A 72,089-nucleotide genomic window follows, 5' to 3' on the forward strand; every position below is an offset into this window, starting at 1 on the left:
TTCATTACAATAATTTTTTTATAAAGAAGGATAGCTTCATTATGTACATACTATTGCATTTATATATATTTCTTATATGTATACATATGTAAACTTCACAGCGTTGCACACTTCTGCAACTTTGCATTAGCATTTTCTTATTTTGCGATGAAAAAAAATATTTGTTTTAGGTATTACGTTATATATTAATAAAATAACTAGAATATTTACATATGTACATATGTATGTAAGACTTACAGACTTACTTTTTTGCGTATACTTCCCACTTGTTAAACGGCTGGATACTGTAATTACGTTTTGAGCTGCAATAAGAATCCGTATAAATAACATTTTTCCTGCTTAAGTACGTATCAAGCGATAATATACTTACACATGATGATCGCTTCTATTATGCCTAATAAAAATAAATTAGCTGCTTATTTTGCTTTAACTTTGTTGTCGTTCTGCGCCGCCTTTCCAAAGTAACGGGGAAATCGCTTGACAGGGTGGTAACTTCTGTCTTGTGCACAAGGGCTGGAGAAGAAATAATTAATATATTTTACTGAAACTTTTAAAATGGGAATTTCTAATAAACTACGGACCCGAGCGAGTATAATCAAAGGCATGTCATTATATCGCTGAAAATATTATTTAACATAATTTCGTTTTTATATATTATGGCGCCAAGATGTTGCCAGAGCGCAAGGGCAGCTCCTACAAATGCACGAGTGCTGGAGAAGAAATAATTAATATATTTTACTGAAACTCTTAAAATGTGAATTTCTAGTAAACTAGTAAACTACTATTTCAATAAATAATATATCAAATTGATCAGGCATGTCTTTAAGTCATTGAAAATATTCTTTAACATAAGTTCGTTTTTATCGAAGTATCGGTATAGGGTATCGATATAAGGTTAATGTGTTCCTAGTTACAATTTTTTAACATATGAGATGCCCACAACATGTTGGTACAACGTTTCTGAAAGTCAAAATTATTGAAAATAGAGATAGCGTCGAAACATAATTTTTTCCCATATGGTTGGTGTCTTGGGAGCGTAGAACAGGGTGGAACTGCTTAACATTTTTAAACATATGAGATGCCCACAACGCACTATGCTTTTTTCTCAAAAACTGACGGATTTTCGATCGCCGAACCGCATTTGTTAGTTAGTAAAATGAATTTCCTTTCCAACGAGGTACCGTGCATGTTGGTACAACGTCTGTGAAAGTAAAAATAATTGAAAATAGAGATAGCGTCGAAACATCATTTTTTTCCCTCATGGTAAATGTCCTGAATACATTTTTTACATAGTGGTTCATGTCTTGGAACTTTCTGGTTCAAATTTTAGTCTGGCGGCACTTCTTTTAATTATTTATCTTTCCCCACTGTAAAGCGATTTTCTCAAAAACTGACGGCTTTATCGTTATGATTCTTTCACTGAACTTGCTTTAGGCGATCCCCAATCTGCCAATGTACCGTGCATGTTGGTTCAACGTCTGAGAGTGGAGCCCTGTGCAATTTAATATTTAATATTTACAATTTAATATTTACTGATCCATCAGTAATCAGTGATCAAGTTTGTTCTGCTAAAACTGTCCTTGTGTAAGGTTTTGAAAATCACTTTATATACAAATGTTATTTAGTTAAAATTGCGTTTATAAAAACGACATGTAAAAATCAAAAAAGTCTAAAGAGCTGTAAAGAATTTAACTTACTTTATGGATTTTTAATATTAATTATTATAATTCTTATTGATATTTCACTCATCGCTATACGCCAGCAGCAATATATCAAGTACAACGAAAAGGTAGCGTATTATTATTACGCTCCTTTTTTACTGATCATGATGCAAGAATTTTTGCATTATGATTAGTAATCATGTGCGTTCAGCAAAACTATCGTAAGAATTCCATCAGTGATCAAGTATGTTGTTGTTTTTCTGAACGCGGCCATTCAAGTTTTGCTGTTCAATCATATCGCCAGATATTTATTTATTTATGGCAAAGAATATTTAGCTGATTGCTAATTTATAAACATATTTTACAAAATATCGGCTTGAGGTCAATTCAATGGGTATATTGGTGCAAACAATATCATCTGAAGAGCTATCGAAGTAAGCATGATTTTCCCTCATGATGTACGAAAATAAATTATTGGCTGCGTTCAGCAGAACAACATGATAACAGATTAAGGGCCGTCCATATACCACGTGGACAAATGTTAAGCACTTTTTGACAACCCCCTTCCCCCCTCGTGAACAATCGTGGATTTTTAACTAAAGTTGTAATGCATAACGTCAGTTTTCTTGCTATTTCCTTGCTAAAAATATATGAAAATGATTTTCTCGTAACTGCAATCGCATACTTTTTAGCTTGCCCAGCACTAATAGCAAAGAAACTGACGTTATGCATTACAACTTGCACCAAATTCTTACGTTCCCCAACACTGAAAATTTAAAATAATGTTTAACGGCCGCTGCACCCGAATACTGAACTTGGGTATATACGTTTAAAAATCTGTAAAAAATCGATTTACCAACGGATTGTCGTGATCAATGGCGCATATTCTCCGTTAAGGTTCAGCCTTCAAGAAAACAATATAAAACTAATTTCGGTTTTTAGGCGTGTATTTTTAAAGAAGCCATTTATGCCAGCGTTTTTGCATTTTTTCCAACTTTTTCAACTTTGACGAATTGTAGCTTCTAAACTAATGAATGGATCTCAATATTGTGGATAAAAAAGTTAAAGGGCATTCTATTACCTGTAAAATGAGTCTTTGATGACCGAATTCGGTTTATTAGAACTCGAGTTAGAAAATAAAAAAGTGCGTAAAACGTTTTTTACACTTAAAAAAAAATTGGTACCATAGAAAAAATTGTAAGTGCCCTTTTCTTAGTCAGGAATATGTACCTTACCGGAAAACAAAGGTTTCCTTGAAGGCGTATTTCATCAATTTTTTTTTGTAAACTTCGACACAGGACACTTCTAAAAGCTCCGTTTCTTCATTTTCTTCATCCTCTATTTGTTTTTTACGCGCCTGTGAATGAAGGGCTTTAATGTGATCAGTTACATGAGGTTTTGCAGCAAAATAAACTCCGCAATATTTGCAAATGGGTTCTAAAATTTAAAATATAGTTTGTTAGTTAATAAAAATATTTCAAACCAATAGTAGTTTTCAAGGGAGTACGTACCTTTCAGTACAGGCAGTACTGTAGGGCAGTACAAATCATAAGGGAGATTTTGCGGTACGTCCTTCCCTTGAAATTTCAAATTAACCGCTTGCCTGACAAACAAAGGAGGAAATTCATCTTTGTTTTCTACTTCCGAAGTATCAGGAATTTTTAAACCATCTTCAGTGCGTCGAAGTGAAAAAGGTGGAGGAAAAAAACCTTCTGGCAATATTTTCTCTGTGTCACTGCGCGTCGAACTACAGCAAGCAATTTTATCACATTTGACGATCTTATAGAAAGAGGACAGTATAATTTTTTATAATTTCATAAATAGATATATAATAATAGCTTTAAGAAGATAGTTCTACCTGGCTTTCACGAACATGTATGGCGAACCATTCTGCTGACGGCATTTCAGGAAGCGGCAGTTTGCTGTCAGTGTCGACAATTTCAGCTGTCACTGAATGACTATCAATTTCCAATGAATTCCATATTTCGGCAAGGACTTCGCCAGCTTTCTTAAATTTTTTTCTTCTAGTTCCGAATCTATGGTCTTGCCAGCAGAATTCAAATGACGAAATGATCGTGGGGGAGTATGACACCGGACAGTTCTTTACTCCAGGGCGCCATTCTTCGCTCAACGCGGTTAAACGCACTGCGCACTGGAGCGTTAGTAAATACAAAGAGTACATCCAGGTCATACTCCCTGAAATTCTGCACTGCGTATCTGATCACCTGTGGATACCGGGGGTTCTCGTCAGGAACCCCATCCACAGACAAGGCGAGCACGGGCTTCACGATGCCATTAACTGAAAATTTAATCATTATTTTAAACTGTCCTGTTTAATACTTTATATTACCTAATTACCTTTTAATAAATCATCGAATTCTTGCAAAGCCCTTAGTTTTCAGAGATCGAAAGCATGACTGGAAGCTGATGTTGACGAATGTTTTCCGCTTTGAATCGCTACATATGTTGGTCCAGAGTATGAAACATTTGATGGTGAACCATCAAGTTTGGCTTCGCGGATGACAATGCCCGCATACACGCTTGGAATCAGCTTGTAACGTTCGGCAACTACCCAATCATGATCTGGAAGTGTGACCTACATGATTATACATGCATGAGTAGTGGTCCTTGTTTTTGGACAGCCGTAACGCCAATTGAAACGCGTGCCTTGTCATCCTGCAAAATCAATGCCGCTTGTTTTGGTTCGAGAAGTGACAAAAGCGATTCAACAGATCTAGAAATTAATTTAAAAAATTAGTATTAGGCTAAAATTAGCTTGAAAAATAAGTATCGTAAAGTTCAATTTTTATTAAATGATTAGAGTAATCAAATATCATAAGCACAGTTATTATGAACATAAAGGAATTCAAAATATTAGGAACTGAATATTAGAACTGAATCATTTACCTAATGCTCGCAGCGCAAAACTTTCCATCTGGATGATCTTTATTGTGATTTGTATCCGCACGACATAATATCACCGGCACAGTAACAACGTGACGTTTTCCTTCGCTCGTTCGAGAATCTCGTGGTATGAGACGTAAATAGGTAGCACTGCGCGATAAAAGATAGCCCATTATGATCATCTCCTCCTGAAGCTGAGTCAAAGTTTTAGTCGAACGTATTTTTTCAGTTCTTCGGCGTTCACCTGCTGAGCTGCCGATTAATGCAATGTCCATAATAGTCTTTAGCAACTCATGTTGGTCCTCTTCCAAACGTGGGCGTCCTATTTTCTCTCGCACCTAAAGTATTTAATGAAAATTATTTAGGGTTGTTGGATTTTGAAAAAATATCGTATCGATGATATTTGCTGTTTGAAAAATATCACACGATGATATTAAGAAATATCATAAAAAAATATCGATAATCGATTTTTTGCTAAATTTGAAAAATGGTGTCCTGTTGCTGTAAATTTGGGTCTTTTATTGGTATTTTATAAAAAATAATAAGAAAATAAAAGACAATCCCTCAAACTCAAACTCCCACAACATCATAAAGTTCCTAAAAAGTTCAAAAATAAGGCACAAAATATAAATAAACATCAATGTAAATACAATTAGAATCTAAGGATCCCATAAATAGTATAATCTTGTAAATATGTATATAATCTCACAGTAAACCCACAACATAAGCCCCGAGCCGAAGGCCTAAGCTGCTATGGCTCCAAAAAAAATCACTGTTAGCGCTTAGTCTAATATTATTTGTTAGCATTAGATAAATAAATAAATAAAATAACAAAATTATTAAGGATATGGCACAGCCCATTGTTTTCAATTTTATTTATAAAGACACTGCTTACATACATTTGAACTTATTGTTTTTAATTATAATTCATGAAATTACATACATTTGTACTTGTTTTTAATTATAAATTCATGAAATTACATACTTTTGTGCTTGTTATACCCGTTACTCGTAGAGTAAAAGGGTATACTAGATTCGTCGGAAAGTATGTAACAGGCAGAAGGAAGCGTTTCCGACCCCATAAAGTATATATATTCTTGATCGGGATCACTAGCCGAGTCGATCTAGCCATGTCCGTCTGTCCGTCTGTCCGTCTGTCTGTCCGTCCGGATGAACGCTTAGATCTTGGAAACTATAAGAGCTAGGCTATTGAGATTAGGCGTGCAGATTCCTGAGCTTCTTACGCAGCGCAAGTTTGTTTCAGCAGAGTGCCACGCCCACTCTAACGCCCACAAATCGCCCAAAACTGAGGCTCCTACAGTTTTCATGCTAGAATAAAAATTTTAATTGAAATGTATTGTTCTCATCAATACCTACCGATTGACCTAAAAAAAAGTTTGCCACGCCCACTTAAACGCCCACAAACCGCCCACAAACTTCAAAAAATCATAAATATGAACGCGGATATCTCGGAAAATATCAAAGATAGAGAAATGGGAATTCAGATTTAGATTCCGTAGGCTTGAGCGCAGCGCAAGTTTGTCACGCGAATATGCCACGCCCACTCTAACGCCCACAAACCGCCCAAGCCTGTGGCGCCCACAATATTCATGCTAGATAAAAAATTTTAACTGAAATGTATTGGTCTTGTCAATACCTATCGATTGATCCAAAAAAAACTTTGCCACGCCCACTCTAACGCCCACAACGCTTATATCTGTCTACCGCCGGTAGGTGGCGCATTTCAACCTCGCTTTGCTGCATATCTCCATTTTCCTTTGGTCATTTTAGCTGAGTAACGGGTATCTGATAGTCGAGGTACTCGACTATAGCGTTCTTCCTTGTTTTTATTTTTAATAAATTCGCAAACAAATCTATTCTTTATGATTTAAGAAAAACTCGTTTGGTTACATGCTGGTCTGTCATACGACTACGGGAGTCACAAACAACCCACTTTATGGCAGAAGCCAACCGTTCCGATGAAAACGAACTACCAGGCGTGATCAGGCAACTTAATGCCACCTTCGCTAGCATGGGCATAGTTGATTTTTGTGAGATCCTGAAAACCAAAGGATTTGTCTCCCAACTACAAAATGGCATACTAAAGAAAAGCTGTATTTCCTTTCTTTCGGAACTTTGGACTACAGAGTCTCGGAGCTCTATGGTCCTGTTGTGCAGATCTAAAAAAGATTCCTGTATGCTTAAAGCGACCATGTCCTGTTCTCCGCAATTCATTTCTCCTACAGACGAAGGCAGTATTTCTGATTGCTTTTTTTCAACCATCTGCTTTATGATTTCATCAGTGACATTTTTTACGTGAAGAGGCATTTTGAAATACATATTTTTAAATCGAGGATCAAGCATTGTGGCTTTCATGAGTATGTTATTCTGCAGCAAACCCCTCAATCGCTTTTGTGATATTTTAGAAGGGTATCTTTTGTCAGAATGCCCTCAGCGGTAACCATATTAGCTTCTTTTAATTTTTGTATTAATCATAGAAATCGTAGGAATCACTAAGCTGACGGTCACGTAAGAATCGCCGCTCACATTATCAGTGGCTTCTTTAAAAGGTTGGAGAACATGGCAAAAATCGCGACAAATATTAAGCTCCTCCACTGAGAGCATTTCTGGTGAGTTGCCTGAGGTTCGTCTACTCAAAATAACGAATGCCACTTCGTCAGCTAGTGCAACGAGCGCGTTTAGCATATCCAAGCACGAGTTCCACGCTTTGAATTAGTGTTTTGATTCTTCCTTCTGGCACTCCTTTGTCCATTTGACATTTCCGTAGTGCGTCCATAGCAGCTGTGCTGTGTTTGAAGTGCATGACGATACGCTTAACTTTGTCTAATGCCTAGTACTCAGATCGGCTAAGAGTTTCACTAGTCGAAAAATCTTATTCTTTGCAGTGTGATCGAAGTTTTCAAAGTTCACCCGCCATGCATGTGGCATGGTCTTACTGTCAAGCAGCTGGGCTTGTGGTCAAATGGAAAACAAATCAATTGTCCCATGTTCCTTCCCACTGGGATTCTCTAGTGGATCTCCTCCAGCGCTTCAACTATTCTGCGGATTTGCCCCGTTTTGGTATTGCTTCCTGTCGGTAAAGTCCCACAATAATGGGTAACAGCTTGAATAAGGCGTCCTTTTTCATCTGCGCTGACCTCCTTTATCCGTTTTGGGTGTTTTTCTTCCATTTTTAATTTTTAAATTCCTTACCGCTTCTGCACGAATACCGCCAAAGATTAAATTTCTTATTCTTTGGGCTGCGGCTAAACGCGTTCATCGAAAATTCACTCCCTTCACTTCCTTAGCTCATCTGAGTACCGCGCTGAAAAATAGACCCGACGAAAAGCTTTAGCCGCCTGTTTGCCTCTCGCTCACTCCTATGGTTAACTCGCGGTTTTCGTCGATATGAGTACTAGGCTATAATATGTAATATGTAAAAATAATAATATTATATATAGAAAAAATAAGGTTTTTCTCATTGCAAAACATGTTTGTTTTTTATTTCATTTTACAAGATTAATAAAATTTCAGTCCAACATAAAACTAAAACAATATGCATTCGTATTCAATTCCATTTCCAATATATATTTAAAGTCTTAAAATTAATTAAATGCTTAAAATTCATTTTGTAACATTTTCTTAAAATAAAATAATAGAGGAACTTCTTTGTCCAGTCATCGAGTTCTTAAAATAAAATAATAAAGGAACTTCTTTGTCCACTCTTGTAAGTTTCTTTTAAGATCAGAATATTACATTTAATTATATTTACTAGCCTTCTTCGTCAGAGCTGCTAAAATTAAATTTGTTGAGATCTTTACATAACATTTGTTCATTGGGCTTAAAATTATTGCACCCATTCTCGCGCAATGATTGTTTTACATGTAATATATGTGATACATTTACATTTTTAAAGCGGTTTCGATTTTTCGTTTTGATTAAATTAATTTGAGAGAATATGCGTTCGAACGACGCATTAGAAACGGGCAAAAGTAACATAGATTGAGCAAATTTCGAAATATTCGAATATTTATAGCAATTATTTATAGTAACAGGCAGAAGGAAGCGTTTTCAGCCCCATAAAGTATATATAATCTTGATCAGGATCACTAGCCAAGTCGATCTAGCCATGTCCGTCCGGATGAACGCAGAAATCTTGGAAACTATAAGAGCTAGGCTATTGGGATTTAGCATGCAGATTCCTGAGCTTCTTACGCAGCGCAAGTTTGTTTCAGCAGAATTTATTAAACTAAGGAAAATATCGAGTTTTTTGAATTTTATTTTTTGTAGGGTATGACAAATTCGTGTATTTTGTACAAATTTGAGTTCCTTAAACGGGTTCAGCTAAACATTGCTGTTTCCCACCGATCTTCATTACAATAATTTTTTTATAAAGAAGGATAGGTTCATTATGTACATACTATTGTATTTATATATATTTCTTATATGTATACATATGTAAACTTCACAGCGTTGCACACTTCTGCAACTTTGCATTAGCATTTTCTTATTTTGCGATGAAAAAAAATATTTGTTTTAGGTATTGCGTTATATATTAATAAAATAACTACAATATTTACATACATATGTATGTAAGACTTACAGACTTACTTTTTTGCGTATACTTCCCACTTGTTAAACGGCTGGATACTATAATTACGTTTTGAGCTGCAATAAGAATCCGTATAAATAACATTTTTCCTGCTTAAGTACGTATCAAGCGATAATATACTTACACATGATGATCGCTTCTATTATGCCTAATAAAAATAAATTAGCTGCTTATTTTGCTTTAACTTTGTTGTCGTTCTGCGCCGCCTTTCCAAAGTAACGGGAAAATCGCTTGACAGGATGCTAACTCCTGTCTTGTGCACAAGGGCTGGAGAAGAAATAATTAATATATTTTACTGAAACTCTTAAAATGTGAATTTCTAATAAACTGCGGACCCGATTTTAATAAATAATACATGAAATTGATCAGGTGAGCGAGTATAATCGAAGTCATGTCTTTATTTCGTTGAAAATATTATTAAACATAATTTCGTTTTTATATACTATGGCGCCAAGATGTTGCCAGAGCGCAAGGGCAGCTCCTACAAATGCACGAGGGCTGGAGAAGAAATAATTAATATATTTTACTGAAACTCTTAAAATGTGAATTTCTAGTAAACTTGTGAACTACTATTTCAATAAATAATATATCAAATTGATCAGGCATGTCTTTAATTCATTAAAAATATTAACACAATTCCGTTTTTATCTGACTTTTTTTTTATTTTATTAGTGTATTTTATAAAAAAAATAATTGTAATAAAAATCGGTGGGAAACAGCATTGTGTAACTGACCCCGTTTAAGGAACTCAGAATTTGTACAAAATACACGAATTTGTCATACCCTACAAAAAATAAAATTAAAAAAACTCGATATTTCCCTTAGTGTATTTTATAAAAAAAACATTTGTAATGAAAATCGGTGGGAAACAGCATTGTGTAGCTGACCCCGTTTAAGGAACTCAGAATTTGTACAAAATACACGAATTTGTCATACCCTACAAAAAATAAAATTCAAAAAACTCGATATTTTCCTTAGTTTAATAAATGCTGCTGAAACAAACTTGCGCTGCGTAAGAAGCTCAGGAATCTGCATGCTAAATCCCAATAGCCTAGCTCTTATAGTTTCCAAGATTTCTGCGTTCATCCGGACGGACATGGCTAGTGATCCTGATCAAGATTATATATACTTTATGGGGCTGAAAACGCTTCCTTCTGCCTGTTACATACTTTCCGACGAATCTAGTATACCCTTTTACTCTACGAGTAACGGGTATAAATTTAAAAACTCGACGAATTTACTTTTGATATGTTTTTATTTCTTTATATTTATTTATTGGTCATCAGCCTTATCGGCGGCCACCTCCTGGCTAGCCGCCTTCGCCGTCTTCGCCGGCGCTTTTGTGGCCTTTTCCCGTTTTGCTGTTTGCGTTTGGGGGGAGGGAGCCCCCCCTCGCCATTCTTTCCAACGATGAACTTGTCTACGTTCTGTAAATGGGAAGAATAAATGATTAACAGTTTATTTTAATTAATACATATAAATTACTTACGCATTTGACCAGCAGCACCTTCGACATTCTCTTCTTTCTTGCGAAATAAAAAGTTCCCGCGAATCGGGAATGATGCCACACTTTCAGCTTGCCTTTATCGAAGTATCGATATAGGGTATCGATATAAGGTTAATGTGTTCCTAGTTACAATTTTGGAACAAAAGAGATGCCCACAACGCACTATGCTTTTTTCTCAAAAACTGGCGGCTTTTCGTTCGCCGAACCGCATTTGTTAATTAGTAAAATGAATTTCCTTTCCAACGAGGTACCGTGCATGTTGGTACAACGTCTGTGAAAGTCAAATTAATTAAAAATAGGGATAGCGTCGAAACATAATTTTTTTCCCATATGGTAAATGTCCTGAATACATTTTTTACATAGTGGTTCATGTCTTGGAACTTACTGGTTCAAATTTTAATCTGGCGCCACTTCTTTTAATTATTTATCTTCCCCCACTGTAAAGCGATTTTCTCAAAAACTGACGGCTTTATCGTTATGATTTTTGCACTGAACTTGCTTTAGGCGATCCCCAATCTGCCAATATACCGTGCATATTGGTACAACGTCTGAGAGTGGAGCCCTGTGCAATTTAATATTTGCCCCCCTTTTTTGTATGGGTAAAATCCGAGGTGCATTCACTGTTAAGCGATTTTCTCAAGAACTGACGGCTTTAGCTCAATGATACTTTCTGACAAGAAACTTTAATTAACGCCCAATAACCAGGTTTACCGTGCATATTGGTACAACCTCTGTGAGGGGAGCAATAATCAAAATTGTGGCGACCCGATTTTTTAAATAGATTTTTAATAAATTTCTAGAAGTCGGATATGTTTGCAAACTATCTAGATCGATAGATATTTTTATTCTAAGCAATTTCGCATTTAATATTTTTCGATTCGGCCCCAAAAAGCCGAGAAAAACAAAAAATAAAAATTGGAACCGTGCTCCAGATTCCACCGTCCCGCCATCGCCGCTAAGTCACCGACGCTAATTTGACGGACATAAATCAGAGCTGATAAAATACCAAAAAGTATTTATAATACCATATTCGGTCACGCTGCACAGCATCGTATTCTTTCTAGTGTGACCGAAGTTCTCAAAGTTCACTCGCAATGCATGTAGCATGACCTTGCTGTGAAGCAGTTGGGTTTGTTGCCAAAAGAAAATAAAAATCAATTGAAGCAATTTAAAAAGAAAGAGTCTGCTGGTGCACAAAGAAATTCAAATAAAAACAAGAAAGGACGCTACAGTCCAGTACCTCGGCTATCAGATTCCCGTTACTCAGCTAAAGGAACCATGGGGGAGATGGAGATATGCAAGCATCAAAGCGAGATTGTAATGTGCCACCTACCCGTGATCTCAATATATGGTTATGTGGGCGGTAGACAGATTTAAGCGTTATGGGCGTTAGAGAGGGCGTGGCATATTCGCGTAACAAACTTGCGCTGCGCTCAAGGCTACTAAATCTGAAATCGCAATTCTCTATCTTTAATATTTTCCGAGATATCCGCATTCATATTTACGATTTTTTGAAGTTTGTGGGCGTGTCAAACTTTTTTTGGGTCAATCGATAGGTATGGATGAGAACAATACATTTTAGTGAAAATTTTAATTCCTGCTTTTAAACTATAGGAGCCAATTATTCGGAAAATCTTTCTCTATCCAAAAAATTATAAGCACTTACAACTCGACTGGCAGTATCCTATCAAAGGCGCGTTCTGGCCATCCGCCCTTGCTAACCAACCGCGAACAGAAGACTATTGTTAAGTCTATTCAGCTTAATCCCTAGACTATAGCTCATCAGGCAAAACTTTAGCTCTAGGAAAGTTTTCCAAAACAGTTTCCGAAGAAACTGTACGCCGTGTCATAAAAAAGGTTGACTACCATAGCAGAGTCGCCCGCAAGAAACCTATGATTTCTGAGGTAAATAGACAAAAAAGATTATCTTTTGCTATTGAGTTCATTTCAAAGCCCCAAGAATTCTGGAATAAAGTCATATTTTCCGACGAAAGTAAATTCTGCATATTCGGAATCAAAAGAAAAGTCTCGGTAAGGCGGAAAAGCGGAGAAGCCTTCAAAAATGAAAATTTAGTTGGCACGATGAAACATGGAAGCGGAATTATGGTGTGGGGGTGTATGGCGGCAAGTGGCGTGAAAAAATTGACATTTATCGAGACGATTATGGATCAAGGACTTTATATCAACATTTTGAAAAGCAATTTGACGCAAAGCGCTGAAGGATTGGGGCTGGAAGGTGATAATTAGATCAAGCAAGACATCGACCCAAAGCAAACTGCACCAAACACAAAGCTTTGGTTGCTGTTTAATGTCAAAAATCAGCTGCGAACGCCTCCCCAGAGTCCTGATCTGAACCAAATTGCACATTTGTGGGATCTTCTTGAGAGAAAATTCCAAAAGCACACAATAACATCAACAAAAATGCTCTAGGATGTAATTGTGTAGGAATGGGGCCAAAAAAAATCTGTTTGACTTCATGCCGAAACGCCTTACGGAGGTACTACAGAAAAGAGGAAAGCATACCCTACAAGTTATTAAAAGGGATAAAACGAAATAAAACTGTACGCAGACTTTTGGGCGTACACTTTTTTGTAGTGTTAAGTTTAAAATTAAAAATAAAATAGAACTTCCTGTTGAACATTTCTGGAAAAAACACGTCATTGAAGACAATAAAGTATAGTATCGTTTAAAAAAAGAATGGACAAAATACATGAATAAATGCCGAACTTGCTTATGCTCAAAATTTAATTGTGATATTTTTTGTGGGGTGTACGCGAAGATATGCGAGTGAGTGTATATACTTTATAGGGTCGGAAACGTCTCCTCACAGCGTTGCACACTTCTTACTGAAATTAATGTACACTCTGCAAGGGTTTAGAAATTAAATTAATCTAAAAATTCTCAACTTGAGGAAATGTGTGTCTTATTTGCAAATTCGAGGATACATTTTCCCAAAATGGGTAACCGAAAATTTTCAGAATAAATTCTAGAATACTCCTTTTAAATCAGTTGGGCAAACGAGTCGAGAGATGATGTTTATGATTGTCTCTTTCCCATTCTTACTTTCCATTTATTATAGCCGTTTCTCGTAGAGTAAAAGGGTATACTAGATTCGTCGGAAGGTATGTAACAGGAAGAAGGAATCGTTTTTGACCCCATAAAGTATATATATTCTTGATAGGCATCACTAGACGAGTCAATCTAGCTATGTCCGTCTGTCCGTTTCTACACAGAGAAAATTATGACGTTCTCAAATTGAGTATTTGTATTCTCAATTTGAGAATGTACTCAATTTAAGTACACAATTTGTGGAAAAAACTGATGTTGAGAAAGCTGCACTCATTTTAAGAAAAAGAACTTGAATTGACCACAAAATTCTAAGTTTGAGGAAATGTGTTCTTCAATTTCCAACTTGAGAATTAATATTCTCATTATGAGTAACCGAAATCCTCAAAAAGGATTTGCGAATTCTCATAATGAGTTCTAGATTATTCCGTTCTGCGAACGAGACAAGAGATGAGCGGACTTTAATTCGTTGCGTCTATAGTTGTCTCTCTCTCTCACGGTCTATGATCTACATGCATGCATATGCAATTACAGTCACACATACAATCGTACATGTTGATGTACATATATGTATGTCTACCGCCCACATAACCATATATTGAGATCGCGGGTAGGGGGCCCATTACAATCTCGCTTTCCTGCTTGCATATCTCCATCTCCCTTTGGTCCCTTTAGCTGAGTAACGGGTATCTCATAGTCGAGGTACTCGACTATAGTGTTCCTTTTTTTTCTAAAAAGGTGGAGCAAAAACTAATTTACATGTGTTTCAGCAGTGCCAGTGCATAGATTTGTGGAAAACCAAGTCAGTAAATATATAAAAGTATTGAAAATATTTTTAGCAACAGTTCTTGGTACTTTGTGATTTTTTCTATTGCGCCTTATGAAAGTAACACCATCCTATTTCCAACAGTATCTTGAGAAACACTTTAGCTTTGGGGTATGAAGATTAAACTTTTTTGGGTATTTGTTGACATTATATCGTTAACTGAAAAACAACAATTTTTTGTTGATTTTTGTGAATTAGTAATGGAACAACCTAATTTATTTAATTTAAACCCAGAACTGAAGTATACATTTGTTTAGTGTACAGTTAAATTTGTATTCCATTGATAAATAAATAAAATAAATACTTTTCACATCTGCAAAGAGTTTTAGTGTGTATTTCGTCCTCTTATCGTAAAACTTTTAAAAGTGAAAAATATTGGTTTACGCCAAGAGCTGTAGTATCGAATTTTCGCAAGAATATGCTCAATAGATGTAAGCAACTTTTTGCTTTTAAACCTTTAAAAAATATAAATTTTTGGAAAAGTGGCATTCAAAAAACGAATCGTTTGTCACTATACTCTATACTCCCCTATTTAAAGTTCCCAGAGGTTTTTGGCGGGACTTGCAATATACAGAAGCAATACACATACAACGTTACCGTCATTTATGTCCTTTAACCAATCTTCAAGTCGGTCTCCTTCTTTTGAGTTCTCGTCACTATTTTTGTGTTTTTAAATTTTCAAACATTCTGACAAAAACCTGCTTTGATAATATGATGTAAAATATTACTACACAGAGAAAATTATGACGTTCTCAAATATAGTACCGGTATTCTCAATTTGAGGATGTACTCAATTTAAGTACAAAATTTGTGGAAAAAACTCATGTTGAGAAAAGCTGCACTCATTTTAAGAAAAAGGACTTGAATTGATCGCAAAATTCCAAGTTTGAGGAAATATGTTCTTCAATTTCCAACTTGAGAATTAATATTCTCATTATGAGTAACGGATAAACTCAAAAATGAGTTGCGATTTCTCATAAAGAGTTCTAGAGAATTCCGTTCTGCGAACGAGACGAGAGATGAGCGGCCTTTAGTTCGTTGCGTATATGGTTGTCTCTCTCTCACTAATGGGTGTGTAAAAAGGTGCGCGCCGCATTTGTGTGGACTGTCATTTGTCGTGTGATTTAGCAAAGTGAAGACGTGCGCATAACTCATAGAGGTGGAGAAACATCGATGTTGGCTGACATCGATGTTTTCGATGTTTTTGGCGAAAAACATCGATGAAACATCGATGTTTAAAAAAAAAATTACGACTGTTTCTATTTGATTTAAGCTTTATTTTAACTTTAAATAATGTCCGAAATTAAAAAAAAATAGTTCTTGACAAAAACTGTTCATAAAGTTTCAAACATGCCTAACATAAACAAATATTTCATTTCATTTGATATACATTTTTTATTATGTTTTTTTTTACATAATTATTAATTACTTAGTAGTTTTTGAAATTAAAAATATTTAACAAAAAGATAAATTCATGTGAGATCGTTAATATGTGAAATAATAATAATACTGAAAAGAAAGCCCATTATTCTATTATATTTAAATGTATGTTCTTGTTTAAGAACAAAATTTTATCGACAACGGTCGATGATAGCCGTGTGCGACGGTCGCTGATTAGTTGGCCAGCTTTGCTGAAAACCCTTTCCGATTAACACAAAGATGCGGGAACGCACAAAAACTTTTTGGCCAATGTCTTAAATGCTTCACCATCGGTAGTCATCTAAAATAGGATCATTTCTACAATAAATATCGGAAATATATATTAATGTCATTAATGAATGAATTATTTCTTACCTCCCAATACGTAAGTGGGTCGCATTTTTCTGGTTGCTTTTCCTTTTCTATGTGTTGCCTCAATAAGATGATGGCATCTGCCCAGGAAGAGTGCACTTTACTTTGCGCTTTGACTTTTAAAAACGAAAATCGTGTTGGTTCTGGTGTTGGTGTTGGCTGAAAAACATTGATGATTCCCTGCCAAACATCGATGTTAGCGATGTTTCGAAAACATCGATGACATCGATGTTAGCATCGATGTTTCTCCACCTCTAATAACTCAAAGCTAAAAAACTATTTTAGTGAATTGGACATTCGTGCGACCCTTCCGTACCTCGAGGGTAAGTTTTTTAATTAAAACTGTATTTATAATGTGCTAAATAATGATACAGTAAACAAACACTGCAAAAATATTGCCAAAGCGTGTACATTAATATGTATGTATGTATGTGTGATTGTAAGTGGCGTAAAGCAGTCTAGTTTAGTTAGTTTCTACGTACATTGTACATACAGTTTGTCAAATAATTCTTTGCAAAAGGAAAAATCTCATTACAATTCATTTTTAAGTTAAATTTTTATTAACAAAAATAGGATTTATTTAATTTTTTCCTTTACATTATGGTTAAGGTGCTTAATATCTACAACTATAATTAAAAAAAAACATATTTCAGCATGAAACTTAGGAAAAAACAACAAAAACAAAAAGTGGGAAAATATTCTGTTGTCAATTAATTCTTTGCAAAATGTAAACAGAAGCTAAAGAGAGACACAAAACAAAGAAACGGTAACTTAATTCCGAGAAAAATGAAACCGTTCGTTTTTGTTATGTTCTTATCTCCCATGATCAATGCGATTTAACTATTAACAAGTGCACAAGCGATCCTAATCCGCTGTTAAAACAATGCCTGGCAAAAGAGTTGATGAAAACCTTATTCAATTAGTATATTACAACTATTACAATAATAAAACGGCAAAGGAATTGTCAACTATGTTTGATATTAAATTAAGGACAATTTACAACATAATTAATCGAGCGGAAAAACTAAACCGTCTGCATTTAAACAATTCTCCAGGAAGGCCACCAAAGCTTACCAGACGTGACCATTCGAAAATTTTGAAAAATATTAACAATAATCCGCAAACTACACTTAGGCAGTTGGCTCTGGACTTAAAAAATGATTGCAATAAAACAGTAAGCCACGAGACCATCAGAAAAGTTCTCAACACACACAAATACTCTTCCCACGTAGCCAGAAAGAAACCTATGCTTTCTGCTATTAACATCGATAGGCGGCTAAAATTTTCTATTGCCAATGCTAACAGGCCAGCGGAGTACTGGAATGACGTGATTTTTTGTGATGAGACCAAAATAATGTTATACTATCATGATGGACCCAGCAAGGTTTGGAGAAAGCCCAACACAGCCTTTAAACAGAAGAATATCATACCAACAGTGAAGTTTGGAAAGCTATCCGTAATGGTTTGGGGATGTATTTCATCCAAGGGCGTCGGAGAACTCCGAATTTTTAACGACATTATGACCAAAGAATTTTATTTGGACATTTTGAAAAAAGAATTGACCAAAAGCGTCATTGATTTTGGCTTCATTAACCCTCAAAACCCAAATAAGCCTCAGTACAAGCTTTATCAAGACAACGACCCCAAGCACAAATCGTGGATTTGCAGGAACTGCAACACTCCTGCCCAGAGTCCTGACTTGAACCCCAACGAAAATTTGTGGGCTTTATTAAAGAAGAAGGTGGCTAAACGCGGACCCACCAATAAAAATGCATTGATAAAAGCGATCCAAGAGGAATGGAAGAAAATACCTGAGTATTATGACTTAAATCAACTTATTCAATCTATGCCTCGTCGCCTGAATGCTGTCTTAGATGCCAAAGGACACCACACCAAATATTAGAAAAATAACCGTTATATTTTATATGTTTTCGTTTCGAACTTAACCAAGGTTTACATTTTGCAATGAATTAATTGACAACTGAATTTTTTTCCACTTTTGGTTTTTGTTGTTTTTTTCTAAGTTTCATGCTGAAATATGTTTTGTTTTTTATTCAAAGTTGTAGACCTTAAGCACCTTAACCATAATGTAAAGGAAAAAATTAAATAAATCCTATTTTTGTTAGTAAAAATATAACTTTAAAATGAATTTTAATGACATTTTTGCTTTTGCAAAGAATTATTTGACTTTTAAATGTACATTTAATAACATTCTAAATTTATTGTTTCATGCTTATATATGCATATATATTTACAATATTTGCTAATAACGTTTTCTTTTTCAGCCTCTTTGCTCTTCGCTAGGCCACACAGCTAAGGGAAAAAATATCATAACTTAGAACATGTATGTATATTACAAAATAAAATGAAAAAAAATATTTTACCCTTTTTTCTGGGAATGGGTGGAGCGGGTTTAAGTGCTAAAGTTCTTCATTTGAGAATTTAGAAGTTCACTATCAAGAACTTGTTTCTCATTTTGAGCGCTGGAAATTTCTCAGTATGAGAAAAGGGGATACTCCTTTCTAAAATTCAAGCAAAATTCTTTCTTAAAATGAGTGCAGTTCGTACTCATATTGAGGAAAAATGTTCAAAAAAGAGCACAAATGTACTCAATTTAAGTACAAATTTTTTGAGAAATTTGTACTGAAAGTGAGTATTTTGCACTCAATGTGAGAATTTTTGTTCATGCTGAATTTTTGAGTACGAAAATACTCAATTTGAGTGCAAATTACTTGAATAATTCTCTCTGTGTATGTTTATGGTACACAGAGAGAATTATTCAAGTAATTTGCACTCAAATTGAGTATTTTTGTACTCAAAAATTCAGCATGAACAAAAATTCTCACATTGAGTGCAAAATACTGACTTTCAGTACAAATTTCTCAAAAAATTTGTACCTAAATTGAGTACATTTGTGCTCTTTTTTGAACAATTTTCCTCAATATGAGTACAAACTGCACTCATTTTAAGAAATAATTTAGCTTGAATTTTGGAAACGAGTATCCCCTTTTCTCATACTGAGAAATTTCCAGCGCTCAAAATGAGAAACAAGTTCTTGATAGTGAACTTCAAAATTCTCAAATGAAGAACTTTTGCACTTAAACCCGCGCCACCCATTTTCAGAAATAGGGTAAAATATTTTTTTATTTTATTTTGTATTACAGTTATATATATACATGTTCCGTGTTCTAGGTTATTATTTTGTTGCTTAGCTATCTGGTCTAGCGAAGAGCAAAGAGGCTGAAATAGAAAACTTTATTGTTAGCAAATATTGTAAATATATATGCATATATATGAAACAATAAAATTAGAATGTTATTAAATAATAATAATATTATATTTAATTATATGTGTATGTATGTATGTAAAATGTACGTAGAAACTAACTAAACTAGACTGCTTCACGCCACTTACAATCACACATACAAACACATTAATGTGCACGCTTTGGCAATATTTTTGCAGTGTTTGGTTACTGTATCATTGTTTAGCACATTATAAATACAGTTTAAATTAAAAAACTTACCCTCGAGGAACGGAAGGGTCGCACGAATGTCCAATTCACTAAAATAGTTTTTTAGCTTCGAGTTACGCGCACGTAATCACTTTGCTAAATCACACGGCAAATGACAGTCACACAAATGTAGCGCGCACCACTTTACACACCTATTAATGAGAGACAGACAACCATATACGCAACGAACTAAAGGCCGCTCATCTCTTGTCTCGTTCGCAGAACGGAATTCTCTAGAATTCCTTATGAGAAATCGCAACTCATTTTTGAGTTTATCGGTTGCTCATAATGAGAATATTAATTCTCAAGTTGGAAATTTAAGAACACATTTCCTCAAACCTAGAATTTTGCGATCAATTCAAGTCCTTTTTCTTAAAATGAGTGCAGCTTTTCTCAACATGAGCTTTTTCCACAAATTTTGTACTTAAATTGAGTACATCCTCAAATTGAGAACACAAATACTCAATTTCAGAACGTCATAATTTTCTCTGTGTATGAATGCATGCATTCTCCAATACATGAAATTATAATAGCCCCTGTTTATACAACACAGACAAATTCATGAAATAATATTAGTAAAGCTGTCAAATTTTTTGAATTTGATATAGAGCTCTATAGAGTAGCAAGCTGTGAAGTAGGCTGTGCCTCAGCATTTCGTAAATTGGGACTGAATTCATAGTCATCTTTCGTGTGTTATCGAATTCATGAAACGGTGTTTATGCACACACGAATTTGCTCATTTCATAAATTGATTTCATGAAATAGGCATAGCATAAACACAGTATATATTGGATATGACTTTCATATGAAAGATATGTCAAACATGCAAAATCAACATGTGCTTGATCGTATTATTTTTGTGTGAAACGAATTTCTATACAATCAAATGTTGATTTCGACCAGCCGTTTACAATACGATTTTGTATATGTATAATCTGATGTCTAATGATAACAAAAGGGTGAAAAATCGAAGCACAGAGTTCTACTACGAATTTCCGGCCATTTTTGAGGATAACCTCGCAGTAAACGGCGCCTGCTAGTTGTTACCCTAAAAACTGCACGAGACATCCAAAGGCACTTTTGCTAATTTCAAAGACAATGAAGTAAAACTGCGAATCTCGAGGAAGCGCGAAAAACTTAATAAGTAAAAAGTGTTAAGGGCACAAATATGAAGCCGAATGTGGTGAATAAGTTGACGTTCCTATACGTTTTTTTTCGGTAAGCTAATCTCCTAAGTTAATCTCACCGAAGATAATGATTTCTTGAACTTTATTTTGTTTAGCAGAACAAAGCTTTTGTTTTAACAAAAGCCATAAAAGCCTTTCATTTGCCATTCAACTCTTTTTATTTTTTATAAAAAAAAAGAACAATTTAATTTAACATCGATGTTTTTCTATTAAAGCATCGATGTTTACGAACATTGATGTTTCTCCAGCTATTGATTGATTTGTACAATTAAAGGCACTGATATTCAAAAAACACCACAGAGTTTCAAACAAGTTAAGTTTTCATATAAGAACCGTTTTTAGTGATATTTTTATTGCCGCTTTGTCTTGCCTGTCTATTCATAAAAATTTAAAAGTTTTTTAAGCCATACGCATTGTAACAGTAATAACTCGTAATTTAGTTGGTACATTTTATAATACTTCTTATTACCAAAAACGGAATGAAAATAATGCAGAGCCGAAACATCGTATAAACCGTATATCAATTTAATAGGTGTGGGTGAAAGTGACAACCTCACCTGTAATAACATTTTTGGAATCAATATGATCAATTCTATGGAAACTATAATTTTAGCGGTGGTTACTTTGATACCGATAATTGCTTTTTATGGCTGTTCGAGTTTCGAACTGTGCCTAAATTTGTACAAAATATTAAAAAATGTGGGCGCTATACGGGTTTTTGTGTTATGGGCGTTATAGTAGGCGTGGCACCCAGCTGAGTCAAACTTGCGCTGCGCAAGAAGCCTATAGGATTATAAGAAGCATAATCCCAAAATTCTAACTCTTAATTTCTGAGATCTCAGCGTTCATACGGACAGACGGAAATGGCTAGTGATCTCGATCAATAATATTTACCTTATGGGGTCGGAAATGCTTCCTTCTACCTTTTACATACTTTCCGACGAATTTAGTAAACCCTTTTAATCTACGAGTAACTGGTATAAAGTGATATGTGATAATTGAGAAGAACATTTCATGCGGGTATTGTTCCGTTATTATTTCTGTGTTGATTTATCCTTCCTGCAAACTAACATCTTAAGTACACACGACAATCGGTTAGATTTGTATCGGAGCTCATTTATTGAACGTTTTACAATAAAGCTTCGGAATAATAACTGGTAGTACAAACCTGTAATTGACTCGTATATAATGATTATAGTTATTTTAGGTTTGGTATGCCCAGTGCATTTAAAATAAAAAACACTATATCTTAATTTGCACTTCATTTCACATTAATAAACGTGAGTACATCGGTATAAAATACTGTTTAAACAAAAAATTAACAACAAGAATCTTAAAACTAATTGAAGACATATCAAACACTGTAAAATAATTTAACTAATCGTACGGCAAGCCTACGAGTACTTGATAGAATCTACAGTTATTTTGGGTATTTATATACAATATACAAAGTGTATGACTTGGCAATGACAAGCGCCTTTGGTGGGTATTAAATAAAAGTTGTGCCTTAGGATTCTAAACACTAGTAGTCTCTTTGAGACTTTTGGCAGACTATGTCCATACAGAGGTAGGAATGAGGCCCTCCTTGCTGGTTCCGGGCGGCGTGAGCACCTCTTTGTTGAGGAACTCCAATGGCAGGTTGACCAGGTAACCCTAAAAAAAAAAGGTACAGTTAGATATCATTAGCTGTTGCTTTTAGGATAAGGTAAGAAAGTATTAAAAATCGAAAGAAAGATTTTGGAATTGTGGATGTATACAAGCAGTTATAATGAACAAGAAGAATTTTCATAGTTGATTGTCTCGGCCATCATATACCTTTTAGTCAACTGATCACTGTTGGATCAGTAATAAGTGATCAAGTTTGTTCTGCTGAACGCTCATGATACAAAAATATACGTTGCAATTCAAAAGTCTTTATACCCGTTACTCGTAGAGTAAAGGGTATACTAGATTCGTCGGAAAGTATGTAACAGGCAGAAGGAAGCGTTTCCGACCCCATAAAGTATATATATTCTTGATCAGGATCACTAGCCGAGTCGATCTAGCCATGTCCGTCTGTCCGCCTGTCCGTCTGTCCAAATGAACGCTGAGATCTCGGAAACTATGAAAGCAAGGCTATTGAGATTTAGCGTGCTGATTCCTGAGCTTCTTACGAGGCGCAAGTTTGTTTCAGCAGAGTGCCACGCCGACTCTAACGCCCACAAACCGCCCAAAACTGTGGCTCCTACAGTTTTCATGCTAGAATAAAAATTTTAACTGAAATGTATTGTTCTTATCAATACCTATTGATTAACCCAAAAAAAAGTTTGCCACGCCCACTTTAACCCCCACAAACCGACCCAAAACTTCGAAAAATCGTAGATATGAACGCGAAACTACACCCAAAAAAAAATATTCGAGTGTCAATTTGATAAGTGTGGTTGAAAATGACACTACACCTAGGATCAAATTATTGGGATCAATTTGATCCTAAATAAGTATCAAAAGTATACTACATTGTATGAAAAATCATATTTGACCCTAAATAGTGTCATTTTGAAAACAACCGTGGATACTTCGATACCGATAAAAGCTTTTTTTGATTGTTCGAGTTTCAATTATCGGTTATCATGGGACTTGAACTAAACATCCGCGGGAAACGTTGTGCGATAGACCAATGGGTAAGGTGTCTGTCTCTGGTGCGAAAGGTCCCCGGTTCAAGTGCGCGCCGATGCTGTACGATTTTTAAGAATAATATCTAACATTTCTCTATCAATTGTAATAAAAAAGTTATATTTAAAACGTTTCCAGATTTCGAATAAAAAATAAAATTAAGTTTGTCATGAGCGGGACTCGAACCACTAACCCTCAGGCCCGTGCATCAAAAACAATGCGCTAGCACTCTGAGCCACGCCTATATTTTTTGAGCATGCGACAAAATGCTTTTTTGTGACAAGAAAGCTTTTTTGTAGAAAACTTTTTTCAAGTGGCAAAGTGATCCTATATTAGGGTCAATTTGATGTTCTACGTATCAAAGATTTTTTGACACTCAATAGTATCACATTGACACCTAAATAATGGCATATTGATGACGATTTTTTTTTTGGGTGTATCAAAGATATAGAATTGAGATTTCAGATTTAGATTCAGTAGCCTTGAGCGCAGCGCAAGTTTGTTACCCGAATATGCCACGCCCACTCTAACGCCCACAAACCGCCCAAACCTGTGGCGTCCACAACTTTCATGCTAGATAAAAAATTTTAACTGAAATGTATTGGTCTTGTCAATACCTATCGATTGATCCAAAAAAAAAATTTGCCACGCCCATTTTAACGCCCATAACGCTTAAATCTGTCTACCGCGGGAAGGTGGCGCATTTCAATTTCGCTTTGCTGCTTGCATATCTCCATTTCCCTTTGGTCCCTTTAGCTGAGTAACGGGTATCTAATAGTCGAGGTACTCGACTATAGAGTTCTTCCTTGTTTTTATTAAAATTGCATCTGTAAAAACAATGCCCAATCGTGGGCCTAATTAGTTGTAAAGAATTTACCTTACTTCATGTTTATTAATAATAATTATTTTAATTCTTATCGATATTTAACTCATCGATATAAGCCAGCAGCAATGTATCATGTATCACGAAAAGGTTGCGTACTATTTTTACTGATCATGATTTAAGAATTTTTGCATCATTATTAGTAATGTGCGTTCAGCAGAATTATCGTAAGAATTGATAAAAAAGCGAAATATTTTCTAGACCACAAAGAAATACTTTATAAACTATTCAGTGATAACAATATGCCCTGAAAAAAATATAACCGAGTAATGGGTATAAAAACTGCAAGCGCCAGAGCAGCCGGGCTACAGGTCTAGTTTAAGTACACTGCAGCGAAACAAGCAAATTGCTTATCATGCTGTTCTTTTGAACCCGGGCTTTAGGTCCCTGCAAAATTTTTGTAATAGGGCTGTTTTTTACTATACTACTGGTTAACTTTACCCCAGCAAACTAATTGTTAAGTGTAACAAAAAAGGGAACACTACCTGTATGTCGTTGGCTCGGTTAGCGGCCAGCTCTGGGTCAGTTTTGGCAAGCGGCAGCTCCTCCTGGTATTTGCGCAGGCTGGCAAAGGTCTTAACAGAGTCCGTGGGAATACACTTAAACACCTCGTCGTAGATCTCAGTGTTTTGTGTCGAGATCCTACGCCAAGTGCCGTGCCAGAACTGGTTGCAAACCGGATCACTGATGTCTAGCTCGCAGCGACGGGAACTCTCTCCCTCCAGGAGGCCTGAAAGAAGGTTAACCGTTAAATATGACGATTGGAAATTAATCTAAAACAAGTAACAAACCCAAATGTTCTTTAAACAAATATTTTCGCAGACGTCCCGCAAACACTCCGCTCGGATACTTCTTGCCGTTCATGCGACCATCCTCAAACTCTTCGTCCATGATGATGGCCGCAATTTCAGAGTCCCGCTTTCCGATCATCGAGCGATCGTTAATGTTCGCCGAGCCACATATTACCACTCGATCGTCAGCGATAAGTAGCTTTGAGTGGACATAAATGAGCTCCGTGATGGGCGTGTTGTTCAAAAAGGAGTGATTTCGTAGGCTGTGAAACGAGATGTAGTTCTGCGGTTTATCAATGCCAGCCTCCTCCAGGCGGTTTAAAATTGCAGTGCGTCCTCTGGAAAATTTCAGAAAAATAGTTAAGAACTCAGCCTTCTGCTGCTTTGACACTGCAATGCTTTCCTAGCACGAGCCTTGCGATCAAACCCCCACCTGGAAATGGATGCGTAATTCCAGTGTGTAATGGCCCTAACTGCAATGCCAGTACTGCCACCCACGTCGCCCTCGAAGCCTGGAAGGAGCGGCATTATCACAAAAACACGGAAAGGTTTTCGTTCCCTAAAAAAAATGGAAGTTAGATCAGCGATGCACTAGGTAAATGCAATGGGTAACGCACTTGTGCGCCCGCACGATCCGCTTGAAGAGTGTTTCCCCGATCTGATTTCGAACATTGTTGTGCGCCCCGGGCACGCCCATGCCCAGCTGCATGGTGATGAAGAACTGGTTCTCGATGTAAACATAATGCTGTGCCTTGGTGATCGTCTGGATATAGGCATCGTGGATGCTCTGCTCCACCAGATCCGCCTCAATGAATCCGCAGCTCCAGGCGGATACGCTGCGCAGGAGCTGGCAGGTTACCCGCTGCTGGCGGTTTTGATGGAGGTGGGGGTTCAGCCTCACCTGGTGGTAGCTCTTCGGCATAAGGTAGGGAAATCGTGTGTTTTCGCGCAGTTTCTCCAGCTTCATGGCGTTCCATCGCTGGATGAAGTGGCGGGCGACATCTCTGGCGGATGCACCCACCACACACAAACCCACGTCGTGCCAAGGCATCCTCGGCGTGGTTGTCCGATCAATGATATCCACAAACGGCGAGTTGAGGTTCATCCAGTCCTTGAGTATGAAGTTGGAGTAGTCCTTACCGAACCAGTACTTCGCCTGGCCGCAGAATTCGCTGAGTATTTGCGTGCTGCTGGCGGCAATTGCCGCTTCCTGCCCTCCAGAAGCCATGTTCGGTGTGATCTCGTGGTCTGAGACCTCCTCGGTCTCGATTGTGTATACCTCGCCGGACTTCTCTTCCGCCGCCTCGGCGGTTGTAAGTCGGTGCATAAAGTCTTTACCCATACGAGCACCCTTCATCGCGTTGTTTTTCAGGCGATCAAGAACGTTCTTACGCTCCAGTTCAGGGGTGTTGAGCTTCATCCCCTCCAGCGCAATGCCCGATTCATCGGGCGTTTCACCCGGGCTCGGGACCAGCATAGAGGGTATAAGCAGGCGATCACCGGGTTTCAAAGTTTTTAACTCTATGCTAGTACTGGGTTCATCCGCCGGTGAAGATGGTGACCTCTCCTTGAACGATGTCTCGTAGTGGGCATTGCGCGAGGATTTGCGCGATCCGAATGCCGAGTCCGTGTCGTCCTTGCTGCAGTACAAGCTGGGCGTTCGACGCGTGCTGCCAGAAAAGGAGGCGGTGGATATGCTACCTAGATCCGTTAGGCGGTGGTGGTGATCGTCCCATCGACCATAGCACAAATCTATACCCCCCATAAACGCATAGGTTTGATCGATAACCACGATCTTTTCGTGATGAGCCCATAGCAGAATACCGCCTCTGGCATGGTCTGGGTGTCGCATGACCTGTAACGAAAATTCGGTAAATTTAATTCAGCTTAAAGATAGGGAGATGGGATAAAATCATGCCGTGTGTTATATGATTTTAATGCAAGAAAAAACTGGAACCGTATTAAACAAATATATATGATAATTTATGTATATGTACTCGGCTAACAAATTTCGAAACAAATTTTTCTTCATAAATGTTCTCCGCAGCATCAATTGTCTGCCGATTTTTCGTGAATGAGAGAAATCTTTTAGGGCTAAACTTGGGTGAAGTTCTTACGTACTTCAATAAATGATCTCAAAATATATAATAAAAAAGGTAGAAACAGCGCTATAGTCGGTGCCATCGATTATCAAATACCCTCGAGGGAAATGGAGATATGCAAAGAAACTGTTCCCAAGATTGAACACTTTATTTGCTTATAACTTTTTAATGATCCGAGATTTAAATAAGTTTAGGCATGTAGGTGGTTATTGATAGTTAGAGCAAAGTCGTTATGGGCGATTGTGGGCGTTGCGCAAGAAGCTCAAGAATATATATGCCAAATTCCAAATCGCTAGCTTTTATTGATTTTAAAATATCAGCGTTCATACGAACGGGCAGACGGACTTATATATTATATATACTTAATGGGGTTGAAAACGCTTCCTTCTTCCTGTTACTTTCCGACGAATTTAGTATACCCTTTCACTCTACGGGTAACGGGTAATGGTGTAGTTTTTTGAACACACCTTAATGTTTTCGTGCTTAGCCAGCGTGGACTTGCTGTAGTAGCTGTTGATTCCCAGAGCCATTTCGACCTCCTTATAGAGCAGCACGAAGACGCGCACTCCCTGTTCGGCCTTGCGCAGAAGAATCTTGTCCAGGCGCCAGTAGTCGCCGTCCAGAGCGGGTCGTTTCATGTATATCTCGGGGCTGAGCCACCAGTCAGCGATGTAGATCTCCTCGAGGGCGGCCTCCAAGCCGTCGGCCACGGCAGACATGTACTGGGCGCCGTCTACGTACCATGTTGCGTGCGTGTTGGCGCGCATCGGGGCGAAAGACATGTGCGGATTGGGCAGCGTGAAGTCGCGGGCATACGAGTTGGCTGTGTTCTTGAGGTACTGCATCCATTCCTTGCACTTCCGCCGTGTCCAGCACTTAAGCACGATGTGCCGGTTGTTTGTCAGTACCTGCAGTCCCTTGCGCATGCCCGTCTGATAGATGCCAGTGGACACGTCGAAGCCTTGATCAAAAAGAATCACTGCCCGGATGCTGCCGTCCGTCGGACGTATGTAGCCGAAGCAGGTCTCCTTCACAAAGAACCAGCGGCTGCGCCACGTCCCGCATACTACGTCCGAGCAGAAGTAGTTGCAGCGCACACAGCAGTTCTTTTGAAAGCATCCGAAAAAGTTGCACCCCGCTTGTCCTGGTCTCGTTGATCCAGTTCGCTTTAAAATCACGCCTTCCTTGCCCTTGATACCCATGCCCGGAACAAATGATACGTTGGACACCTCAACGAAGTTCAGCTGAAAGAAATAAATGTAATACGCTTATAAGCATAAGCTTGTGAATTTAAATTTTTAAACGAACTATTCGGGGGAGCCACAGAAATCCCAGAGCGTAAAATTCTTTAATATGCATCAATATACTCGACTTAGAATTTTACACGATTTAGCGATTAGGTTTTTTCTGTGGCACCCTTCATAATCTATTTAGAATATCTTTTGAAATTTATGTAATATTTTATGTGGCCCAGCTGCTATTATTTTGGACCATAATACGCCCGCTTCATTTTCAACCGACTAGATTTATTTTAAGCAAGAGACTACGCTAGAGACTCCTAAATTGTGCACCACGCCACCAGGTGTCAACTCCTTTATTTGCTTATTGCTTTTTAATGAATAGTCCGATGGCTGAATGGATATTAATACCCAAAACAAAATCTCTCTAGACTTTTGTAAAATCTTTTAAAATGTGGGCGCTTGAATGACCTTGGTGTTGTTAGCGAATTACAAACTTGCGCTGAATGGAAAGCTAAGGAATCTAGTTCCGAAATCCCAACATCTTAGCTCTTATAGTTTCCGAGATCACAGCGTCTATACGGACAGACGGACATGACTAGATTCGGCTAGTGATTCTGATCAAGAAGAATGTATAACTAATGTTTACAAGATCTTAGCATCCACACGGACAGACGGACATGCCTAAGTTTTTTCTTACCGTTTCGTGGTGAGAACGGTAGAGACTGATGTTTAGCAGGTTGTATAGGTAATCCTCCAACTGCTTGATCCTGACAGTCAGATTCTCCACGGTGACCAGGCTCTCAGGACGATTGGGGAATCGGGGTAGCTTCCGTTTTTTCTTCTTTTTGCGCTTGTGGTGAATTCGGCGAGGTGTGAGTCCCGCCAGAATCGAACTGTGACTGGGACTTATGATAGCCATGGCATGGCCGGTTTTGCTGCTGAGGCCTTCGCCACTCATCGAAGTGCTGGACGGCTTGACCTTGGTGTGAGCAGGCAGATCCTTCAGGGTGGACTCATCGGCCAACTGGCTGGCGGTGGCTTTCAGCGTCGTACGCTTTTCTTTGTGACTGCGACTGGGGAAGGGAATGTTGAGCGAGGTGCGGAAAAAGCTGAGCTGTTGGTGCAAAGAGTTGAAATGCTTATATCGCCGCTTGATCGTCCACTTGAAGGGGCCATGGGTCAGTTCAATTGTGTACCTGAGCAGACAAATATTTAGTTTATCAGCGTGGTGACTTATTGGAAATTGTGAGAGCTAAAGAAATTTGACCTATAAGAATTATTTTTATAATTACCTCCAGAACCTAAAATGATTGGCAATTAATTATAATTTCCCAATTATTGAGAAATCGTTATAGTCGATTGCCTCGACTACCAGATAGCCGTTACAGATAGCCATCGTGGAGTGGAGTGTGGGCGTGAGACAAACTTGCGCTCCTCAAGAACCTCTATCCCCCTAATCAAGAATATAAATACTTTATAGGGTCGGAAATTCTTTCTTCTAACTTTTACATACTTTCCGATAACTACAATATAACCTTTTACTATTCAAATAACGGGTTCAATAAACGTTCTACATTATGAAACGTTTTAATCATAGCTACTAAGAGCTACTAAGTGGGTTTAAAATGCAAATTAAAAACTGTGCACCCCAAAACGGAATAATTAAAATATGTATTTGTACAAAATGTAATAACGGTGGCTTTAAAAAATTGCGATTGTGCGCGTTAGAGTATTCTATTTCACAAAATGCTAGTTACTTTAAAACATTACCCAACAAAATTGTTACCCCCTGGGAAGTAAGCAAAAACTTTTTGTTTTTAAAAGTGCCAAAAATGGCAAGTTTCAAAAAAGGTCCGTAAGTTGGGTCACTTTTAAAAGTCAATAAAACGGACCCTACTCTACTCTACTACTACTAGCTTAGTTCAAATTTTGTTAGCCTTTACAGTTTTTGAGATATTCAGATATATACCATAGATATTCCATTGATACGGACGAGTGTGGACTTTTTTGCCGGTTTGTGGACGTACAACATTTTTGTAGCTCAATTGATAGGTATTGAAGAGAGAAATTCATTTCGGCTTAAATGTTTATTCTATCTTTAAAATTCTAGGAGCCACAGATTTGTGGTACTTAAATTTAAAACGTAATCAGAAAAAGCAAGTTTCCAGGGTGGTTTCCTGTTACAGGCGTAGGGACTATGACATTTTGTAATAGTATTGCATCTTTTTAAATACATGTAAGTAGCTTTTTTTTTTGTATTTACGTTTTAAAATTGTTAATAAAATTGTTTAAATAAAATTAAATTGAATTGGTATACTAGCCCTTTGGCCGAGAGTACTCAAGCCAAGGGGCAGCCCTCTTTCAGACGCGTGTGCGGTCGAGTTAGTTAGGGGTCTGTCTCCAGTGCGTGCGGTCGTAGGTTCAAACCGAGGTCGGGGTAACAGTACTAACAATCATTTATATATTTACTAAAAGATTTTCCGTAAAAAAAGAAATTTAAAACTTGTTCGACTGTAAAAATAAGTTCACTTAAACTAAAGAAGTTAATTAAAAAATGTTAAGTACAAATAATTCAAAAACTAGGACAGCTCGTTCTTAAATAAGGAATTTTTCGTTCTTAAAACAACCTTTTTTCGTACTTATATCGACTCATCTTAAGTCTTTGTATCAAGAACGTTCGTTCTTAAATTCACAATTTCGGTCTTGAATTATTCGTACTTGATTTCTTGGATCGAAAAAATTCGCGCTTACCATGGTTAAAACTATGGTTAAAAACTATTCAAAATATTTATTTAATTATTTATTTAATCGTTAAACTGCTAAAAAATAGTAATTGTGTGTATTTCACTGGTCAAATTGACAATTCGATGGGATAGGCCCATTTACCTATTACATTGGTCAACTTTGGCCTGTAGTTTTTTTGTGTGTACACTTACAGATTGGGGTTCAGCAGATGTGTTGTGACGCTTCGCTCCGTATCGACGATCCGAACGTGAATCTCACGGCCCGGAATAAAGACCTTGCGCTGGAACGAGTTAAATTTGACGCTCGGCCCGTAGATGCTGGTAAATGGTATTTCGTGGCGCAGCACTACGCTGTTGTTCTCCTCGTCGTCGAACTCCTCCTCGTCATCGTCCGTCTCCTTGCGCTCCACCAGCACCGGCTTGTCGCCCACGTTGGACAGGATGGTGACCGAGTCAGGAAAGGCCAGAGTCTCGTCGTACTCGGAGTCGACCAACGAAAACTGGAACTCTGGCAGACAGCGGTTTTGCTGCTCGGCCACCGCGTCATCCGTACAGTCCCGCAACACTTCCTCCTGCTCGTCGTTGGAGTCATCCGCCGAGACTTCCGCCTCTCCGCTACCTGGTTCTACGTCCGATTCTGTGGTTTCGTAGGGTGGCAGGGCCGATCCCCCATCGCGACCCTCTGCCATCGCCTCGAACTGGGCAAAGTAATAGGAACTGTCTAAATCATCGTAGCCTCTATTCACGTAGCCGCCGTAGTGCGTCGGCCGGTAAACATCGTCCGTGGGGTATTCAACTACAATTAAAAACGAAAGCCGTGGTTGATATAGAAAAGACAAGTAATATAACTATACTTTACAATACAATACATACACCCAGAAAAAAATTCAAGTATTTCGAGCTTGAATCAAATATTTTCAGTATCACAAGCATGGAAAATCCCAATCTCGAGAACAAAGTAATGCTTTCAAGTACGAATTAAGACAGAAAATACTCGATTTCAGTAAGTTTTTAGAACCTTTCGGTCTACAAACAAGTATTTATGAATATTTCTTAAATGTATTCTTATTTGTACTAAAAACAAGTACGATTATTAGAAAAATAAATTTGCATGCATGATTTGGGGACGAATAATTCTTAAATCAATATACATATATTGCAAATATAAATTGGGGTAAGTAAGAATTAATTAAGAAACAAGTATTGGAAACTGAGAATGAAGTAAACGAGATATATCTAAATAACATTAATATTATAAGTTTCCTTACGACTTCTCGCTCACGGGCATTAACACTCTGTATTTTATGCGCCTTATATACCGAGCACTTTCAGAATAAACAGTTAGAAATTTTAAGAGTTTACGGACAAATCCAAAATGTGCTCAATGTAAGATTTTTTTCGGTACAAACGCTCTTAAAATGGTAAGCAAGAAATTGTTCTTAAATCATAACGGATAGTACTTAATTTAAGCACGATGTTTTTCCCCTAAGTTAAGTATTTATAAAATTTAGCCAGAGTAAAATATTGGTTGGTGAAATTTAACAATGCAGAGAGTTTGGTAACTATAAATAAAATTGTACTTTACTATTAAAAATGGTTGTATATGTGTATGTTTTCGCTTTGTGTACTATTACATAGTTACGTTTAAGTGGTGTGTGTTTTTAGTAATTGCAAAAGTAAATAGTTGATTAACTACTAAAAATAGTTATCCTAACGTAGAATCTTCCACACAAGAGTATGCAACTGGTCATTATGGTGGGCTGAGCCTTAAGAAGCTGGGTTTGGTAAAATAAAATTTTTGAAATTTGAAAACGGGTATCGTTTGTCCAACTTTTAGATTTTTTTAACACGTCGAATTTGAAAAAGTTTTTAATTTGGAAAATTTTTGATAATCAAAAGGTTGATTTGATCTAGCTATGTCCGTCCGTCCGTATGAACGCTGTGATCTCGGAAACTAAAAAGCTAAGAATTTGAAATTTGCCATGTAGATTCTTGAGCTTCTTGCGCAGCGGAAGTTGGTTTCATCAGTGTGCCCCACCGCCCAAAACTGTGGCTCCTACAGTTTTAATGCTAGAATGAACCTTTTTGCTGAAATTTAATGTTCCCATCAATACCTATCGATTGACCTAAAAAATTTGCCACGCCCACTTTAACGCCCACAAACTTGAAAAAATCGTAAATATGAACGCTGATATCTCGGAAACTGTCAAAGATAGAGAATTGGGATTTCAGATTTAGATCCCGTAAACTTGCTACGCCTACTCTAACGCCCACACACCAACCAAAACATTTATCCATCTCCTCCATGGTCTCTTTAGCTGAGTAACGGGTATCTGTAGTCGAGGTACTCGACTATAGCGTTCTTCCTTGTTATTTATCTATTTTTTGGAAAAAACGTTCACACACATATTAAAACTAAATATAAATATAATATATATTTATATATAAATTTATAAATATAAAATACGTTAGCCCACCTCTAGAAAATAATTAAATTTGTTGACCTACCCCATAAAAATAAACATTTTTAACAAACAAAACAATTAAACATCTTTATAAACTACATTTTTTAAAATTAATATTTGCTTTATATTAGTGCTTTAAAGAAAGCAAAGAATTGTCAAATTCATAATTCATTATTGTTTAAACATAATAGCATTCTTACTTCTTAAAAATAAATAAATTATAAGACACGTATTTAACTTAATATATCTTACTCGGTCTGCGTATATATGTATATAAAAAATCATTTTTGTAGTACATGCTGTAAATTTTCGCCATTGTCTGCACATATCGTCGTAAACTAAGATCAGGTTACTCTGCGGCAATATGAAATATAATGTCCGATTTCAGTACCTGGCACCGGGGCATATCCAATGGCACCATTCAGAATGTATTTTTTATTCCGTATCAATATTTACTGTGGCAACTGGAGCAATGTTGCTGATCCTGGTAAGCTGGGTAGAAATAGCGTTACCAATTTGATGTCTATAATGATAAAGAATGCCTTAACAAAGGTGAGCAATGCCTTGGAAATTCCGGAATCCTTGAAATTTTCAGAATCCATTATCTCCAGGCAATGGTATAAAGATGCGTGGCTCTCGCATTTATCCTTGTCACTTGTTTTATGAAAACGGCGACTTGATGCACTTGGTATTCTATTCAGAGCTTTATCAATAAAAGATCCGATATTAGTGTGGAACAGTACGTTTCATAAAAAAAAAGTCATCAAATCCAGTCCCCATTCGCAATACAGACTAGCAGAAATTCCCTCGACGGCATATTTTTAATCAAAGCCAGTGTTCGCTTTTTTATAATAAAAGGAGAATCAAATGGGCAAGGTTTTTTTTAAATAAGCTGTGCTTAAATCCAGATAGGGCCCATTGCACCGTCATTATATAATATCTCATCCCTTTTCCTTCGATGAGGTCGATTGTAAACTAATTCGACATTAGAACATTTCTTGAGGTACTTTCTCCTGTTTTTTTTTTTCGTTTCTTCTAGTAAAGCTTTATCTTCATGTTTGTTTTTCAAAGCCATTGTCTGAGAAATGCCTTCATTATCATCGTTTTCTCTGACATTATAATCTAAAGCATTTTTGTGTTGTTCTTCACCTTCCAGTCTTCTTCCTATAAAAGGTACGTCGCTTTCTTCAGACATATGGTCCATTACTCGTTTATTATCTTCGCCAATTTTTGTTTAATTTGATTATCCTTAATAAAATCGTGAACTTTCATGTGTTTGCGCTGCATGGCAGCGCGTTCCAATTTGAATTTCGATGCAGCAAATATATATTGCACCACAAATTTTTCTGCAAGCATTGGTGGAAAGTACTCATGTCCGTGTTTTTCAGGTCCTTAAAATATGCTTTCACCAGAGCTAAGGAGCCGACATCGTACTTCGAGCAAAATTTGTTCTTCATTACGGTCATTAAGGAATAGTCCACAAAACCAAGTATCGGCCAAATTTCAATAGGGGTGGCATCAATTCGGGCAAATAATAGGGGTTTGGTCGGCACTTCGCAGAATTGCACTTGGACGTTTCATCTTCGGCAAAGTTTTTATGCCGAAAATTAATGCATCTTATTATAATTTCAAAAGTTTTCACTTTTTCAAAATTCAAACGGCTTGACTAACAAAGAACAAACTATTCCATGAATAACTTTTCAAAAATTCGACATTTCGATTTTATAAAATTAAGTGAAAAACCAAAAAGTGGCATATATTCTAGAGTGACCAATTTTTCAAAATTCTAAAGGGTGGACAAACTTGGACTAGAAGTAGACAAAGGTTTCCTGGAAAAAAAAGAAGAGCTTTGTGTTTTAGCTCGGTAGAATGGCGGTTGGATTTGGGGAAGCATTTAATCACGTAATATTTTGTGAAGCCCAAGAATCTCCATGCTTAATCCCAACATTCTAACTCTTATAGATTCCGAGATCTTAGCGTTGATACGGACAGACGGACATGGCTTGATCGACTCGGCTAGTGACCCTAATCAAGAACATATATACTTTATGGTGTCGGAAATGCTTCATACTTTTCCCCCAATGCAATTATAACAATTATTTGCTACTGCAATACAAAGAAAAATTGATATAAATGTTTACGAAAATTTTTTTTGTTACCGGAAAATATTCGAGACGTTCGAGTATGGCGTTCTCTCATGTTGCTTTTATACTTGCCTTGCTTTTATACTTGCTTCCCTTAACGCCCTTTAGTAATAACTATTAAATTGTAGCAATTAGCGCATGATATCTCCATTTAAAACAGAAGCTATCTCAAGGTCAAGCTTACAAGTTTACTTTATTTTAGTACAGCTCTTCCGGTGAACTTGACACTGGCACCACGCTCAAACCTTGAAACCATTTAAAGCAAAGTACAGAGGACGCCATCTTTTTCAGTTAAGTACACGTGAATCGCTAACGAACTGATAAGAAATAAATTTATATTCCTTACCTGAAAACCACATGACAAAAAGTTTAATACATTTATCGATTCGATCAGAATTACGCTTTTAGATGAATAACATTAAGATAGCAAGCTCAAATAAAAAGGCGCAATAGATAAAGAGGGGGATACTGCACAGTAGGTACAACAATACAGTGATGATTAAGTTGGTTTATGGATGTGGCAGTAAAAAACTACATAAATCAGTATTAAGTAGAGTACTTTGATTAGCAATCAATAACAGGTGTCCTCTAAACAGACACGGTATATGCTTGCCTGGTTATATTCAAGTCCATATTGTTAGACAGAGTCGATGGTCTCAGTCACCCAGTACTCGCCAACATGAAAACCTGTTAGACTGAATATTATACAATATAATTAACATTCTAAAAATATAAAAATACTAAGCTCCTAATGTTAGATATATTTGGGACGTTCCATATCAACCCGGCCACCCCCATTTCTTTTGTATATATATGTATATACAACCAGAAAACACAAGAATCCGCTATGGTCGAGTTCCTCGACTATCAGATACCCCTTACTCAGCCAAAGGGAGAGCAAGAGAGGTGGAGATATGCAAGAAGCTAAGCGACTTTTTCAGAGATCGCAGGGCGCCACCTAATGAACGGTGTCACTTGAACAATTTGTAGATATGAATATAGGCGTGGCCCTTTGCTGAAACAAACTTGCGTACGAAGCTAAGAAATCTAAATCTGAAACTCCAACTCTCTAGCTCGGCTAGTGAACCTGATCAAGAATATATGGTCGCAATCGCTTTCTTCTACCTGTTACATCGTATTCTCCTATCACTTATGGAAATTTAAATTAACTAGGACTGTAGCTTTCCATGTTCTATATTGTAGTATCGGAGGATCACTAACAGAGCCTATCTTCAAGGTTGCTATCAAAGTCTTATTGAGAATTCGTCATAAACCCAGACTGGTTTATGGTCAAGTTCGTTCGGCTGCCATACATTCCTTTCCAGGTGTCGAAAAAACCTTATCATCGAGCTATCAGCTTAAAATTACCAACAACTTTTGGCATACATATATAGCTTGCCATTCTTAGATGTGAGACACATTAAAATACCAATTTTTTCAAAACTGAGAAATATAATGTTTCGGACACTTTTTAAAATCCATAAAAACTCTCCCCAAATCGTAATGAACCATAGTTTGTATTGAGATTTAACTTTAGTTGTCTTTTTGATTGAGGTGACTATGAGGCCCTAATAAAATTTTATGTTTTTGGTATTTGTATAGATTTAGCTTTTGAAGTAAATATCTAAGAAAGACAAAAATCGTGTGCGGTACGTGTGGCGAAATTAAAAAGGGTCTAATAAAATTTAACAACCAATCAATGGACCACTCCGAACTCTTAGCACCTTTTCACTTTCATAGTGCATTCTTTGCTGAATTTGTTAGCACATTCGTTGAGCTGAGCAAATTAGCTTTACAATTGTCAACTCATTTCTTTCGGTGTTAAGATAAAATGATGATTAATTATCAAACAAAATTTCGTGAAAAAAAAATACATGCGTACGTTTTTATCTAGGAAAACAAAGCAATATACCAACCACAAGAACGCCAATGCTTTTTAATTGATAAGCGCTTTATGTGGAAAAGGCATTTTACGCCTCAAATAAAAATAAAGGAAATCAGCCGCTAGTTTTAAGGGTTAGAACGTCGTTTCTACAGAATTTCTGGCATACTATCGCACAAACCTTTACAAAAAGGCTGGAGGCCAACATTTTTGAGTGCTTTCGCTTAGTGGGTTTGGTTGTTTGTGTGTAACTGGTAAAAACAGTCACCCTGAAAAGGTCTTTAAACCCAACAAACAATTATTCCTTGTGACCTACACACAATGACAAAGAAATCAAAACTTCCTGTTGCAATGTTTAAGTGTAAATGCAAATGTAAATCAGGCACAATATGTTTATAACGCTATGTACATATGTGAGTATATTTGCTTGTAGCGTGTCTTGCATTTTAAAATCAGTTATGATTCATTTACTAATGGCACCGCTAGGCCGAGCCCAACACGCCATGGGAGGCACAAGTTGTTGGTGGGTTATATAAGTCAAAGGAAACTGTTAATGTTTTGTGAATTTATTATTAAGGCAATATATCCGTTATCAGTTCTTTGTTGTCTCAAAAATTTAGATTTCCCTTGGACTTCGCACCCTTTATTTTAACACTCCTTCAACAGTCTTTAGATTTAGTCTTCTTCATTTTCACTATTCAAAATAAAACGGCAACCAGTTTTAAAGGTTAAGATATTTTATAAACTAGTTCACTGTTATCTCATCTCACGATGACGCAAAATCTCGAAAATTAATCGCAGCGACAAGATCTAATTAGTCTATGGCCTATGTACAAATGTATGTACATTGGGGTGGACTTTTAATGGTAGGTATCTTTTATTTTAAAGTACATTGCACAAACATGTATCTATCTCTAGACTAGACATTACCCATGCTGGCCATCAGCTGTGAGATGCTACGGCGATGACGTCGCACCTGTAATTGCTGCAGGTTGGCGCCCAACGCCGCCTCCGGGGGTAGATGCAATTTTTGAGACTCGTCTTGGCGGCCGGATTTCGTACCCGCGGTCTTGGCCATCGTCGAATGTGCGCGATTCCGTTGGGCAAGCCAAGAGGGCTCTATTTTATTTTTGGCAATCGGACTTTGGTGTTTGAGGTGCTTGTTGTGCCAGCCTCCAGCTCATTTTTGTGTTTGCATCCGCGTTCTGCATTTATACACGGTGTCGGTTCTGGCGGCCTGCGGTGGCTAAATCGATCAGAAATTATTAATACCGCACTTTCGTATATCAATTAGGGCAGGGAACTGGCTGATTAATGTGCCATGGAGGATGGTTTAAGTGGAAGAAGAGAGACAATAGAGACATTCTGTGCCAGGAAATGTGCAGCTCTAATTCTTACGCTACTAATTTAAATCTCTAAACTGCTATAAATATCGTTGAAACTTTTAATTGTGTGATTGAACTAATCAGTTACGATATTCTTTTGGAGTTTCTTTTGGCTTTAAGATTTTTTGAGACTTTAGATCTCGACTTGTTTGCTAATTTCCCTCTTCCGGCCACATCAAAAATGTCTCGCACTGAAAAAATATTAATTAAATTTTTATCGTGACATTTCTTTATCTTTGCGTAAACACAAAACACGAGTTTTGCAGTTACAACGACCACTGAATGTTTCCTGTGCTGTTTATACACATTTCAGTCGTATTTGGCTATTGGCGATTCCAGCTCGTAAATGTTTTGCACAATGCCCAACGAACACACGCACACATTATTTGGACATTTTCTGCTTTCGCATATTTCACTTTTGGCACTTGGAGTCTTCAAAGTAAAACGGCCCGTAGTTGTGTCATATTTTTTCTGCAGCATGCGGTGTTTTCGGTTCTTGTCCGCGTCAATATTTTGTATCTTTGTATCTCACAGAAGCGTACAAAATCGGAGATACTCTGCGGATTTGTCACGTTTGCGTGCGATAAGCAGCATTTTTGTTTACTTTTCAGTCCGCCACCTAACGGATGTCGTAGAGCCGAAAATACCGCGACATCGCACTAAGTTCGCCAAGAAAGAAACCGAGAAGTGCCACGCGAAATGGAAGAACCAGACTGAAGACACCGCGCACTCACACTTTGAGCCCCCGCCAAAAGCTCTTCGTACCGCCAAGCGATCGGCGATCGGCGATCCACAAGAAACGCTGCGACAACGTTGCCGTCACTCCGCTTAATAATATTAACTAAACTTCGCGCCGCTGGCCAAAGCTTGTGGCGCTCCGCTCATATGGTTAACGGTTATGCGAGAGCGCCACTGCCGCAAGCTTGGCGGATGAGACTGGGAGCGGAGTTTTCTGGTAACAGCTGCTAGCCGAAAAACATCTGGCAAAGCTTTTCGTAATTCCCCCAAGCCATTGGCTATGCGATACCCCAAAGAACATTTTCACGATCCTAAGATGTTACGATGAAACGCTGGGGATCTGATGTCACAAGGTCATCTGCAAACCGAAAGAACCCGTTCTTCCGCAGAATATTTCCAAAGGCCTTAAGCTTTTGAAGCTTTTTGCGGGGTTCACAAACCTTTTGAAAATGCTGATCGACTACGGGTTCTATTGTCGGAACATGAGTCACAACCTCGCTAAAAGTGAGCATGTAACCCCGCTTTGTATCTTTTGTCGGCTATCTTATCAGCCCCACTAGACTCGGGCGCAATCGCTGTAATCAGCACTCATTATTTGTACGACCCCAATGAGCCCCGCAGGCGAAATAAATCGAATTACAATTATGCTTTCGATTAGATTGGCGCACGCGGTGCAACTGTCAACAACATAACTGATTGACACCTGCTACGGGCCATAACTTAAAATGTATACACTTAGTTTGATAAGTTCATGTTGCATATGTACGTTTGGCCACATAAAAGATTTAAAACGTAAAAAGTAATCAATTCGAGAGATTGTGATTTTATTTCTCTGTAAAAGCTCTAAAAGAACACACTAGAACTACAGTTGCTTTTTATATTTTTAAGAGTTTGAAGGTTGATTATTTTACGTCAAAACAAGGAAGAACGCTATATTCAAGTGACTCGGCTTTCAGATATCCGTTACTCAGCTAAAGGGAGCGAATAAGAGTTGGAGATATGCAAACAGTGAACGCAGGGCGCCCTCTAGAGGCGGTTACAATATTTGTTTTGTAAATTCTTACTGAATGGTCCGATTCGAACAATTTGTAGGTAAAAAGTTACTGATAAACAACATAAAATTCCATTTACCATTTTACAAGACTTTAGAAAATGTGGACAACAGATAGATTTTAGGATTACGGGCGTTAGAGTGAGCAAAGGGTTTTATGGGTCAATCGATAGGTATTGACGAAACGGCGGTTTGTGGGCGTTAGAGTGGGTGTGGCACTGTGCTGAATCGAACCTGAGCTGCGCAAGAATCTCTAGAATCTGCTTACCTAATCCCGACTTTGCAGTTTTAAAGTTTCCGAGATCTATCGGTCACCCATATAAAATGTTTCATATTTTTTACGTTATGTACACTGTAACATTGTACACAAACACGAAAGTCCGATTTGAGGTTTGTCGGAACACAACTTTTGATGGCACTTTATCGTATAACATTCCAAAATTTTGTTTATATTAAGCATTATAAGACAGTTATTTCATTGAGAAATACTTAAAATAAATGATTATTGCATTTGTAAAGAAAATTGTGCTCTTTTCGCTTAAAATTATTAATTGACTATTAACTAACTACCCTGTGAAGGAAACTTTGGAACAGACTAATTTGTAAGACATATGAATTCGGAGCCAATCAAGAAATCGATTTTCACTAAAAAGCGAACATTTGGGCCTACGATAGGACTACTAATAACATCTGGGTCAAATTTCATGTCAATGTCATTATCACTAAAATATTTACACTTGTGTTTACCAAACAACCAAGAGTGCATTTTTCGATGTGTGTGAAACAATGCTTTAGGACTATTAGGACAAGCTCAAATCCATGATTACGGGAAATGACACTTAGATTTATGCTTCCGAACCTGAAACACCTGATCAAGGGAATGTCGTGGAAAATGCGAGGCCAGACCGAAGAAAGCACGTCAAAATCTTTCAAAAGCAAGGTCATGAACTGTTAATAAGGAATAAAATGTTGCGTGAATCAATTCGTCTAAAAAGACCAGAATTATGGTCCAAGAACTTTTGGTTTTTGCATCATGATAATGCAGCGTCTCACACTTCATTCGTTCTTCGTGACCATTTCGCGAAAAAATCCAAGCACATCGTTCCTCAACCAACGTATTCGCCTAATTTGATTCCGTATCACTTCTGGCTATTTCCTAAACTCATAAGACCACTCCGGGAAATCCGTTTCAAGTCGATTGCGAAGATAAAAAAAATCGAGGATGGCGCTGATAGCTATACCGAAAAGGAAGCTATTTGGCATGTTTCGAAACTTGAAAAAAAATATTGGCATCAGTGTATTTTATAGGGAGATGAAATTGATTTAGAAAAATAAATAATGACTTCATTTTACATACAAATTCACCTTACTTTTTGCCCACAGTAGTACAGATTTTCCAATTTTAAGGAAATAAAGAAAAATCATGGAAAAACGCTTTAGTCGATGGCCTCGATAATTAGATACCCGTTACTCAGCTAAGAAGAGTGCGAGAGGGATGGAGACATGTTTACTTGTGGCCAGCGCCACCTAGCGCCACCAAGCCTATAACACCAACTAGTCTATAGCGCCCCGATTTTTTTTGGTTATAACTTTAAAATCAATCGTTCGATTTCAATAATTTGGCATGTAGATGGGTATTGATAATATAAACAAGCTCTCATTTAAATTGTAACGACATTATAAAAAATGTGGGTGCTGGACGGGTTTGAGTGTTAGTGTCGATTGTTGGCGTTAAAATGGCTGTGGCACCCTGCCGAAACAAACTTGCGCTGCGCAGGAAGCCTAGAATCTGCATGCAAAGTCCAAATACCCAACTTTTATAGTTTCTGAGATCTCAGAGTTTAAACGGACGGACATGATGACGATATAGTCAGGTGTTTTAAAAAGACCCGATTCCATCGAAAAAAATAAAGAAATTACTTGTTTTTATATTATAATGTGTTTTCTGTTTTGTATTACCATAGACATAAAAAATGAACAATGTTATTTTTATTATCATTTTAAGTATATAAAAATTTGTCTGACTTCGGTGCCCGTTTGAAAAAAAGGGGACTTGCTTTGAGCATCGTAGCGCATCACAAAGCGCAGCCCATCGCATAACTGACAACAATATAGCATTGTATGTATGTGATTGAATCCCACTGGTATCTTTTGGATCTTTTTGAATTTTTTTTGTTCTTCTCTGAAGAACAAAACCGATTTTTGCTAAAATAAATTTATTTACTTAAAATTTTTCAAAAAACAATGTATTGAAAATTAAAAATTGGGACCCGACTATACCAACGGAATTATTTTACTTTTATTGTTTTTATACCCTTGCAGAGGGTATATTGATTTCAGTCAGAAGTTTGCAACGCAGTGAAGGAGACGTTTCCGACCCCATAAAGTATATATATTCTTGATCAGCATGACTAGACGAGTCGATCTAGCCATGTCCGTCTGTCCGTCTGTCCGTCTGTCCGTCTGTCCGTCTGTCCGTCTGTCCGTCCGTTTCTACGCAAACTAGTCTCTCAGTTTTAAAGCTATCGGGCTGAAACTTTCCCAAAAGTCTTATATCTCTTGCAGGTAGTATATAAGTCGGAACCAGCCGGATCGGACAACTATATCTTATAGCTCCCATAGGAATAATCGGACAAAAAAATGAAAAAAAATTATATCTTTGGTGTTTTTTAGCATATAAACTCCTAAGCTTGGAAATAACAATTTTTAAATAATTTTGAAATAAATTTTTATTGAAATCGGACGACTATATCATATAGCTGCCATAGGAACGATCGGAAAATTTGTGGAAAAATAATATGAAACAAATAATAGCTTCGGTGTTTTTCAACATATAACCTCCAACGCTTGGAAATAACATTTATTAATTAGTTCTGAGTTTCGAATTAAATTTGATCAAAATCGGACGACTATGTCATATAGCTGCCATAGGAACGATCGGAAAATTGGTAGGAAAATAATATGAAACAAATTATAGCTTCGGTGTTTTTTAACATATAACCTCCTACGCTTGGAAATAACATTTTTTAATTAGTTCTGAATTTCGAATTTAATTTTATCAAAATCGGACGACTATATCATATAGCTGCCATAGGAACGATCGGAAAATTGGTAGGAAAATAATATGAAACAAATTATAGCTTCGGTGTTTTTTGACATATTATCTTTTACTATTGGGAATATCATTTTTTGTGTTTTTAAATTTAATAATTATAGCTGCAAGGGTATATGAGCTTCGGCTTGCCGAAGCTAACTTCCTTTCTTGTTATTTTTCAGTTATGATATTATTCAATATTATTTATTATCGATACTGTGCCGATAGAAATACGTTTTTATCATTTTAAACGAATTATCATTTTAAAAGAACTTTCGTACTGGAAATGTCTTAAATTGAGCATAATTTGGATTTAAATAACGATCAACTATAAAATTCCCAACTGTTTGTTCTGAAAGTATTCAGTATATAAGGCGCATAGAATACACGGTGTTAATGCCCTTGACCAGCAAGTCGTAATATAAACTTATAAAATTAATGTAATTTATATATATCTCGTTTATTCAATTTTAGTTTACAATTCATGTTTCCCTTACTAGCACATAATCAAACCCAATTTAAATTTACAATATACAAGGGTGGTCAAAAGTATTTTCACAAAAAAAAAGTTAAATATACTCATAATTTGAACTTACATCTTGTTAACTTTGGCATCAATGGAAAGGTAATTTAAATGCCGTTTGAATGATACAATACATTTCTTAACCCATTCAGTACTTATTGAAAAGGACGAATTTGTGTGAAAATGTCCTTTTTGAACTTTTTTCCTCGACTTGAAAACTTAAATTTTTTGATGCAAAAAGTTTCTTCAAACAAAAATAATAGTAACTGCAAAAAGAATTTTTCAAAAATCATTTTGCTTATATTTTTTAAGATTTTTTGAAAATGCTTAGAAACATGCATTTTAGCCATATTTTTCTCTTTTTCATACAAATTTTTACCGACATTGTCACCTTTAAAAAATCATAAAAAATATAAGCAAAATGATTTTTGAAAAATTCTTTTCGCAGTTACTATTATTTTTGCTTGAAGAAACTTTTTGCGTCAAAAAATTTACGTTTTCAAGTCGAGGAAAAAAGTTCAAAAAGGACATTTTCACACAAATTCGTCCTTTTCAATAAGTACTGAATGGGTTAAGAAATGTATTGTATCATTCAAACGGCATTTAAATTACCTTTCCATTGATACCAAAGTTAACAAGATGTAAGTTCAAATTATGAGTATATTTAACTTTTTTTTTGTGAAAATACTTTTGACCACCCTTGTATATATATTGATTTAAAAATTAATTTTCCTTATAATATGCCTGCAACTTTCTTACTTTATTAATAAATCTTATTTACCTTAAGTACAAGTATCACTAGATTTAAGAATAATTCATACTTCATAGTAGACCGACATTTTCTAAAAACTTACTGAAATCGGTTATTTTCTGTCTTGAAAATTCGTACTTGAAAGCATTTTGGTCTCGAGATCGGGACTTGTGATGCTTGGCGAAGTTTTTACACTGAAAATGCTATACTCAAGCGCAGAATACTTGATTTTTTGGGTTTCATACCGTTAGCTTTCAAACTGAAAGAATATTTCGCGTAGAAACGAATGAACTGATCAAGAAAATATATAGTTTATAGGGTTGGAAATGTCATTCACTGCGTTGCAAGCTTCTGACTGAAATCTTAATACCCTTTGCAAGTGTATAAGAAACTGTTCAAAAATTGATATAATCGGTTCGACTTACCGGATCATCTTAATTTTTTGATCGATTTCCTCGTTTTATATCCTGCAATTAAAAAAAATTGAAATTCTTAATTTTAAAAATAAAAAATGAGGATTAAAATATATAATTTTTTTCAGTGACTTAAAAAGTTTTCTATAATGTACCAAATACAATTACAAAATACATTTTAATCATATATGAGGCGATTTTTCTTATACTTAGGCGTAGCCCTTCTAGAAATTGTAGATTTTTTCTTAACTTAAGGGCGATTTATGTGTTAGGACGTTTTTTAGGATTTAGAAAAATAATTTTATGAAAGTATTTGTATCGGATTAAATGCAACAAGCCCTCGGTTTTGTTCAGTAAAAAAAATTTACAAATTAAAGCAAATACAAATAGTAATCTTTAAATTTTTGTATTTTCTTTAAATTTGAAAAGATTTTCACAAAAAGCCCTATGTTGCATTCGAATAGGTTGACTTATTCAAAAGTTTTATATTCTCAAAGATTGTTGACCAAAAAGCTTGGTAACCCAACATGCGACAACCCTTAAATCAAACTTTTTCTGTTCGATAGCGTACCAAGTTTTTTCAGAGAATGTCCCATATACTTTATAGGATCTGAAACGCTGCCTTCTATCTGTTACATACTTTTGACGAATCTAGTATACCACTTTGCTCTAGGAGTAACGAGTTTAATAAGTCACACTAGCAAGTACTATATATACAAGCAGATAAGATACGTTTCTAAGGGTACAACACACCTGACATTAAATAAACAGGGTGACTTTGTGGATTCCTTGCCTAGTACTGAAGGATTTACATTGTCGCCAGAAATATTAAAATTGTAAAACAAGTTTGACACGCAAATAAAATTTAATTAGCCACTGATCTTATTACTCTCATTGGATCGATCAGGTCAAATTTGAAAAATGTATGTTTTCAAAAAAATTTCAACAACAACTTGTACAAATCAAAAAACCGTAGAGTAAAAGGGTACAATTATATAAAATCCTTTCCTAAAAAAAATTTTGATAACAGAAAAATACAATTTGTTCGGCGACCCCAAAATATTTGTAAAAATTTAACCCCAATTCAGCGCTGGCCGATTTCTGTGACGCTCTCAATATTTTTGATCAGGATCACAGCCGGAGTCGATCTATCTATCTATTGGGAAGTGACGAATACAATGAAAATCAAATTATGGCTTCGTTGTTTTACTCTAGATTATGGATGTCTTTGGAATTTGACGACAAAGTTTAAATTCCTTAATTTTTTACAATTTCTCTGATGAAAAACTGCCCCTAAAAATTAATTTAAAGTAATAGTAGTTATTATTATTTTTCTTGGAATCTATTGTGCACTGTATGCTTTAAAGCGATTTCATGAGTATATTTTATTGGAATTGTTATAGAAATCAAACCGGTATTTTAGTTTAATTATACGCTCCGATATGTGATCAAAGTTAAAATAAGTCATGGCATCCTTTGAAACGCGAGTAAACATACACGTTTTAATACAAAAAACGAAAACGATTATACCCGTTTCTCGTAAAGTAAAAAAAAAATCTTAAGTATGAACGCCAATATTCCGGAAACTATTAAAGATATTGAAATGTTTTTTTAGATTTAGATTCCTTAGCTTCGTACGCAGCGCATGTTTGTTACGAAAATGTGCCACGCCGACTCTATCGCCCACAAACCACCCAAAACTGTGACTTCTACGGTTTTAGTACTAGGAAAAATTTTGAACTTATATAAATTGCTTTCGTCAATGCCTATAGATTGATTTAAAAACAAGAGATAACGCTACAACCGATGGCCTCGACTATTAGATACCCGTTACTCATCTTAAGGGGGTGCGAGAGGGATGGAGATATGCTTAAAGCAACTCTGCTTTTTTCACTAACACACCTAGCCTTTAGCGCCCCCTATCTTCTTCTTATATAGCGCCACTTGGCCTACAGCGCCAATTAGCCTTTAGCGCCACCAATGGCTTGGTGGCGAATTAGTAAAAACAGCTTATTTGCTGCATCTGGTGTGCAAACTCGATTGAATTGCAAAATATTGATTGCGATTTCAATCATTTTTGTAATGTAGATAGGTATAAATAATAAAGACAAACTCTTATTTAAATTTATACAAAATATTAAAAATGTGGGCGATAGATGGGTTCTGATGCCCACAAAACCGCCCAAAACTGTGGCGCTAACAGAAAAAATTTAACTGAAGTAACAGATGAAACCGGCCCTTGAGACAATGCCCTATCGAGTTTAGTCATTCCTTTATTAAATAAATTAAAATATTTTAGTTTAAGTAATTCAGTTAATTTCTTTTCTTTTTCAGATTCCAGATCGGCTGTTCGACAGCTGAAATCCACTACTCGTTGTGTCGTTATACCCGTTACTCTACTCTACGAGGGTATATTAAATTGGTCGGAAAGTAAGTAACAGGAGAAGGAAACATTTCCGACCCTATAATAAATATATATTCTTGATCAGGAAAAGTAGCCGAGTCCATCAAGATATGTCCGTGTGTCTGTCCGTCTATCCGTGTGAACGCTGTGAAACTATAAGATCTAGAGAGTTGGGATTTTAGTTTCAGATTCCTTAGCTTCTCATTACATGCATGTTTATTTTCCGTATGTAACACGTCCACTCTAACGCCCCACAAATGCTTGGGACGCGGGGGTCTGTATACGCCTACATATTTGAGGATTTTCTAAAAGTTTAAATGGGGTTATGTTTTAATATTATTTCATAATCAATTGTGGAACTGCAGGGAAGTGACTTCGTAGAAAATGTAACATGTACAAAAAAAACGCGTTTTAGGGTCTGCGAATTGGTTTCAAAGTTTATAACTCATTCGCACTGTTCCCCTTTATCAAATATATTATTTTCATATGGGTGGCCTTGACCTGGTTTTATTTCTCAAATTCGTTTGTCAACTTTCCCAACTAATTTGAAAGCTTTAAAAATTGAAAAACTTTTCTAGTTGCTAAAACCAGAATTTACATGGTCGTACAAGATCTAATTGGTTTTAATTTTTGAAAATATTGATAATAATTTATTAATATAAATGAGTTTCATAATAATCATTTAAAACATTTCGCAAATAATTTTATTTATTTAAAAAAAAACCGTTTCATAAACTGACCTTCTGAAAACTCTTATATACCCAAATGAGGAAGGACAAAGAAGGCAATACTCAATTATATATATTTATTTATTATTTTATTGGCACTTTGTAACAAAGTTTTACCGGAAAATCTAGTCCTATAGAGGACACTAGCTAATACGGATCTCTTAGATGGTAAAACCGTTGTGTCAAATTCGGATCTTAGTTGTCCAACCAAAAACATTTCAAAATTGTCAATTTCATATTAATATTGACTGAGCTTAGAACGTTGACAAAGTTGGGGGTGGGAAATCGATTTATTCGAAAAATGTTCTGGCTGAAACACATGTCGTATGAGTAATTTTAAAGCAAACTTTGAGGACGATTCGCAAGGTCTAAGTCTCAACAACAAATTTTTTTTTACATTTTTTACAGACCTTAATTCTACCATGTAAAATGGTGAGAACTAGTTTTCATTTTTTGGACCACCCTAATGTACATAGCTGTCGTGGTGGTAAGGGGCCGGTCATCCAGTAGAAATTTATATACATATGTTTTATGTAACGTGCAGGCAGACGCCTGTTGAGCCGAACGCAACAGCGAGAAAGCGCCTTTTTAGTGCTGAAAAAGGCGCCTAAAAGATGATGAATTTGTGCCAGTTTTTGTGCAGTGATGAGTCGTAAAACAAGCCTATGTTAAAATCATTACCAGTCTTCATACAAAATTACTAGTAATTAGGCGCTTGGTAACAATTACTGAGCGCTCAGTTTGTATGAAAAGTGGTGCTGATTTTAACATAGGCATGTCCTTCGATTCACAACTGCTTAAAAACTAGGACACGTTGACCACCTTTTAAGCGCTTTTCTAAGCACCTGCCACCGTTGCGTTCTGCTCTGCCGTTCGGCTTGATTATTGTGTGCCAGTGCTGAATGGTGGAACCAAAGATAAGCCTGCAGTTCCACAATTGTGCACAAGCATCCAATCATCACGAAGTCGACTGCGACGTCGGCAGAGCAGCCAGCGACGCCGGCAGAACTGACCAGAACGGCGGCAAAGCACTCGCGCCCTCAGTCGGAGACCGCAAAGAGAACGCACAAAAAGTCCTTGCCTCTTCCTCTCTCACCATTTATCCGCTGGAAAAATGCGGGTAAAGGCAAAGAGGCCTAGCTAGACTTCTGTGCACCCTTGGATTTTAAATAATGCGTCATTTTTTTGTAAATGTAATTGCAACCAATTAAACTAATTTGTGTGGGTTTTAAAATACTTGTATTTCTTAAATAATTAATATGTTTATTATTATTTTTTTATTAATATGAAAAGTTTCCAAATTGTATTTTTATATAACGATTTGCATAGTCGATTTGCATATAATACCCTACTATTATGTGCAACGGAACATGCATAGATAAACGGGATATGCCAGAGCAACAACGGATTAGCGGAACCGTGGTTACCCAAGTTAAACATTGCTTCATAAACAAAACCAGTGCTTTAAAAAAAATATAAGATTTCCAGATAAGTCTCTCGCAGACCAATATTTTTTTAAACAGAGAATCTAAAAACAAGTTAATGTTTTTTAAAAAAAGGAACAAATAACACAGTGGCGGAAAGAGAAATGGGAGTGAAAATATAAATTTTTGAAGTGAAAAACAAATGAATGGAAATTCAAACCTGGAAAAGAATCTAAAAAACTTATTGAATGCAAACTTCCAAGGGACCAAAAATAAGAGATGTTTGTTTTTATAACTAATGTTTGTTTTAATAATAATAATATAAAACCACTATTTTTACTTTTGCGTAAAATCTTAAAAATATCTAATTTTCAGCCCCTGGAAACGTGTTATTTTTTCCGCAGCTGCAAAATAAATAAATGTTTTAATAAATAAATAAAATAAATAAAACAAATATATAAATTATGTGTGATATATTTTGATACCATAATGATTTCAGTCAGTATATCAGTATAATGATTCAGAAGTTTGCAACGCAGTGAAGGAGACGTTTCCAACCCCATAAAGCATATATATTCTTAATCAGCATCACCAGACGAGTCGATCTAGCCATCTAGTCTCTCAGTTTTGAAGAGGAAACCTTCCCAAAAATGTAATTTCTATTGCAGGTAGTATATAAGTATGGACGAGGCGGATTGGACAACTGTATCGTAAAGCTATCTTAGGAATGATTAAAAAATTAACTAAACTAAAAATATGTTAGCAAGTGATTTTTGACATATTAACTTCAAGTCTTGAGAATATCATTCTTATAATATTTCAAAATTTCAAATAAAATTATAGAAACATCGGACAACTATATCCTATGTCTCCGATAGGAATAATCGGAAAAATAATAGAATTTGTTGTTTGAAAAATTATAACGTCGCTGTTTTTTGACATATTATTTTCTCCTCTTAGGGTTATTATTTTTAAATATTTCAGAATTTTGAATTAAATTTTTTAAAAATTGGACTTCAACATCATTTAACTGCCATAGGCATGATTGGGTTATTAATGGTAAATAATAACAAAATAATTATACCTTCGTTATTATACCCGTTACTCGTAGAGTAAAAGGGTATATTAGATTCGTCGGAAAGTATGTAACAGGCAGAAGGAAGCGTTTCGGACCCCATAAAGTTTATATATTCTTGATCAGGATCACTAGCCGAGTCGATCTAGCCATGTCCGTCTGTCCGTCCGTCCGGATGAACGCTGAGATCTCGGAAACTATAAGAGCTAGGCTATTGGCGTGCAGATTCCTGAGCTTCTTACGCAGCGCAAGTTTTTTTCAGCAGAGTGCCACGCCCACTCTAACGCCCACAAACCTCCCAAAACTGTGGCACCTGCAGTTTTGATGCTAGAATAAAAATTTTAACTGAAATGTATTGTTCTCATCAATACCTATCGATTAACCCAAAAAAAATTCTGCCACGCCTACTTTAACGCCCACAAACTTTGAAAAACCGTAAATATGAACGCGGATATCTCGGAAACTATTAAAGAAAGAGAATTGGGATTTCAGATTTAGAGTCCGTAGCCTTGTACGCAGCGCAAGTTTTTTTTTTAAATTCAATTCTTTTCCGGAAAGTAGGTAAAAAGAAATCAGATATCATAAAAAATATAAGCAAACTGATTTTTGAAAAATTATTTTTGTAGTTACTATTATTTATGGTTGGAGAACCTTTTTGCATCAAAAAATTTAAGTTTTCAAGACGAGAAAAAAAGTTTAAAAAGTATATTTTTACACAAATTACTGAATGGGTTAAGATATGTATTGTACCATTCAAACGGCATTTAAATTACCTTTCCATTGATGCCAAAGTTTACAAGAAGTAAGTTCAAATTATGAGTACATTTAACTTTTGTTCCGTCAAAATGCTTATGCCGACCAGTTTAGTTGCCATATTAACAATCGGGTTATTAATGGGAAAATAATTAAGGCTTCGTTAATTTTTTTATATCATGTTCATAGGTACATAGATTTTTTTAGTATTTCAGAATTTAATTTGCAGCTGCCATAGGAACGATCGGATAATTAATGGAAAAATAATATGAAAATAACTACAGCGTCGGTTTTTGTATTTTTATACACTTGCAGATGGTATAATGATTTCACTCAGAAGTTTTCAACGCAGTGAAGGAGACGTTTACGACCCCATAAAGTATATATATTTTTGATCAACATCACTAGACAATTCAATCTAGCCATGTCCGTCCGTTTCTATGCAAACTAGTCTGTCAGTTTCTAAGATATCAAGATGAAACCTTTCCAAAAGTCTTGTTTCTATTGCTGGAAGTATATAAGTCGGAACAATCCGGATCAGACCACTATGTATAGCTCCCATAGGAAGGATCAAAAAAAACTTTTTTCTCAATATATTCTTTCATATTTATACATACAGGGTTGCCCATATTCGACGGACCCATCTGACGACGCCATAACTTTTGACAGAGATGCCAGATCGCTTAATGACATACCGCGTTTGAAGCGTCAGTCCAAGCAGATTTTTACCATGGAACAATACACGCCACGCGAGCGCTCTGAAATAGTTGAAATTTACATTCAACAGAACAAGTCAATTGTGAAAACTCAACGTGCTTTTAAAAAATTAAAAAATGTGAAAAGTGCGCCTTCTAAGAACACCATTAAGCGTTTATACGAAAAATTTACGACTGGTGAGGCTCTTTCTAATCCGAAGAGGCCAAATAAAAGTCGACCAAGGCGATCGGACGAGAATATCGCTGCCGTACGAGCCAGTGTTAAGATGTCCCCAAGAACATCCCAAAAACGCCGTTCTCAGCAGTTGGGCATGGCTCGGTCCACTTTACAACGGATTATTCGCGTTGATTTGCATTTGTTCCCGTACAAAATTCAATTGACGCAAAGATTGTTGCTTACGGACAAGCCTCGTCGATTGGAATGGGCCCAAAGAGTCATCGAAATGGCCGAAGATGACGATCAATTTTGGAACAAAATTATCATGTCCGATGAAGCCCATTTCACATTGAATGGGACCGTAAATAAGCAAAATTGCCGTATTTACGCCACTGAAAATCCTGAGAAGATTCAAGAAGTGCCTCTTCACGACGAAAAAGTCACAGTTTGGTGCGGCGTTAGTTCGAAAACGGTCATTGGGCCGTTTTTCTTCCAAAATGAAAATGGCCATGCTGTTACCATCAACCAGGAGCGTTATCGCGACATGATGACCAATTTTGTGATGCCAATTATTCGTCAAAAGCGTATGAGGCAGTTCTGGTTTCAACAAGACGGCGCTCCACCGCACATAAGTCGCATAACAATCGATTTTCTGAAGAAATTGTTTCCGGGCCGTTTGATGTCGAAAAGTGGTGATTTGGACTGGCCACCGCGTTCGCCCGATTTGACGCCGCCTGACTTCTTCTTGTGGGGATATTTGAAGTCAAAGGTTTACGTTAACAAGCCAAGGACCCTAGAAGAGCTCAAGGACAACATTCGTGAAGAAATAGCCGCTATTCCGGCCGAAATGTTGGCGAAAACGATGGAAAATGCTGCAAAAAGGGCACAATACGCCATCAACGCCAGAGGCGGCCATTTGAAAGACATCATATTCAAAAATTGATGTAAACAAATCTACTTGGACCAAATTAAATGATTAAGATTGCCAACCGCCAAATTTTTATTTTTTTCTTTGATTTTAAAAAAAAAAAACATGGGTCCGTCGAATATGGGCAACCCTGTATATACATATATATGTGTTCATTCTTTTAATATTTCAGAATTTCGAATAAAGTTAAAAAAAAGCACGACTTTATCATATACAAGGGTGGTCAAAAGTATTTTCACAAAGAAAAAGTTAAATATATTCATAATTTGAACTTACATCTTGTTAACTTTGGCATCAATGTAATAATAATAATAATTTAAATGCCGTTTGAATGATACAATACATTTATTAACACATTCAGTACTTATTGAAAAGGACGAATTTGTGTGAAAATGTCCTTTTTGAACTTTTTTCCTCAACTTGAAAACTTAAATATTTTGATGCAAAAAGTTTCTTCAAACAAAAATAATAGTAACTGCAAAAAGAATTTTTCAAAAATCATTTTGCTTATATTTTGTATGATTTTTTGAAAATGCTTAGAAACATGCATTTTAGCCATATTTTTCTCTTTTTCATACAAATTTTTTCCGACAGTGTCACCTTTAAAAAATCATAAAAAATATAAGCAAAATGATTTTTGAAAAATTCTTTTTGCAGTTACTATTATTTTTGTTTGAAGAAACTTTTTGCATCAAAAAATTTAAGTTTTCAAGTCGAGAAAAAAAGTTCAAAAAGGACATTTTCACACAAATTCGTCCTTTTCAATAAGTACTGAATGTGTTAAGAAATGTATTGTATCATTCAAACGGCATTTAAATTACCTTTCCATTGATGCCAAAGTTAACAAGATGTAAGTTCAAATTATGCATATATTTAACTTTTTTTTTGTGAAAATACTTTTGACCACCCTTGTAGCTGCCATAAGAACTTTTCGAAGTCATTTCTGCGTTTCTTCTGGAAGTGTCGCCGAAGAGGCACATATTTTCTCGAAAGGAGTCACTTCCGTGATCCGAATGGGATATCGCGGCAGAAAATGTTTGCAGCAAAAAAGCTCAATCTCGTATTTGACTGAAGCGCCGTAACAAAGCGCTGTGAGCTAGGGGTATAGTCTCTTAACCGCGGAACTTGTGGAACCGAGTTCAACTCCGATGGAAACAACTACTTTTTTATGTACAATCGGGTTTTTTTTGGTTGAATTAAGTATCGATATTTATTACTGATTCATTTTCGGACATCATGAAAAACAAGAAAGGAAATACCCTCTGCAAGGGTATAATAAAAAAAAAATGGTAAAATAAAATAAAGCTATAAAAGAAATTGTAAAATAAAATTCAGCCTCATAGTGGAATTGAATTTGGTGTAACCAAACATTTAACTTTTGATTTTCCGAAATACTTATGCCCACTAGTGTATGTAATACACTATGCGTCGAGTTTTGGGCTAAATGGTATCGAAGAACGAGTGTATTGTGAGCCGGTGCATTTTCGTAATGCAACAACCAAAAGTTGTTGTTTCCCATAGTTGTAGTCTTTTTAGACGAATTGCTTCAAGCAAACGACGTATAACGCTCAAATAATGAACCTTACTAACAGTTATGCTGGGTGTAAGGAATTCGTAATTCACCACACCAAAAATTTTAAAAAATATAATTAATTTTTTTTCTTTTGCCCTAGTACTCGAAGTAAAAAAAGAAAATAAACGTTTTCTGAATTTTTGTTGCTATTCGATAGCATTCTGTTAGCTCTTGCTTAGTGTAAATGATAGGGTTTATTGAGCTATCATTTTCATAATATTGGCAAAAAACATGCGGTCGCGAACGTACGCAAAATGGAAGTCGACTTTGGCTTAATCTAGTTAAATGAAAAAATCTGCGAATTGGGAAGGAATATTTTAAAGCAATAACTTTACTTTTAAAATTGATTCATGTAGCTCTCCATCGAATCTGTTCCCAAGGAAATATATCCTTTTTTTTATTGTACGTACGCGTCGCAAACGTACGATTTTTCCATGCTGTTTTATTAACAGTTAATTGCACATTTTTTTAGCCCACTTTGGATTTTTATCTTCTTATTAGATTGCAATAAAGAGATTTGGTAGAAAAAGTGCATACAAATCATATGTTTTCCTTGCGATATAATTAAACATAAAAATGCCTTTAAAAGTAGCTAAAAATGAAAAAAGTACATTTTATCAGTTTTCAGGAATATTTCTTCAACAAAACAAATTAAATATGCAATGGCTCCACTTTACTATGAACATATGGCCATTTATTTATGAAAACACGCAAAAAACGATAATTATAAAGTTTTTTTTTGCTTCGGTCCTGGTTGACCATCTGGCGGATATGCCCATATGTATTTTCACTGATATGTTTGTATTGCCATGTTGCTGATTAACCTGATTAAAAATATCTCAGTATCCCGCCATTAAAATGATTTGAATAAACGATAACAGTACTATTGGTATGGAACCATTTCTACTTTTTACACGATATATGTACGTGTTCGCGATCCTTTTGTTCATTTCAATAAGTACGAAATCACTGTTAGGGCCTATTCACACAACCCCTCTTTCGCTTCAGCGACTTTTTCTTCCAAAGGAAATACCTGTGCTAGAATAGAGAGAAAAAAGTCGCTAGATGCCCTTCTTGGCAAGAAGTTTGTTGCTTAAGAAATGGATATACATACATAGTAAAATAACCGTATATGAGAAAGGTGTTATAAACACTTAAAAGAGTCCAAACGGTTCTAACTTGTTAAAGTCCCCGTGGCGTCACTGTTGGCCCACAATATATGGATCAGTTATCAGTGATCAAGTTTGTTCTGCTTAACGCTTAAAGTTTGTTTGCAAGTTTTTAAGAATCACTTTATAAGTAAAAGTTTTTAAAACAAAATATCGAGTGCAAAAAAAATATCGGCAACCAACGCAACTGCAGCATAGCAATCGTAGTCATATCAAAATCAAAAGGTTCCGAACAGTTGTAAGGAATTAAACTACCTTCATGGTTTTTAATAAAAGTTCTGTTTATTTTATCAATATTTCTTCATGTTGTACTGCTACTCCACATGCTAGCTTTCAAATTGTATTTAGTTTTCCTGAGCAACTAAATTTGCACGTCCTCTCTCTTCGAAAACGGTTTGCTTATGCCGATCAGCTGTTCGCTTTAGCGATTCTTTATTACGACAAGATGTATATATGTTTATGCTAAGGGTTTCATGATTTCTTAAAAGCGTGAAATAAAATTTTCTCCTGTTTATGCGACACGGCCGAATTCATTCATTTTATCAATCTCAGCTGACAGCGATGCCGGACCGGCGGAAAAAGGTGTTAGTGATTATTAAACCGATTATTTTTTTCGATTCGCATGAACTAATCTTGCTAGTACTAAAGATAAATTGTGTGCAAGCCAGTATAACATTTTTTTACCGACAAAATAAAAGATGAAAACTAGTTTCCATTGGCACTGAATGTACAAATAATTTGTTAAGTGTAAGGTGTATTTATGTATTTATATCGATCTGGCATCTCCGATAATTATATAGAGTTACCGGAATTTAGTTGTCACCATTTCACTCTTTGAGGTTGAATTCATAGTCAACTTTCGTGTGTTGTCGAATTCATGAAACGGTGTTCATGCACACACGAATTAGCCCATTTCATGAAATGAAAGCGAGAAATGGCCATCGCATAAACGCAGTGAACAAGAATCGGTGTTCATGCACACACGAATTAGCCCATTTCATGAAATGAAAGCGAGAAATGGCCATCGCATAAACGCAGTGAACAAGAATCGCTGTTGCAATTTTAAGCGGCTGTGCAGAGGCTATATGAACACATCGGGACACATCGATATCAATATCGACACACCGATAAGACATCAATCTTTCGTGCGATGTATCGTGCACAATGACGCAAGAGTGCTCCAACGGTTTTTTCCTTTCAAAATATTGTAGGAAATTTATCTTATTCTGCGTTTTTCCTAAAAACTATATAAGTTTTACAGAAAGTTTGTATTAAATATTAAATACGCCTTTCTTTAATATATTTCGTTTTTTTTTTCAAATTAAGTTAAGTAAAGTTTTTAAGCTTGGAATATTTTTTCCGTAATTAGGACCCAAAAAGACGTGGAGATGGTGGAGCTTAACAGAAGTTCACCCACATTTTTTTGTGAGTTTTATTTTGCCAGTCATATCGTTTGTAGTTAATTAATTAAAGTGACATTAACCTGAATTAGACTTATCAACGCACTTGTAAAAATTAAAATTTAAAAGCTCTTTAAAATGGCAAAGTTACATATGTATGCCTTTATGAAGACTTCTCGGAATCACATGTACTGAGATTACTTGCACGAAGGTTCCACCCAAATATTGTTCCACACCGAAAGACATTTCTTTGCGGGTCCGATTCCGCTGAAGGTTGCAAAGCAGTTGATCAATTTTTTAGCATTATACAGCGACTAACAATTTTTATCAAAATATAATCACTCACATTTGTAGTTGATGAAAACAATTTAAATTCTTATTCCGTTGTAAGAAGTTGTGGGGCAACTTCTCAAGCTAGTTGGGCAGTGGGTTAAATGTCTATACATATACATATGTACGTATTCATAAATATATGTATATGCCAGACCCAGCACTTCGATAATTAATGCAATAAGAGCCCCTCAATTGAGGCGCCACAAACACGTTTAGTCGAACACATATGAAATCAATTTGAAAATAATAAAATGGTAATCAATCGCACACACACGACTCTCCCGACACTCTTATTATTGACTTTGAAGGAGACTTTCTCGCAAACTTGAAATCTGTGCTGGTGACTGTTGTTGTGACTGAGAGAGCGTCGACCACCGTCGCCAAGGCAACTTCAAAACTGAACTGATTGCCAGACGAACGTGGAAATGTGACCGATCACTGGATCCCCGCTTGAAGCACAGCGAGAAGGTCGCCAGAAAGAGTCAGGGAGAAAGTAACTTGAGCCTGGCACGCGTTCTTCGCTCCTCAGCCTTTCTCGGAACTCAACAACTGGCACTTTGCTTGTTCTTGCTTAATTTCAATTAATGCCTTTCGCTCGCACTCTTCGCCTCCACGCGCTACAAAACTTCACCCGACTGAGCTGGTGGCATTTTGAGAGTGGGCTTTTGCCTGGAAAGCTTTGTGGGGCGAGCGAGACAGATTGATAATGACGCGCCGCAAGCAGCTGATCGGCGAACTTTAATACGAAGCTCGGTCTTTCAACTGCCCATGTCCGTTGGGCCGTTGAAATTCAAAAGCTGTGAAACTGAAATCATCGTTACGAGCGTTTTTGGTCAGATCCTGTGAACTTTGCACAAGTACATAGCTGTTTTTGCGCCTAGATAACAAGGTGGGCGGCACGGATTTTGGCAATTTGTGAGCGTTAGAAAACAAATTTTCCTTGTCACCGCTCTGCCATCACAAACAGTATAGAACAGAGGTCGCGCCCGAAAAGTGACTTCTGAAAGGTACAAAGAAATTATAAAGTAGAAAGATCATTTTGATTGGAGCTGCTTAAGTAAAATATTAAACAAATTATAAAGTTTTGTACACAAATGATGAGAGATTTAAAAACAATTGTTTGGCATATGATTTGCCCTTTTCATAATCTAAGATTAGAATCTGCGATAATATGAACACTTCAGGAGATATGGGGCATTCAAAAGTATTTGTATTCTCCTTTAATTTTGTTTGGGCTATTTGGGTAGACATCGAATCTTTGGATGCTCTAGTTCTTACGGTTTGATTTGCGCTGATATCCTTTTTTTCTGTTTTTCTCTATATATCTTGAGATGGGTCAACGAGTACGGCGATGTTTTAGATGAATGAATTGTAAATGATTTTAATATGCAGACCCAAAATGCCAAAAACCGTAAAAACCAGAATATTTTGTAAAAACAATAACGTAAATACAGTGGTCGGCATAAGTATTTTGACAAAACAAAAGTTAAATATACTCATAACTTGAACTTACTTCTTGTAAACTTTGGCATCAATGGAAAGGTAATTTAAATGCCGTTTGAATGATACAATACATTTCTTAACCCATTCAGTAATTATTGAAAAGGACGAATTTGTGTAAGCATCTACTTTTAAAACTTTTTTCTCGACTTGAAAACTTAATTTTTTTGATGCAAAAAGTTTCTTCAAACAAAAATAATAGTAACTGTAAAAAGAATTTTTCAAAAATCATTTTGCTTATATTTGTTAAGATTTTTTAAAGGTGACAATGTCGGAAAAAATTTGTATGAAAAATAGAAAAATATGGCTGAAATTCAATTTTTTAAACATTTTCAAAAAATCATAAAAAATATAAGCAATATGATTTTTGGAAAATTCTTTTTGCAGTTACTATTATTTTTGTTCGAAGAAACTTTTTGCATCAAAAAATTTAAGTTTTCAAGTCGAGGAAAAAAGTTTAAAAAAAAAATGTTTAAGTAGATTTACATAAATTCGTGCTTTTCAATAAATACTCAATGGGTTAAGAAATGTATTGTATCATTCAAACGGCATTTAAATTACCTTTCCATTGATGCCAAAAGTTTACAAGAAGTAAATTCAAATTATGAGTATATTTAACTTTTGTTTTGTCAAAATACATATGTCGACCAGTGTATGTACATATATACAGTTGAATATATTTATTATAAAGAAAACTATTCGACGGAATATTTTATTGAATGACTAAAAAGTTAAATTGGTTAGTTGAGTAACGGTTAAATAATAGTCGATGGCCTACACTATAGCGTTTAAGCAGGGAAAACTAGCAACATTTTTAGATGCTAAAACGGGGCTGAAACTTAAAAAAAAAAATCATGCTGTTCAAAACGTTTTATTGTACTTTTAAACGTTTTGATCCTATATCTGCATCCAAAACTTTTAATTTTAGGGCATAATTTTTTGTGTGAACAGTAGGTTGATAAAAAAATGTTAGCTTATTTATGGAAATTAAAATAAAACCGGCTTAAAAAATATCAATAAATGCATTTTGTCTGTTTTTTTAGAAATGGTTCTTATGAAATAAGAAATAACTGGAAATAAATAAACCTAAAGTTGTACAAGAATTGAAGTACTCGAGGCTAATAGTAACGCGTACCTGAACATAATAACTGTGATAACAGTTCTAGCTTTGTCTGCGTAGATCAATGTGATGTCCTTGCAAGTGTTTTGAAAGTTCAGTCTAGTGCTGAAGGCCTTGACAACATATAATATATATAATTAAATTTCTGCACCATAAGTGTATTTAAAAAAAAAACTTTATTTAATTTAATTTACACTGGTTACAATATTTTGGAAGAACACCGACTTGCTGTTGACAAATCTCAAACTGAACTCAATCTCTAACTCCTACTTCATTTACGATCATACCTCGGTTTTAAGCTTTAGAGCTTTTTGTGAGTGGGACTTATTGCTATTGAGTGATTCTCTAAATTTGGACTTTGGACTCCAGACTTGGGTCCCGAAATCTGAGCATCCTGAATTGTGGGAACGGGCCGATAGTCTAAACAGCGGCTCGTTCTAATTGTTTAGTCTACAGACTGTGGTTTTTTGTTACATGGAAATTTCCTTTGTTTTATAGTTCGGTAATTTTCCATTGGCTTGTTGACAATTAAATTTGGGTTCTTATTTCTTAGAGGGTGTCTTGAGGGTGAATGCATAATGTGTGTGTGTATGTGTGGGTGTGTGGACATGTACATAGGAGTATGCGGTGCTATGGATATGTCACTCCCCCATCCGTTGAATTTGGCCTGTCCTCAGGTCGATAATCTTGGGTATAACATTACATTTTCTTCTATGTTAATTTGATTGGGTAGATCGTTTACAATTTCTGTACTTTTTGGTGTTTCTTCCTTTGGTTTTATATATTTTACAATAAGTTTTCTTGGTATGTTCTTAAATTTATACCATAAATACAATAAAATGCTTATAATTATTATTACAAAGGTTGTTAAAGTAATTGTTTGAAATACATTATAATATTTTGTATGTGATTCTATTATTTCTTTTGTTTGAATATAAGACAATGGTTCTAATTTTGTTACATTATTGTTTATGTAAACACTCTGTGTATAATCTAACATTGTATTTGAAAGAGTGAATTCATCTAATTGTATCGAACAATTAAGGATTTTAATGAGGTTACTTCCGACTATAGAAATTTCTTTATTAATGCAATTTTGATTAAGCAATGTTTTAGGGATATTCCATGTCAATAAAATATTGGGTTCAACAAAATTAACTTGGAAATTTTTGTAAGTTTTCGTGTATTTACATTCAGTGTTTTCCTGTCTAATTATTCCATTTATGCAATCATCGATTACAATTTTTCCAGTTTCTTTATTAAAAATTTTATCTTCATATATGAAATATTTATCAAGTATATTTTCTGTTAAAATATTGTTATTTTCGTCGGGATAAGGAATAATTTCATAAACGGGAGATTTCACTATCTCTGAAGGAATATGGGAAATAATTAAAATTTCATTTGTATCTGTTTTAAGCCAAGTTGATGTTTTAATTCTCAACAATTTCTCAGGGTTCATATTTTTTAAATGATCGTGTTTTAGTAATTTTGGATTAAATAATCCCAATCTTGTCATTTGCATTCCTAATTCGATATCTTCTACATATTCTGTAAAGTGTTGTAAGTTAAATATTAAAACGCTAACTTGCTGATCTCTTTCTCCTTTTTCTTTTAATTTGTTAATTATTTCGATTCCGTTATTTATGACATCGATAATCATGTTTAAATCTGTGTTTTGAACGCTGGTGTCTACCAAGTTGTTAATTTTCTGTTCCATCTCATCCTTATCATCTTGATCTAATGTTCCGAATAAATATTTGTAAACTGTTCCTACGATATTAAATAGACCTCTCTTACTACGTTTTGCTATTGTAATTCCATTGATTTCTCTTTTAAGTTTTTCTACTAAATATCTGATTTGAATAACATCATTAAATTCATCGGCTTCTTTTAAAAGATCTTCAAATGTTTGTTCGGTTTTTGTTATATTTACGCTTAAGTAATGGTATTCATAATTAGTTGGGATTTCGATTGATCCTGTTTTAAATACAAGATATCCATTTTGTGCCTTTATGGGGTTTATTTCAATACTTTGTCCAATTGTCAGTTGGATTACAGTTGCTAATATAATAGAGAAAATTATCGTTTTCACCGAGTTGTTCCTGAGTCCGTTCATTTCCTTCTGTTTGCCTGGAATTATCATATTTACTTTTATTAATTTTCTTCTTTTTTTTGAACTTTGATTTATAATGAACAATCTTTCTTCCTCTATTCGTTTCTTCAAAATGTTTTTCATCTACTTTCTTCAAGGTTCCTGTCTTTTTAAATGGATTTGTAGTCTTGGATTTCACTAGAGGGGCTTGTTTGTATTTTGGATCTATTTCGTAATCCTGACGTTTCTCATTTAATTTTTCAATTCTATCCATTTTCTTTTCTTGTGTGTCATAATCAGGAGTTCCTGCATACATGAATATGTCAGCTGGTATTTGATTTGTAGCATTATGTTTTGTTTTGTGATTGTAAATATAAAGAATTAATTCGAACTTAGTATGTCTGTTTTCAATGTCTGATTCGCTTCCTATAATTCTTAGTTTTTCATTTACTGTTTTATGAAATCTTTCTATGTCCGAAACACCGTTTTTACTTGTTGTTACTTGAATTTGTACTCCTTCTGAATTTAACCAATTGTGTAAGGCTACACACATAAATGCTGAGTCTTTATCTGCCTTAATTTCTTGTGGTTTTCCCATTTCATTGAATACTTTCATGATAGCTCTTTTGGCTTCTAACCAATCTCTACCTGTGACTTCCACTAGGGTAGCAAATTTTGAATATACATCAATACATGATAAAAATTGTTGATTACCAACCATATAAAAATCCATGACAAATTTTTCTCTTATATTTTGAATTTCTGGGGTAAGTTCAAATGTCAGTTTAGTATTTCTATGTTCTGTTTTAGCGATGTTACAAATTTCACATTCGTTTATTATGTTTTGAATTAACTTTTGATAATCAGGGAAATAATATTTTTCTCTGAACCATTTAATAGTTTTTTCGATTCCTGGGTGTAAAAGTTCTTTATGTCTTTTCAAAATTGTTTCTTTAAAGTCTGTATATGTCAATATGTCTTCGAGTCTGGCTGTACATCTTACTAATTTTGTTAAATGGTTAGTACTTATAATTTCTACATAGGCTTTTTGGAATGTGAGGAAATCTGAGTCATTATGGAAATAAACTGCGCTCTTTTTAGTGCATAAATATTCTTTAATTATTTCTTTTGCTGAAGTTTCTGTCATTTCTTTATAAATAATTTTAATTTTTAATTTGTGAAAGTAGTGCGTTATTTCAGTTGTATCTTCGTTTCCTTTAATTAGTTCGATTTGTCGGGAAAAGTAGTTAAATGGTCTCTCAGTTATGGAAATGTAGTTTTGGTTATCTTCTTGGGCACTGTGCACCGTTGCATCTGCGTTACTAGCAGTTTCTTCTGGTATGTTTTCTTCAGAATTTTCTGTATGCATAGTTTCTTCTATTTTGGTTCTAGATAATGCGTCGGCTACATAATTCTCTTTTCCTGGCAAATATTTAATTTGATAATCGTATTCGTTTAGTTTTATTTTCCATCTTTGTAATTTCATATTCGGTTCCTTAATATTGTTTAACCAAACTAAAGGTTTGTGATCGCTTAGTATTTCAAAAGGTCTGCCGAATAAATATGACCGGAAATATTTGGTCGCCCATACAATTGCTAAGAGTTCTTTTTCTATAGTGGAATAATTTATTTCGTGTTCATTAAGGGTTCTGCTGGCATAACAAATAGGTTTATGATTTTGAGATAGTACTGCTCCTATCGCCATGTTGCTTGCGTCTGTTGTCAAAGAGAATGACTTACTAAAGTCGGGGTAAATTAAAATGGGGTCGGATGTAATCAAGATTTTCATTTTTTCGAATGCTTCTACGTATGGTTTGTCTTTAGTGTTAATTGTTGCGCCTTTCTTCAGTTTTATTGTCATTGGTTTTACAATATTTGCAAAGTTTGGTATGAATTTCCGATAAAATCCACATAATCCTAAAAATGATTTTATTTCTTTTGGGGTTTTAGGTATCGGGAAATTTATAATGGCACTTATTTTCTTTGGATTCGGTTTTATGCCTGTAGTTGTTACTATATGACCTAGGAACTCTGTTTCTTTTTTCATAAATTCGCATTTATCCAATTGTAATTTTAAATTCGCATCTCGTAGTTTTTGGAATACCTTCTTCAATGATAAAATGTGTTCCTCCAATGAAGTGGAAAAAATTATTATATCATCTAGGTATACTAAACAATCTTTATAGATTAAATCCTCTAATAAATTGTTCATGCATCTTTGAAAGGTAGCGGGGGCGTTTTTAAGGCCAAATGGCATTCGAGTGTATTCGTAATGACCATGTTTTGTTGAGAATGCTGTTTTCGCTATTGATTCTGATTCCATTTGAATTTGATGGAAGCCTTTGGCTAAGTCAATAGTTGTGAAATACTGACATCTTCCTAATTTGTCCAATATCTCATCCATTCTGGGTATTGGGAATTTATCGTTGATAGTAATTTCATTTAGATTTCTGTAATCTACAACAAGTCTGAATTTCGGTTTTCCTGAGGCATCACTTTTCTTTGGAACTATCCAAATTGGTGAGCAATAGGGAGATTTTGATTTGCGAATTATTCCCTGTTCAATCATTTCATTTATTTGTTTGTTAACCTCCTCATCGAAAGTTTGAGGGTATTTGTATGGCTTTCTGTATACTGGGTCCTCGTGTTTTGTTTGTATCGAATGTCTGATAGTACTTGTAAAAGTCAAATTTTCACCTTCCTTGTACTGGATGTCATTATATTCGAATAAAACCCTTTTTAAATTTTCCTTCTCTTCCTCATTTAAATGTTCTAATCTGTATTCATTGCATTCTTTTAACTCGTTATTGATAGCAAAATTAAATGATTGGTCCTTTGATAGGGGCGGATTAAGGCATTCTGATGCGGTCTTATCCTCTTCAATCATTTTTTCAACCGATGGTGGACTAAGGCATTTTACTGCGGTCTTGTCCTCTACTATATCGTTTTCGCCATACTTTATATAAAGTAGCGTGTCTCCTAACATCACTGTTTCTTCTTCGTAATTTATTTTTGCCTTGCTGTCTTTTAGATAATCTCTGCCTATTAAGATATCGTAATTGTTGGAAAATTTATGTAAATAAAATTTTTGTTTAGTCGGACAAATTTTGCATGGATTTAATGTTATGCTTTTCTTTAGTTCCATTGATCCGTTTATTGTAAATACTTTTAATTTTTCTTCTTGTTCTTTATCGTTTCCAAAATTTTCTGTCATTAAATTGATAGATGACCCGGTATCTATCATTGCTCTAAGGATTTTTCCTTTAATTGCTACTCTGACATATGGGCAACATTTTCTATATCCGAGGCAGCTTGCTGAAAATTTACATCCATTCTATTCTGTGTACTTTCGTTTTCTCTCTGTCTTTTGACTGGTGCGTTTGGGGAATTACTTGATGTAGATGCCTGGAAATTTAGAGGGTTTTGTGCCCTGCCTTGGTCTAAGTTTCTCCTAAATTCTTGATAATTTCCCTGATTTCTAGGGGGAATTTGATTTCTGTTCGTTGAACCTTGGGGATTTGTTGAGTTGTTTAAATTGTTATTGTAATTATATCTTGGATAACTATGTGTCTGTGAATTATATTTTTGATAGTAATGATTTTGATGTGAAAGGTTACTTCCCGAATTCCTTCGGTTATCATGACGTTTAGGTTTGTAATTGTCAAAAGGGTCTGAATCCCAATGACCTAAAATCATTGCTGATTCTTTTAAGTTAGCAAGTGTTGAGATATCCTTTTTGGATAGGGAATTATATAATCTGTCGGGAAGTTTTTTCTCAATACAATCTTTAATTGTTTTGTTTAAAAAATTTGTATAAATTGATCTTTCCATTTGATCTGATTCTAACTCTAACTTATTATTTACTTTTGAAGACCTAATTTGTAGTTCATTAACGAACTTACTTATGCTTCCTTGATATTGTGTGTCCCGAACATGTTGTATAATATCCTCGTAAGGTCTATGATCCTTGAAGGCCTTGATTAGAGCTGCTTTAGTTGTTATCCATGTATTAGATTTTTCCTCCTCGATGACCCTCTGGGCTGAGTCAACAATGGTCCTCTCTATAGCTCCGTATATGATGTGAATTTGACGGACGTCTTGAGTGGGGTATAGTTGTAGAAGGTACTCCACTCTGGCTATATACCGGCTTAATTCCGATGGGTTTCCATCGAAATATGGCAATTCTTTAATTTGACCGATTAATTGATTCAGATGAATCTCGGACAGTTGTGGTAGATTTGGGGGATTTGCCATTTTTTTTTTGTTCTTTCAATATATGCACTTTTAAGTTTTTCTTTAGCGCGTATTGACCGATTTGGATTTTAATTTAGTCTATTGGTTATTATACATAGACTTTTTGTTTCTCAATATTGACACTTTTGTTTTAGGTTTTTCAAGCGCACATTGACCGAATTGGATTTTATTGTTATAAGTTCTTCATGCGATTTTTACACATAGATTCTTATGCGGATCTCGATTTTTGTCTTTTGTTTGTTCACGGATTTTTAACGCTGATCAGGATAAACTAGTCGTTTAGTAATATCCTTCTAGTTGATCAGTACCGGTGACTTTTTAAAAGGACTTTTGAGATCCTACCGACTGCGCCAATTAAATTTCTGCACCATAAGTGTATTTAAAAAAAAAACTTTATTTAATTTAATTTACACTGGTTACAATATTTTGGAAGAACACCGACTTGCTGTTGACAAATCTCAAACTGAACTCAATCTCTAACTCCTACTTCATTTACGATCATACCTCGGTTTTAAGCTTTAGAGCTTTTTGTGAGTGGGACTTATTGCTATTGAGTGATTCTCTAAATTTGGACTTTGGACTCCAGACTTGGGTCCCGAAATCTGAGCATCCTGAATTGTGGGAACGGGCCGATAGTCTAAACAGCGGCTCGTTCTAATTGTTTAGTCTACAGACTGTGGTTTTTTGTTACATGGAAATTTCCTTTGTTTTATAGTTCGGTAATTTTCCATTGGCTTGTTGACAATTAAATTTGGGTTCTTATTTCTTAGAGGGTGTCTTGAGGGTGAATGCATAATGTGTGTGTGTATGTGTGGGTGTGTGGACATGTACATAGGAGTATGCGGTGCTATGGATATGTCACTATATATATCTATACATAACGTTTATTTTAAACACAGCTTTAACCAGTGGCGGATCCAGAGACGATTCTTGGGGGGGGAAATTGAACTTATTCTTCGATTTGGGGTTCAAACTTACTGCGAGAGAAATACAGTACAAATTATAAAACAAAAATATTATTTGGTGAGAAGAGTGTCACTGTTGTATTTTCATTTTTTTATTGCAGAGAATATTTTTCTAGCAAACAAGTAAAATTTTCAGGTTCTGTGGTTCCAAGGGGGGGAAATTTCCCTAATTTCCCCCCCCGTGGATCCGCCACTGCTTTAACCACCACTTCATTGCCGACAATATGTAAAAGAACGAAAATACTTTCCATCCCATAAGCAAACAAAGACTTTAGGCCAATATCAAATTTACCCTTTCTGTCAAAACAGATTGAAAAACAATCCGGATTTCGTAAGAAAATAAGCTGCATAAATGCACAAATTGACATTGTAAAAGATATTCGCCAACAAACAAACAGACAAAACCACAGCCAGGCAGTTGATTCTGTTAATTATAGATTATATGCACTAAATTAAGAAGTCTTTTTAATTTCTCAGGTACAGCAGTCAAACTTATTGACTAACAGATCGCAGGTAGTAGTCTCTGGTAACCATATATGTTTGTTAATAATTTACCTACATTTAGAAAAAATTAAGAACTTCGTGCTTTAATCAAGTATTATCGTTGTCTAAACTTCGCCAAGCATGGAAAATACAGAACCCGAAAACAAAATTCGGCTTTCAAGCACGAATTTTCAAGACCGAAAATACTAGGTTTTAGAACCTTTCGGTCTACAATCAAGTATGAATCATTCTTAAATCTAGACATATTTGTACTAAATACAATAACGATTTAATCATAATAAAATTAGAAAGTTTTTCAAATTTATGTTGGGTTTTAATTATAATTAATAAATACGTATTGGAAACTGAAATAAACGAGATATATCTAAATAATATTGATATTTTTAGTTTACCTACGACTTGCCATTGACGGGCATAAACACTATGTAATTTAAGCGCCTTAAGCAGTTGGGAATTATAAGGTATTTAAATCCATAATGTTTTCTAGTCTGAGATCTTTTTCAGCACGAACGTTCTTAAATGGTAAGCATGAAATCGTTCCTAAATCAAGGCTGTTTGTACTTGATTTTAGCACGTGTTTTTCCCTGAGTGAAGTATTCTTTCCGAATGTAAAGTTCGTTTATACGCTGATAACGTCCAAATCTATGTATGTAGCCCTGTAAGGGAAATAATTGTTTGCGTTAGTAAAAGTACTCATATGCTGTCCAAAATCGAGCAATGGGCAAAGAAAATGGCTTGGCAAATAACAATAAAAACCGAAGTGTGTCATAGTTAGCGGAAGAACGATTGGCACAGCTGTTATCCAAAAATTTTTAATTAATAACACTTCAATTGATTATGTAGAGAATGCTGTCTTGGGGCCAGCACATTGAGAAAGCAACCGGACGTATGTATCTATGGTCTCGAGCGGCCGCTTTCTGCCTAAAAACTTTTTGGCCCTTTGAAACGAAATTTTTAGCTGCCAAATCAGTTCTAATTCTTCTATTCATTAGAAATATTTGGTCATTGTGACTCACACGACATGAGAACACTATCTGTAGCCCTGAACTCAATTGAACGTTGTGTTTGGTTCAAGACGTTGTGGTCTAAAGCAAAAAATTCTTGACCTTAATTTAAACTCTTGGATAAAATACAGAACCCTAACACATTTTATAAAATAATGACTAGCCAAGAACCTTCTTACCTATATTACAAACTGATTCCTGGAATATCTTAAAGAACAAAGAATTTTAAATATCCTCGTACACAGTCCCTTTGTTCAGAGAGACAATTCTTTGTTAACGCTATTCGATTATGAAATTGTCTACCTCACAACTTTAAAACAATTAGGAGCGGAACTTGTTATACCCGTTACTCCTAGAGTAAAAGGGTATACTAGATTCGTCGGAAAGTATGTAACAGGCAGAAGGAAGCGTTTCCGACCCCATAAAGTATATATATTCTTGATCAGGATCACTAGCCGAGTCGATCTAGCCATGTCCGTCTGTCCGTCGGTCCGTCTGTCCGTCTGTCCGTATGAACGCTGAGATCTCGGAAACTATAAAAGCTACAATACTGGGATTAGGCATGCAGATTCCTGAGATTCCTGCGCAGCGCAAGTTTGTTTCAGAAGAGTGCCACGCCCACTCTAACGCCCACAAGCCGCCCAAAACTGTGGCTCCTACAGTTTTGATGCTAGAACAAAAATTTTAACTGAAATGTATTGTTCTCATCAATACCTACCGATTGACCACGCCCACTTTAACGCCCACAAACCGCCCACAAACTTCAAAAAATCGTAAATATGAACGCGGATATCTCAGAAAATATCAATGATAGAGAAACGGGATTTCAGATTTAGATTCCCTAGGCTTGAGCGCAGCGCAAGTTTGTTACGCGAATATGCCACGCCCACTCTAACGCCCACAAACCGCCCAAGTCTGTGGCGCCCACAATTTTCATGCTAGATACAAAATTTGAACTGAAATGTATTGGCCTCGTCAATACCTGTCGATTGATTTAAAAAAAACTTTGCCACGCCCACTCTAACGCCCACAACGCTTAAATCTGTCTACCGCCGGTAGGTGGCGCATTTGCTGCTTGCATATCTCCATTTTCCTTTGGTCCCTTTAGCTGAGTAACGGTTATCTGATAGTCGAGGTACTCGACTATAGCGTTCTTCCTTGTTTTGTTCTAAGTTTTTAGTAAATCCTTAAATTTTAAATTAAGTATTATATTATATGGGCGTGGCAAACTTTTTTTTAGGTCAATCGGTAGGTATTGATGAGAACAATACATTTCAGTTAAAATTTTTGTTCTAGCATCAAAACTGTAGGAGCCACAGTTTTGGGCGGTTTGTGGGCGTTAGAGTGGGCGTGGCACTCTTCTGAAACAAACTTGCGCTGCGCAGGAATCTCAGGAATCTGCATGCCTAATCCCAGTATTGTAGCTTTTATAGTTTCCGAGATCTCAGCGTTCATACGGACAGACGGACCGACGGACAGACGGACAGACGGACATGGCTAGATCGACTCGGCTAGTGATCCTAATCAAGAATATATTTACTTTATGGGGTCGGAAACGCTTCCTTCTGCCTGTTACATACTTTCCGACGAATCTAGTATACCCTTTTACTCTACGAGTAACGGGTATAAAAAAAAAACAAACTAAAACTAAATAAGCAATCTAAAATTATAAGATTCAATTCAATTATATATACTAGTCTTAAGCAAAAACCCCATATATTGTGACCAGTGCGATAATAATAAGTTTATGCTTGCAGCACTGGGATATAAGGATATAATACAAAAATAAATAATAAATAATATGCAGCAACAAATAAAGTTATTTTCCCATTAACCATTTTCCAGCTAGGAGTGACTTCTTAAATTTTTGCTAAAGGTCAAGTCACTACTGGAAGTCACGTATTCGTAGAAGCGTATCATTTTTCCGACAGAAGTCACTCCCGCCAACCAAATGCGATATCGCTGACGATTGTTTTCTAGGTCCCTAAATAATGCCTTCCGCGGCAGAAAATGCCTGCAGAGTGAACATATGCACTGCTTATGCTGTCGGTCCTCCCAAA

At 35.8% G+C, this 72,089-nt stretch overlaps 1 protein-coding gene across 2 annotated transcripts; it reads right to left on the reverse strand.

Moving 5' to 3' along the window:
- Nucleotides 1-22,163: 22,163 nt before the first annotated feature.
- On the reverse strand, nt 22,164-59,207 carry LOC119559386 (phospholipase D2). 2 transcript variants are annotated; one of them, XM_037872444.1, is made up of 10 exons: nt 58,601-59,207; nt 45,940-45,981; nt 31,674-32,277; nt 29,435-29,933; nt 27,964-28,740; nt 26,012-27,249; nt 25,828-25,953; nt 25,395-25,732; nt 25,089-25,333; nt 22,164-22,721 (listed from the first exon to the last, which is right to left on the reverse strand). In XM_037872444.1, exons 3-10 carry the CDS (start codon nt 32,168-32,170, stop codon nt 22,620-22,622), a joined length of 3,822 nt encoding a protein of 1,273 aa, XP_037728372.1. In that variant the 5' UTR covers nt 32,171-32,277; nt 45,940-45,981; nt 58,601-59,207; the 3' UTR covers nt 22,164-22,619. The 2 variants fall into 2 exon arrangements, with proteins under 2 accessions (XP_037728372.1, XP_037728371.1); XM_037872443.1 differs by lacking the exons at nt 45,940-45,981; nt 58,601-59,207 and adding exons at nt 38,903-39,218; nt 40,092-40,183.
- Between the last annotated feature and the right edge of the window lie 12,882 nt (nt 59,208-72,089).

The sequence above is a fragment of the Drosophila subpulchrella genome, unplaced genomic scaffold (genome assembly GCF_014743375.2).
Source record: "Drosophila subpulchrella strain 33 F10 #4 breed RU33 unplaced genomic scaffold, RU_Dsub_v1.1 Primary Assembly Seq24, whole genome shotgun sequence".
In the NCBI taxonomy this organism is placed as follows: domain Eukaryota; kingdom Metazoa; phylum Arthropoda; class Insecta; order Diptera; family Drosophilidae; genus Drosophila; species Drosophila subpulchrella.

Coding starts and splice junctions, on each gene's coding strand:
- LOC119559386 (XM_037872443.1), bottom strand. CDS start 39,050: ATGGCCAAGACCGCGGGTACGAAATCCGGCCGCCAAGACGAGTCTCAA. Junction 32,278..38,902: donor ACAGCTGATGGCCAGCATGG/GTAATGTCTAGT, acceptor TTTTAATTGTAG/TTGAATACCCCACGGACGAT. Junction 27,250..27,963: donor CTAAGCACGAAAACATTAAG/GTGTGTTCAAAA, acceptor TTTTCGTTACAG/GTCATGCGACACCCAGACCA.